Below are 65,587 nucleotides of genomic sequence, written 5' to 3'. Positions count from 1 at the left end.
CCGGGCCTTTGGGTAAGCCGGCCTGTGCTCTAATCTCGAGGCCTCTCTGGTGGCCTTAGGGCTCTGGGTCCCCCCAAAAAGCCGTAGCTTGGCACCATATCCTACTACCTACCCTCCCGCCCTGGCACCACGTAGTGAATGCCATCCTGTGCAAAAGGGTGGGAGCCAGACTCGTACACTTCCCGGTTTACGTCCCTTACGCGTACCTAAGTGGTCGGCTCAGACCCCTAATGACCCGGTTAGCCTCAATCACACTCCGTTCCATCCCGCTTGCCTGGCCCTGGACCTTTTTAATCTTCTCTTGTGTTCTAATCTTTTCTGCCCTTACCCCATCCCCCTGTGCCGAGTAGCCAACCGGACACTTCTCCTGGTTAACCTCTCTGCCTTTCGCCTCTTATTTCCTTCCTCCTTCTGGAATGTGTATATGGTCACATGGTACACTCGCAGAGGCTGCTCTGAGTTTACGCAACCCAACTCGGTCCTTAGGTTCTGGCTCCTTCCTTCAGCACATCGTTGAGAACAGCATGGATAACGACCAGATTTTCGCGCCATGTTGTCCATACACCTTCTGAGCTTTTGCCATTGCATCAACCATGCATCCCTGACTGGGCCTCCACCTAAACCGCCAGTCTGGCTTCACTTTTGTAGGACGCCCTCCTCAACCCTCGCTACGTGGAGTCCCCCACCACTATGACTCTTCGCTCTACACGTTTGCCCGCGCCTGCGATTGGCGTCCTCCAGTTCGCGCTAGCTGGTTCTCCACCCGCCGTCGCCACTCAAACGCGACGACGGGCTCCCTGCCGTAGTCCCTTCCCACCGAAGCCTGCCGCGCTACCTCGCTGTAGAGTTGTGGAACCGTCGTGTTGCCGCCGGCTCTCGCCTGCTGTCTACTGCCCCTAGGCGTCCTCCCTGTTCTCATAGCATTCCTCTGCCGAGTCTCCGCGCTGTCCCGCCGCCCGCCTGACGCAGCTCTGACCCGGGATTACGCGCCGCCTGTGCCATTAGCGCCTCCACCCACTCTTCCAGAACGGCCCGCTGTTCCGTTCTTCTTGTAACTCGCCAGCTATTCGCTTTTACCAGGATGGCCTCGGCCCCCTGCCTGTCAAGCAACTCGCCGATCCGAGTTTCGAGCTCAATTCGCCGCTCTCGCTCCACCGTCAGCTCCCCTTTCAGCTCTTCCACCCTAGCTGCCCATTCCCTTTCCATCCGCCGCACAGCCCCCTTAAATTCTTCGCACGCCCTACACGCGAAGCTAGCCTCCTCAGCGTCGGCTAAACTGGTGAAGTGCGTCTTGTCCAAATAACACCAATGTTTGTACTCCTCGCACTGCACCATCTCGCCATCACCCCTGTCCTTCCTAGCCTGCCGCACCATCGTCCGCCTGACCACCTAACGAGACAGCCCACCAAAATACCTGAACAAAGCCCCACGGTAAGCCGTACGGTAATCTTGCTATCCGGCTACCTTCGCTAGCTTCCCTAACACGGTTCAAAACTGCCGCTTTACACTGCTTTCACCATGCAACACGTGCGCCACAACCCGCTTCCAAAAAAATAGAACTATTCGTTACCTACTAACGTCCTACCAAACTAACCAAGAAACTAAAAAAACATGAAAACATATATATAGATAGCTCGGTTAACCTAACACTTATATGAACAAATAAAATAAACAAAAATTGAACTTATTCTTTGGTATGCTGCTCCTGCTGCACTCAGCTCCACTCGGCCACGACCGTCGTGTTCGACTTCACTCTCTCGAGTGAAGCCGAACAAGACAGCCGAAGAGAGACTGAGGAAAAACAACAGTGCCACCTGCATACGTGTGAGATTGTTGTGGCCTCCGTGATGTCAGCAATATTAACCAGTAAACTCATGTTTTGTGCCATGTTACGCCCAGCTATGTATATATGTTGCGAGGCAAAACAAACCACCGAACAGTCCACATTTTACGCTATAGTTTATCGTATAAATAAATTGTATGACGTATTTTCAATTTTGGATTGCTTCCGCCGTCTGAAGACAGCAAAAGCATGGCCTTAGAGATCTGGTTATGTTATCCTTTGAAAGCTTTCACTGAGGCGTGAGTTGCATGATTTTGACTGCCTGCGCCGTCACTTCGTTTTAGATAACTTCCTGCGGTCGTTAACATCAGCTGTAGGCTCAGAAATTGGCGAAACGATCTCTGCAGTGTGCCTCGATCGTGGTTTTCGCATGAACCCCAGTATTGGTTCTAATCAACATTTTTGGCAAGCTATGCAACACTGCGATTTGCCTGTAAATTGTCCTCGATATGATAGACCAATAATCTGTATTATTAGCCCCACCGCCCCCTAAAAAAAATCAGAGCCCTTCCACTATGTGAAGATCGAAGACCAGCGAGGGTGTTGGTTTTGCTTGATTATTTTTAAAATTGTTTTAATTTGGTGGTTATGTTAAATGGTTGGAGAGACACAATGCATAACTTCGTTGCATCGCCGCGCGCCGTATTCTGTATGTGCGAGTCCCTAGATTTACTGCCCTTTTTTAAGTAGCGACATTTACGCCGTCGGCCGCGATTATCTTCCTAGATGGCATGCGACCGTCAGCGAGCGCTGCTATCTACGCTGCTCGCAGCAGCGTGCAAATGAATGCGGGTGAACAGCGTTAGGAAGAACATGGCTGCTGGAATGAGCGCCGCCCAATGAGATTTGCCGGCGCTACTTCAAAGCTTGTCGCTACTTAAAGAAAGCAAAAAATATCTAGGGACCTTAGTGCGAATGAAAGCGAGTTTAGCCGACTATATTCGCTCCACCTTGCACCATTGGCCTCAGCACGTTGGGCCGCTGCGCGTAGCGGCTTCTCGTCGCTTTCCCATCCATTCGCGCAGTTGAGTGCGGCGGCGCTCCTCGACGGATTGAGCGACACGGGTCTTACCCATACCGAGTCCAAGGGGCAACTGATGACGTCGCTAGCGAAATGGCTATGTCACGAGAGAATGAGACACAGCTACTGGCTGGTAGACTATTGCGTTTTATCACTCACGTTTCGACACGTATCGTCATAGACTAGCGTTTGGGCAACAGCGTTAATCGCTCCGGCGCATTGTTTTTGTCTCTCTGGGGCCCACGTGTGACAAGGGCAATTCAAGGGCGCGTTGCAGGTCCCCGAGCCCACAGAGATATGCGCCATTGCGCTGGACCCTTTTTGCACGAAATTCAGGATCGGCCCACTTGCCTTTTTGTCAACATTTCGAACATTATATTTTTTTTGTTTCCTAACCAAGGACAGCTTCGCTGTATAAAATAAAAAAATAAAAAATAAAAGTTGGTGTCATCCACATTTTTATGTCATGTGCTTTGACATTATCAATGACAAAAAAAATCTGTGTACTCCTCTCATCAGAACTCCTAATATGCATTGCCATTTGAGTCTCTCAGGTACTTGTGATGCTAAACAACATTAGACGATGCATTTCTGATGCCTGTCTGATGGCACATTAGAAATGCATAACGTCCTAATCAGAAACTCATCGTTCATTTTCATAAGGGTTAACAGCTCAGGGTGCTTGGTCGCGTCACTTCGCCCTCCTCGTCTTCGCTCGCTTGTCCAAATGCTGATATATAATACTGGAGTAGAACGTTGTTAGAGTAAAGTAACAACTTTAGTGAGAGTGGGGCAAGGTAGAGCTTTCTTTTCAAGTGGCCTAACGTTTGGTTCGCTTTAACTATTAAGGGATCATTACGCATATTACAAGAACTTGAAAAAAAAAGCTGGAGCCCAACGCAGATCCAACAACTTTCTCCCACCGACCTGTCGTGAAGCACAGGAAGCCCCCTCGACAGCGGCATGAGCCTCGAACTGACAGTAGTAAGTGATTGCTGCTGCTTGCTCCTTGTCCCGCCACTAATAATTACAGCAATAATGATCTCGGTCGCTTAACGACGCAGCCAACGACACTATGATCCTTATGCAGAGGCTGTCGCCACCGCATGCTTGCCCGCAATCTACAATGTTTCGGCAATAGGGCCCCCCGCTAATCAAAACCACAATTTTAACTATCCTAATACATCATTTGGATAGTTAGGAATACATATTTAGCCCCGCTTTTAGAGCAAGCACCATATACGATGTTCGCGCCATTTGGACGTAGCTTAATGAGCTTTCAAAGCGCTTTTGCATGTTCCCTGAAGCTGTGGCCAAGCTTCGTATCTTCCACCCAGTCACCGTCTACAATATCTCCCGAAATAGAGGTTTGCTAAGCCACACTGACGTCATACGCATCCATTGTAAACACGGAGGCAACGGAGGCAGTTGAGGCTAGCAATGTACGCGTCACCACGTGATCAACCGTGGTAGCGCCCACGGGATCACCGCGAAAAGGATCGTTATGCTCCCTAACATAGTCCCGCAGATAGGGACTATGCGCCAAGCGGCAACGCTTAGCGCGAAAAGCGCTGGGCGCCGCAGCGAGTGCGCACGCACTAGGGAGACTGCTAATTTATATAGGCTCCCTAGCGCGCACCCCTTGTCAGCGAACTCTTAAGTGGAGCTGCTTATCGATATGCTTCGAGTAACCGGGTTTGGAATGTGCGCGTTTGGGTCGGGACGGGGGAGGGGTAGGCCGGAAGGTGAAATCCTGGCCGCGGCGGCCGCATTTCGATCGAGGCGAAATGCGAAAAAACGTCCGTGTGCTTGCGTTGTAGTGCACGTTAAAGAACCCCAGGCGGTCAAACTTAGTACGTAGCCCTCCACTACGGCGTGCCTCATAATTCAGAATTGCTTTTCGCACGTAAAAGCCCGGAAATACGACGCGTTGCTGTGATTGAGTACCGTAGCACTGCCTATCAGCGCTCGTGAATATCACGTTGCAGTAGTTCGCTTCACCTCTCTTATATGGCGGCACCATCCCTGTCAACAAAACATATTCTACTCGTTGGCGCATTTCAGGCATGGAGTGGCGCCTGCCGGCGGCAAAAAAAATATCGCCGACAAAGTCACTCTCTCACCAGAACAGGAATTGGCCTCCCTGGTTCAGTATTCGGCCACTACGTCCCCGTGATTCCAAAAATTAATCCATGGCCCTCAGTCCCCAGCAGCCGTGAAGTAATTGACCAAGGCTGCAGTCAGACATGCGACGCGGCAGAGGGTGCTAATAATCTCTGGGTCCGGACAGGCCACCACTGGAAACTGACCCTGGCAACGTTTAACCTGCGCACTCTCTCCAGTGGGGCTAGTTTTGCAGGGCTGTTTGAAGAATTATCAGGTATTGCCTGGGATATTATTGGCCTTAGTGAGGTTAGAACTGGTGAGGCTTATACAGTGCTGACTAACGGCCACGTCCTCTGCTACAGAGCTCTTCCAGATAAGAGAGAATTTGGAGTAGGATTCCTAATGCATAAGGACATAGCAGGTAACATATATGAATTCTACAGCATTAATGAGAGGGTAGCAGTCGTCGTAATAAAGTTGAATATGGGATGTATAGAATGAAGGTAGTACAAGCCTACACCCCAACCTCTAGTCAGGACGATGAAAAAATAGAACAGTTTTATGAAGATGTTTAATTAGCAATGGGAAAGGTGAAAACACTGTATACTGTAGTCATGGGAGACTTCAATGCAAAAGTAGGGAAAAAGCAGGCTGGTGAGCAAGCAATTGGCAACTACAGCATCGGTTCTAAGAACACTAGAGGAGAGATGTTGGTAGAATTCGCGGAAAGGAATAGGCTCCGAATAATGAATACCTTCTTCAGGAAGCGCAACAACAGGAAGTGGACCTGGAAAAGTCGTAATAGAGAAACAAAGAATGAAATAGATTTCATACTCTCTGCCGATCGCAGCCTAGTTCAGGATGTAGAAGTGTTAGGGAGGGTAAAGTGCAGTGACCATAGGTTAGTAAGGTCTAGGATTTCCCTCAATTTGAAGAAAGGAAGTATAAATCTAGTCAGGAAGAAACAGGCCAACCTAGACGCAGTAATGGTAAAAGCAGACCAATTCAGGCTGGTTCCCGCAAACAAATATGCAGCTTTAGAACAGGACAATGAAGACAACATAGAGGTAATGAATGAAACCGCAACTAGGCTGATGTCAGAAGGAGCAATTGAAGTGGGAGGTAAAACACCAAGGCAACCAGTAGGTAAGCTCTCCCAAGTAACAAAGGACCTAATAAAGAAACGGCAAAATATGAAAGTGTCAAACTCGAGAGGTCAGATAGAATTCGCTGAACTGTCGAAACTGATCAATAAAAAGAAAATAAGGGATATCCGAAATTATAACCTGGAAAAGATTGTGGAAGCAGTAAAATATGGACGTAGCATGAAATCAGTTAAAAGAAAACTTGGCATAGGACAAGGCAAAATGTATGCTCTGAAAGATAAGCAGGGTAATATCATCAGCAATTTCGATGACATAGTAAAAACAGCGGAAGAATTCTAAACTGACCTATACAGTACCCACAACAGCCAAGCTACTTTCATTCGAAGTAGTGGTGAACAAGCTCCTTCTATAACAAGCAATAAAGTTAGAAGGGCCTTCCAAGACATCACCAGGAGAAAAGCTGCTGGCGAAGATGGAATAACAGTCAATTTTTTTCAAGGATGGAGGAGATATCATGCTTGAAAAGCTTGCTGCCCTTTATACGCAATGCCTCACGACTTCAAATGTACCAAAAAGCTGGATGAACGCCAATATTATACTCATTCATAAGAAGGGAGGCGTTGAAGAATTGAAGAATAGGCCCGTTAGCTTGCTTTCGGTATTGTATAAAATATTCAAGATAATTTGCAATGTAATCAGGGCAACACTTGACTACAGCGAACCAAGAGAACAGGCTGGCTTCAGGAAGGGATATTTTACGATGTATCATATCCAGGTCATAAATCAGGTAATAGAGAAATCTGCGGAGTTCACTCAACCTCTCTATATGGCTTTCATAGGTTATGAAAAAAAAACATTTGATTCAGTAGAGATGCCAGCAGTCCTCGAGGTATTGCGTAATCAAGGAGTACAGGAGGCATACGTGAATATCTTGGCAAATATCTACAAGGATTGCACAGCAACTTCGATTCTCCACAAGAAAAGTAGAAAGATACCTATCACCCGCCGCGGTGGCTTATTCAGCTAAGGCTTTGCGCTGCTGAGCACGAGGTAGCGGGATCGAATCCCGGCTGCGGCGGCCGCATTTCGATGGTGGGGAAATGCAAAGACGCCCAAGTGCTTGCGTTGTAGTGCACGTTAAAGATCCCCAGGTGGTCAAAATTAACCCGGAGCCCTCCACTACGGCGTGCCACATATTTAGAATTTGTGTTGGCACGTATAATCTCGGAAAGAAGAAAGATATGTATCAAGAAAGGGGTCAGGCAAGGAGACACAATCTCTCCACTGCATGCTTAGAAGCATCGAAGCTCATAGACTGAGAAGGCTTAGGAGTGAGGATCAATGGTGAACACCTCAGCAACCTTCGATTTGCAGATGACATTGTCCTATTCAGCAATAACGGGGACGAATTACAGCAAATGATTGAGGATCTTAACCGAGAAAGTGTAAGAGTGGGGTTGAAGATTAATAGGCAGAACACAAAAATAATGTTCAATAGCTTCGCAAGGGAACAAGAATTCCGGATCGCCAGTCAGGCTCTAGAGCCTGTAAAGGAGTACGTTTATCTAGGTCAATTACTCACAGGGGAAACTGATCATGAGAAAGAAATTTACAGGAGAATGAAACTGGTTTCGAGTGCACACGGCAGGCATGGCCAAATCAGGAATGGGAGCTTACCACTGTCATAGAAAAGCAAACTGTACAATCATTGCATTCTACGAGTGCTAACATATGCGGAAATCCAAAGTCAAAAAAGATGGCTGACTAACGGAGTAGCACACGAGGAATAAGGATTATAAACAGGGATAAGGTGCCTCAGAAAAGCTGGCCAACGTTTCGATAGGAGGACCTATCTTCGTCAAAGGCGGCCTCGTCATCCTCGGCGGGTTAGTTTTAAAGGGTTAGTGGAGTGACGTCACGTCGATGTCCGCTGTGGCTGTCTGTAAAGGGAGAGACTGAAAAGAAAATGAGCGCCGGCGCTTGACTGGCTAGGCGCGGTTTCTAAGACGAGGGGACAAGAGCGGGAGAGCGAGAAAGTGACAAAAAAATTATTAAAAAAAACACCGTCAGAGGGGGTTGGGGGAGCGAGAGGCGAGTGAGCGTTCGGAGGAGTCGTGGTCGGCGTGCGTTTGGGGTCCCTGAAGAGCCGGTCAGTGTGCAGGTCACAATACGAGTTGAAAGCATGACTTGAGTAGCGTAGCATCAAGGCATCGGGTAATTTTGTGGTTGACAGGGAGCAGCTTGGTCCGTCAAGGGACGTTAGCCTCACTAGTTCGCCCTAGGCGTCGTCGCGGCGGTATACAGAATTGGCGAGACCTTGTGTGGTCAAGGCGCCGAAAAAGGTATCCTGGCGTCTGGGATTTTGGACTGTCTCGGTGTGGATCTCGTGTGGAGAAAAAAAAAAAGAAAACGCGCGTTGGAGGAGAAAAAAAAAGAAGAAAAAAACCGGCGCAGGAGGGTGACCGTGTAGAAAAAATATAATTAGAAATTTAAACCTGGGGGGGGGGGGGAGCCAGGCGTACCTGGAAAAGCGCTCGTATGGTTGATCAATGCGTAAAAGCATGGAGGACGATAATCAATTGAGTGGTAGGGGAGATGCAGGGAAGAACTGGAAATGGAAGAATAGGTGAGGTTGAGGAAAAAAAAAGAGAAAAAAAAAAACGGCACAGGTGAGTGACAGCGGAAGAAATATAATTTGAAACATGAACACTGAGGGGACAGGTGTACCTGGAAAAGCGTTCGTATGGTTTATCAATGAGTAAAAGCATGGAGGAGGATAATAAATTGAGTGGTAGGGGAGATGCAGTGAAGAACTGGAAATGGAAGAATAGGTGAGGTTGAGCATCGAGATTAGCTGGAGGTTTAACTTGTTTTGCGCCTTTGTTAATGGTATAACAATTTAAGGTTTATGTTACTGCTTTTAGCGATTCTAAGTTGCCACGCGATAAATTCATCCCCGTGGGGTGCAGGCATTTAAACTTGTGTATGAGGTATGATTCTGTATATTTTCTCTCGCGAGGTGAACGAAAATTTGTAGTATATAGAGTCTTGCTTCATCAAATATATGGCCGTGCTCATTGAAGTGGCTGGCTACTGCTTTAGGTAAATTGTGTTTTGTATCTGCGCGATGGCCGTTGAGTCTCGTGTGCATTTCTTGTCCAGTCTCACCTATGTATTGCTTGTTACAAGTGGCACATTCTAGACAGTAGACTACGTTGCTTGACGTGCAGGTGAAATTCGCAGTTACCTTGTGAATGTAATCTGACGCTGTACTTTTTACTGTAGTAGTAGATTGAATATGTTTGCATGTGGAACACCTGGAGCGGCCACAGGGACCGGATGTTGGCTTCGTCTTTGTCCTTAGTTTGGCGTGTACAAGAATGTCTTTGAAATTACTGTTCCGTCTGTAGGCTACTCTGGGCGGGTCGGGAAAGATCTTATTAAGTGTCTGGTTGCTGGTGAGGATTGGGTGGTATTTCCTGAGGATATTGTTCACGTTGGGGAGTGCGTTTGAGAATTTAGTAGTAAGAAGAGGCGTTGTTGTCCTTGTGATCTTAGGGCGGGGTTTGAGGACCTTGGCTCGATCAAGCTTGGTTGCAGCGGTGTAGGCTTTCTGAAGGGCAGTGTTCGGATAGTTCCTGCTTGATAGGGCTTCCTTAAGGTGATCGAGTCTGTCTATGTAGTCATGGTTTTCAACGCAAATGCGACGAAGTCGTGTGGCTTGGCCTTTAAATATACCTTGTTTGCAATGTCTGGGATGGTGGCTTGTATAGTCGAGGTACTGTTGTTTATTAAAAGGTTTTCTATACAGCGTTGTCTTTAGTGTCCCATTATCAATATATATTGTTGTGTCCAGAAAGTTTATGCGCTCATTTGAAGATTCCGATGTGAATTTTATTGTTGTGTGAAAAGAATTTAGGAAAGTTACAAATTTATCTAAACTTTCCTGACATATGCGGAAGACACTTGGAGGTTAATAAAGAAGCTCGAGAACAAGTTAAGGACCGCACAAAAAGCGATATAACGGAAATTGTTAGACCTAACATTACGAGACAGAAAGAGAGTGGTGTGGGTCAGATAACAAACGGGGATAGCTGATATTCAAGTTGACATTAAGCGGAAGAAATGGAACTGGGCAGGCCATGTAATGCTTAGGATGGATAACCGGTGGACCATTAGAGTCACAGAATGGATACCTAGAGAAAAGGAGCGCAGTCGAGGATGGCAGAAAACTAGGTGGGGTGATGAAGTTAGGAAATTTGCAGGCGCTAGTTGGAATCAGCTAGCGCAAGACCGGGGTAAGTGGAGATCACAGGGAGAGGCCTTCGTCCTGCAATGGCCATAAATAGGCTGATGATGATGGTCATCATCATCATCAAGATGCTTCCAGGACAAGTCGCCACATATATAAGCACCAAGGTAGCAATAGGATGATGTAATTCTCAGGGAGGTATTTTTAAGGAAAATGGACGGAGAGAGAACATCACGCCTAGTGACGCGCATGCTTTTGTAATTATCAGTATTTAGTTCCATGCGCCACGTGTGGCACCACTGAGTTAGGTTACCTAGATCATTCTAATGTATTGTCACGTCTGAATCGTTAATTTCCGGTAAATAACAGAATCGTCATCGCACAAACTCTGGAATAAATGTTATTAAGCAAGTCGTTAATATAAATGAGAAATAATAGGGCCAAGGACTGATCCTTGGGTTACGCCAGAACCGACAGGAGCTGGAGGAGAGCGTTAGCTGTAACATACTGGACACGGCAGGATAGATATTCACGGATCCAGTTAAGTACTTCCAGGTCAGCATTTAACGCACTTACATTATGTAACAGCAAAGTGATTAATATTATCAAAAGGTTCGGAAAAATCTAAATACAATCCACAATAAAGCCAGATTCGCAAATGACCTATATGTGTATATAGAAAGTTATCGGTTGAGTTTGCACGAGAAAACTTGGGGAAGGCACGCTGTGAGGTGGAGAAAAAAACTATGTTCTATATAAAATTGACAAGGTGTGTAAAAATATGCAAAAATTTTAGATGGCACTGTCTGACGTAAGTGAAATAGGTGGAACGTTTACCGAGTTAGATTGTCCTTATTGGGAAAATTGGCACGATTCGACTTATTTTTCAGTCTCCGGGTTAAAAACCTGAGTCGTATGATTGCGAAATAATACTCTAGAATAATTGAGCGGCACTCTGATAAATGTTTTTTAAGAACTTCATATTAATCTGATTTACCTCACAAGAGGAATTTGGCTTTAGTTTGTCGATCAGCGTTGAGATTCCAACCGAATAAAGAAACTACCGGATCCTTGGGAAACTCTGGATATTGGGCATATGTGATAAGGTGTTCCGGAAGAAAATGACTGAACGAAAGCATCATTCAAAACAGAGGCGCAGAACTTTGGGTTATTATTGGGTTAATATTATTGGGTTATTGAGGCACTACTTTGGTGTATTATTGGTTTACCGTAGTTTACCGTACTCCAAAAGCCTGTCGGGTTAGTTGGCATGTGTGGGAGTGTAGTGTTTAAAAATGAAAATTTGCTACATTTCAAGTGGAAACAAGCACACTCTGAAACGTCTGTTTTGTAAGATAATCAATGAGAAACGTTCCTAGATTTTCACTCTTGGCAAAAAAGGCTTCTTTTCGTTAGCAAGTTGGCTGATGTACTTGTTGTACCAAGATGTATATTTATTTGAGAATATTCATCTAATAGGTACATATTTCTGCTATAGGTTAAAAAATGTCGTCTTAAATATATTCCAGTTGCCCTCTACATCCATCACCATATTTCTTAACCACATATATACCATAATATAATTAAAGCAACGCAAGTGTTTCAGCGGAAACTCGCCCAACAGGCTTTTCTAGGGTATGAAAGTTTATGGAGGTCCAACATCCATTTTGGAATCTATGAGGGTTAAACGAATTTTTCGTGACGCGGTTAATAAAGGGCTATAAAACTTTTCATAATCGACTACGCGTATTGCAGCATAGCTAATACGTACCCGCCCGGCAAGACGCGCAGACTCCCACCACGCGAACGCGATTTATACCGTGTCCGGGATCAGTTCCCACTCTTCATTACGCAGTCTTCTGTATGAGCCCATTTTACTATCGCACTGTGTATAGGATCGGTCCGCTTGGCATGAAGCCGACCGAGCGCATGCGCCAATTAAACCCGGGAAAAAAGGCATAGCTATATCCGCTCTAATTAAGTAATTATGTGCTTGATGGCGTATAATTGTTGGACTGAGCATATTGCCGTGTGTGTAGTTCGGCAAAGACGACAACGTAACAAGACATATCGGCACTTGGGAAAAACGTAGAGAGCAAGAAGCAGTGACTATTAAAAGCCGTCCGGTCTTGTTACTGTTCCTGCTAACACGTTCGTTTGTACCTCGAGTTTCGTGACGCCGCGACATTTAGGCGCCGTTTGTTGATTGACTGCGCAATTTCCTGGGTAACGGAGCTCTGTATAGGACTGATGTGTAGGATTGTAGCACACACGGGGCTACATATATGTTGATTCGTTACGGGTGTCTCATGCAGTGGTGCCAGCAGCATGCAGCCTCGGTCAGCCCCTCGAAATGCCTCGCGTTGTTGTTTGCAGGGTACCAGCCGCCCCGCGCACTACTACATCGTCTGGGACGACTCCAACTTCACGGCGGACGAGCTGCAGAAGCTGAGCTACTACCTCTGCCACAAGTACGCCCGATGCGCTCGCAGCGTCAGCATCCCTGCGCCCGTCTACTACGCGCACCTGGCCGCGTCACGGGCCAAGAACCACATCGTGAGCAAGGTGGACGTGTCCAGCTCCAGCAGTGACTGCTCTGGGGGCAGTGGGGACAAGATTGCTACGAGCCAGTACGTTGAGGCCGTCCGGGTCCTAGACGCACTCCAGACCTCGATGTATTTCGTCTGAGGTGCTGCTGCTCCCGCCGCCCTGAGGTCTGTGAGTTGGTGTGTTTGACGCAAACAATGCTTTCTCGCATCATGCGTAGTACGACTGCTGCTTTCAACGTATTCGTTCGAGTTCTCTGAGCTGTGGTAATTCTAGACTGACAACAACGCATACAATTTTATGTCACGTGATCATGCTCTTCGAAAGGGCAGATACCGCACGAGCCACGTGTTCTGCGGCCAGAGTCTGCCTACTTTAGCTGACATATCTTAAAAACAACGAAGGGATTTACGAGAATGGTTCCCACTTTATCCTGATTAGCGTCCATGCTAGTGATAGGCATTTACTTTTTTTCATTGTGCACGAACGTTGAAGTTTCATTAGTTACTTATCAGTTACTTAATCGAGATCGCACTCATTCGCTGTTCACCCGAACAAATTGAGAGGTAGACATATCGTGTATGGTTGCAATTAAGGTTACGTGCCCTTCAATACATGTGACATTCCTTTGTTGCAGGTTTTCCCAGCGGAAGTTCTCTCCTGGTTTTTTTTGTGCAAGGTGGAGGACGTAAAACGCCGTTGTTCTTTTTTTTTCTGTTGCACTCTGGTCAGTGGGACAATAAAGTTTTCCCAAAAGCCAACTGTCGTGGTGCAAACCAATTTTTCTCGCGTCTGACTAGGCTCGCTGACTGCGCAGGCGCAAGTGTGCCGACAGCCGAGCCCTGAATGTTTTATGCAGCAAAAACAAAAGAAGCAACTGCTAAATTTCATCGAATACGTGCACGCGCTACACGACTGAAACGTAATGTTAATAGGTGACCATATTCCATCTTACGTATACAGGATGTCCCTACTATCATGCACCAACTAAAAAAATGAAAAAGAGAGCAATTGCGTTACTCGAAGAAAACCTAGCGCATATTGGTTCCAATAGAATGGAGTAGCGGCTAGTTATATATTCGTTACCGAGATTTAATTGTAATTATATAACTCGAGAAGTACTGTTCTAATTTCCAAAGGGCCAAAGAGAAAATTGTAGAGTACCATGAAAAACTCCCTACACAGATTTCTGTTGTCCAATACGTGCAAGTTTTTTAGAGCGTGAAAGAAGCCCGCCAGTCGGGTGGCAATTTCTTCTTTCTTCATCGTCAGACAGAAGATGCGTGTGCTACCTTTGAAGAGTTCACATGGTTTTGGCGTATTTGGAATGTGGTTATCCTGCAACCACTTACACACGCACGCAGCGCGCACAAACACGCGGAAAAAGTGGTTGAGGTTTAACTCTTGGTAAAATGACGCACAGCGCGAAGGACAAAAACTGACACAGATGACAAACACTTCGCTAGCAGTGTTTGTCGTTTAACTCTTGTTTAGCTCTCGTTTAACTATTGTAAACCTAGTTATCACGAACGAAAGGTCTGATTGGCTTGGTTTTGCGAAGACTGTGCACATAGTGTTGCTTCCACGCTTGGTAAGCTTCTCTATAACCTGCTAATCTGGTCTCTCTTTGCTCCTGCGTTTCAGCAACCAACTTTCCCATTGCATGAGATTTCGCAGCCTGCTGTCCAGCTATATCTACTGGATGATTGGATTCAGCCTGTCGATTGCGCTGAAAGGCACACAGAGATGCCCCAGTCGGCGCGCAATCCATGGCGAGACTTAGCGACTAAGCGCCGGCGAAGCAGCCGTTACAGCTTCGCTTAGTCACATGGTACCGAAAGGGCGAGGTTCCGAGCGAGCGCAACGGCGAATGCCTCTCCTCAGCGGATGACGTGGCGTGATGTCACACCTGCCACAGTTGCGCTGCGGTGGCTCAAGGTCATTGCGACCTTGCGATAGATGGCGCAGTAGAGCTTTCGCTCTAATGAACACGCGCACGCACACGCATAAAACCGGCCCTGTCACGCCTCCAGAGCGTCGCAGCGAGTCGCAAGTGGTATCAAAACGTTCGTCTCAACAAAAGAAGCCATTATTATAGTCGAAGAGTAGGTAAAATTACCCGTACGGGCGTACTTAGCGCCATTGTAGCCATAAAATTAACCACATTGCTCTATAGCACTCTAAAGAGTGCACCGCCATAAATATAGGCAGGTTGGGATAAAGCCATCGTACGACACGCTTTTGGGTAATGGAGCGAGTTAGCTTGGACTAATCAGGTCACGCGCAAGGCAATGGTGTCTGGAAGGCGGCTTCGGCGGTGCCCCCAAAAAACGGGCATTGTCAACAGAGTAGCTAAATTAACGGTAAGGGCGTAATTAGCACCAGTATAGCCGAAAATTAGCCACATTAAACCATTGACTGCACCATCTCCAGGATAGGCCTTCCTGTTCTGCTGATGAAAAAGAGAAACAAAGGGTCAACCAAGTTCCGACACTAAAGAAGACAGGGTCGGCCTAATTTCGCGTGAAATGCGATGAAATGAGAAATGAGTGAATAATTAACAACAAAAAGGCAAATGAAGAAAATGTTGTGTTATCATCGCCGTTAGAGCGATAGCGGCGGCGCGACTATCGTGGTCGCTTGTTATATCAACCCAGTCATGTGGCCACCGGGCCGCATTCCGCGACGAGACGTCATGGAATAAACCACGTTTGGTTGTGCTTACGCCTTTTACTTCGTCTGCAGTTCCCCCCCCCCCCCCCCCGACGAAAACACGACAGAAAACATAGGGATATATTCAGCGTTAAATCATCGAATTACTGCAACCACCATGTAATATCGGCGTCGAATGAAACGCGAACAGTGGAGTGCGTGGCCGAAACATAACTGAAGGTATATTGAACGCCATCAGCCAGTCATCACCATTGTCGGGCGCACACATCCGGTTTCACCACACTGCGAGACGATCCTCCCCGTATTCTGCGATATTTTTGTTTCTGTTCTGATTCTGTTTTATTTGAAAGTGAGAAAATAAATATCAAAGAGAACAAGATCAAACCGTGTCTCACAGCTAACGTTAGCCAAGCGGTTATAAGAAAAAGAATTACGGCAGAGACCATCTTCAATGATCATATACGTCAATGTGAAGCATTACTCCCCTGCACGTGGCGCAAAGACCGAACGAGGTCACGTCCTCCCGGAGAAACACTCGCTCGTGGACCGCCACATGCGCGGTCCGCGACACCCTGATGTCGTGCGATGGAAACCAGAAGCCGTCAAAGACTCTTGACGACGAATAAAATTCCTACACGACAAAGTGCTTTAGAAAGTTCGCGTCTGCGTCCCGCAAGTGGCGGATCTCTAATCGGCGCCGCTTGGTCCCAGCGGCCTGTTCAGCGACCTCTCTCTTGGCGTGCCGCTGTTCTTCGACCGCGCGTCATTTCTCTTGTTGCTCGCGCTCCACGGCCGCGCGTATCTCGTCGGCCCGTCTCTTCGCCTCCTGCCGCGCCACTTCGGTACGTATTGCATACCTATGTAGTCTCTAGTACTTGCACTGTGACGCTCCTCATCCGCTTGATACCTTCGAGGGCCCATTGCTGTATCTGCAAGTAGAGGCATATATGCGCCACATAAGTGCAGCTAGCGCAACCGAACCACGTCTATCTGTGGCGCGCTCACCCGTACCGGCGAGAGCAAGCGAGCGCGCGGGAGAGAGAGGTGTGCGTGAGCGTGGAGCAAGGTAGAGCCGAGTGAACAGCGGCCAGCGAGCGGGCGCATGCAGGGTGCGCTCGCTTCAGCGACTAACTCTGTGACCTTGGTCATCCTTGCGTTTGACCTTGGCTCCGACAAGGCGAGGGAGTGCTTCGCATTTATGAAGCTTTGCCCGAAGATCGAAGCACTGACTGTGATAGGAACGTTTTAGCGTTGCTCTTGAAATTTTCGGACGGTGTACTAACTATACATTGGTCCGACTAATGCGGACGCGACATATGCGGGTGCGCCACAATTTATTGCACCTTTAAAAACTTTATTACGCCGTGCATGGACTGTAATTACATCGAAAAGGCGCCACTACGCTGCCCGTAAAGGAGCGCGCCAGTAAAATTACATCGCTTTCATGTTTGAGCACTGATATTGTTTTGCACTTTTATTATGTAATAGTCTGAGAAGATATGAGACAGAAGGCATGCGCTGTGAATTTTATATCTCATGACATTTCTTTTTGAGCTGCCATTCTCAGACTTCTGAGGAACAATTTAGTCAAGAATATCAAAACTAGTATGAGCAACCTTAGTGATCGAATAGTGCAGTAAAATAACCACTTATACAGCGTGGATAAGCATATATCACACAGATACCTAAATGTATGCGAAGCTCCACGGCGACCGTGAAAATTTGCTTGGAGTGTCCATATAATTGGTATCGCAATAAAGTGAAGAAAAAACACTGGGCAAGATACAATTACAAAAATACGGTGTTCGTTCGTCAATAATCTGAAGACCGAGTACCGTAGGTATGTCCATGTTGTTGTTCCCTAGTGAAATGGCGCAACCCATTGTGGGGGATCGGTTGTGAATCGCGCGGTGACAAAGCTGTTATCATTTAAAGTGCCTACTTACTGATGCAGATACGAATGATGAAATATCCAAGTATTAGAGAAAATTTTGCGAGCACAAAAATATTTCGAAGAATTTTAGCATACAATTCTTCTTGTCTCGCGCAGTAAGATACAGAGGGCTTCACAAGCGTTCCTGGGGCTTTAACCCAGTACGGCAGCACCAAAGGAAAGAATTACTCTAACCGTATCTTGCACCACGTTTTTTTTTTCTTATAACAGCTTGGCTAACGTTAGCTGGAACACCCTATATGTCATGGTCATCATCATCAGCCGCTTTCTATGTCCACTGCAGGACAATTGCATCTCCGAGCGATCTCCCGTCTTGCGCTCCCGCTCCCGATCTCTCGAACCCACGTCTTGCGCTAGCTTATTCCAGCTATTACCGCACCTAATTTTCTGCCGTCCCCGTCTGCGCTTCGTTTCCCCTGGCACCCATTCTGTAACTCTAATGGCCCGCCGGTTACCTGCCCTACGCATTACATGGCCTGCCCAGCTCCATTTTTAAAACATTCGTTGCCTCTTACTTCGACTTTTCCACTGCTGCTGCTGCGGCTGTCCGATACACCGCGTCGGGAGGTAGTTGAAAGAGTGTATCTATATGAAATAGTGCGCGAATGCTGCTAACCACGCCGCCGAGCAAACTCGAGACATAGAACGCAAGCGACAACAGCGGATTTCGGGCATACCGTCAGTGACGTCGTTCTCTCCGCTGCAGCCGAACGTGTGTGTCATATCATAATTGAGAAATGCTTTAAGGAACCCTCGGGATTAACCCAGTGATAAACACTGGGCCAACGAATTAAAAAAAATGTCGCAGTTTCATCCGAAAGGCGAAGCATCAATTGCGGTAGCAAATTAGTAGAGAGCTATACGGACTACGGATAGTAGTTTTATCAGCTGTATAAACTTGGACATGCAGCAGCACCAGCAACGCGAAGAACTGTTGTTGACGTCGTCGGCGTTTTGCCCGCGTTATATTGTGACTCGGGGTCGAAGACGAGAGACGGAGTCTTGGAGCAGACGAAGAGGAGAAGAAAGCTTTATACAATATGTAGAAATATGTACAGATATAGCAGGTAATAATAGCTGGTAATAGCTGCCATTAGCTGGTGATAGCTGGTAAATGCAGTAAGAGCGCACCAGACCGACGGGGCGGCCGGTAGCGACTCTCTCCCTTAACAAAGGGCCGGTTCTTCCTTAAATCCCCTTGGCGGCGGCTCCTCGTCGACAGGACCCAGACGGGGCGCTTGCTGACGTCACCCGCGTCGTATTATGTCGTCGCGTCCCCTTGGCGACTAGTCGACAGGACCCAGAGGGACGGGTGGCGATGATGGCCGGTGCTGCTTGCAATTACCCGCGACGAATCCATTCGATACGGATACATCGGAGTTCCTGTCGCCTCGATGATAGGGTTGGCACGTACTATGGCACAACAGTTCGCACCGTTCACGCGCAGCGTTGGCGACTGTTGTCGGTGCCTCTGGGGGCGGCTCGGAGGTTTTAGACGAAGTCAGAACGGGACACTTGTCGAGCTGCATCGGAAATCTTACCCACCTTCTTGCCTCACAACGTTTTTATATAAATACGTATTTGGTGCCGCAGCTTAACGTCGCCTCGGCTCCCTCCCTCCGGTCCCCCCACGGCCTTTCGCGCGACGGAAAAAGTCGCGTTTGCTTTCTATATATGGTGGTTGTAAAGGAGGAAAGAGACGCTTAGTTCTGCAGCCCTTCAGTGAGCACGGCGCAGAACGCGCGTTTGCTCTCCGACGTGCGTTCGCTCCCCGTGAAAGCGCGCGTCTCTCCCGCCCTTTCAGTCGCACATACAGTGTCCGGAGCGCGGCCACGATTTCATCGCCGTTGACATCATACGGAACCTCACGACGACGGCGACGACAGAAATCCGTTTTACAGTGTCCATATAATTGCAACAAAAAAATTTACCAGCAGAGCCCCAGCCGTGCCGAACGTAGCGCAAAACTTGGCGCAGATGTTCAGATAGTGGTTAGGGTGAGAGAGGAGGAAGGCGCTAGCTGGGGGAGGAGCGCAAGTCGGGTCGCAGTTGTTCGGAGAGGGGCCAGGGTGAGAGAGGAGGAAGGCGCGCGCTGAGCAGCAGGTGGTTGGAGCTAAAAAGAGGGTAGCGATGACGTAGCGGTAGAGAGATCGAGGGAGAGTTCGCGCCAAGCATTAGTTAAGGCGGAGGTTAATAGACAATTAAAGGATGACGTAACCATGACCTGCAGGGTTCTCCTAAGCTGAAGAGAGCGTGCGCTAACGGCGGCGTCATTCTGCCATGAGCATTATAGGACGAAGAAGAAGAGGTGGGGCGGCTACGGCGTTACAGTGTACTAGAATGGGAAAGTGGGTCCAGCGGACGCCTTAGCAAGAGCCGAGGGTGAAGCAAAAAACGCGGAAAATGTGGCGGCGCTGCCGTCGCCTTATTCTGAATCTCCGGCCAATAAACGTTGGCTCCGGCTGTTTCAGCAGTGCTCATTGGCTGAGGCGAGCTCGCGAGCTGTGTAGCTGTCATCTGCTCGACGCACCGTCGTTATTGCGTCGTTTGCGTTTTTTCCGCCGCTCTTTTTTCATTTTATTTACAATAGATCGGTGGGGAATAATCTCAGTGTTACCGCCACGAGTATCCGCCTGTCAAAGCTCCATGCAGTTGCGGTAGGGTCTCTGACGCTACAAGCGTCCGGCAGGATAGCGGGGCCGCTCACTCGGGAGAAAGCGATGGTGGCGCCACCTGGATTTTCAATAAAAAATGCCTCAGCGCAGAGCCCTCGTTGGACCCACTCCCCCAATCTTCAACGATGCGCGCGGATCCGGAATTCCGAGCAAGGGTTGCTGAAGCAAAGCGACAGAGAGGGGTTGGAGATCCAGAGTTTACGGAGCGAGAAGCGGCTTCTCGGCAACGCTATGAAGAAGCTCACCGTGAAGATAGACAAATCGATGTTAAAGCAAAGTTAAAGCTAAGAAAAGCAAGAATTGAAGCTAAGTAAAAGCAAAAGTTGAAGCTAAGTAAAAATTCAAGTTCACGCTAAGTAAGAGCTAGTATAAACTACCAGCTCCGCTCTTTCATCAGTCTTCGCGACGTCAAGTCTGTGAAGCTTGCTAAATATTTTTTCGATCAAGCACTTTTGGAAGTGCGCGTCTGAGTCCAGCGAGTGGCGGTACACCAATCGGGGCCGCTTGGTCTCGGTGTCCTGTTCAAGAGCCCATTCGCTCGGCGTGCCACTATTCTTTGGCCGCGCGTCGCTTTTCTTGCGCGCGTTCCACTGCCGCGCGTATCTCGTCGTCTCGTCTTTTCGGTACGCATTGCAAACATCTGTCGTCTCTGCAGATCCTTTGCACTGTTACGCTTTCCTTATGCTTGATACTTTCGAGGGCCCATTGTTTCATGTGGAAGTAGAGGCCTAAGCACCACATGGCATACCTGCCGCAACCGAGCCACGTATACTTGTGGCGCGAACACCCGTTCCCACGAGTAGCGCGCCGAGCCAATAGCGGCGAGTTAGCGGACGCATGGTTGTGCGCGCGCATAGGTGACAAACTCTGCAACCTTGTGCGGGCTCGCGTTTCACCTTGGATCTGGCTACGTAACGAAACGTTTCGCATTTGAAAATACTTCCGACTGGCATAACCGCAACAAACCCCCTTTTACCGCTAAAGTTTGCTTAGTCCAGCCAAGCCCAGACGCGTTCTCTGAGAACAAATCAGTCACGGAATTTTTTGTCTGCCTGTATTATTTCACGTGAAGGCTTGTCCCTTATGAAAAAATTTAATGTCTTTCTATAGAGAGGCTGATGTCTTTATGCAACAGAATCATTTGAGTGGCTAATGACTGTCTAATGCGCTTTCTGATGTATTCCTAATGTGAGTCTATTACAAATTGGCCACCGTATTTCTATAGAGTACCTGATGCATGAGTTTCTGATGCGCACCTGACGCACGAGTTTCTGATGTGCACCTGACGCATGAGTTTCTGATGTGCATCTGACGTACGAGTTTCTGATGTGCACCTGACGCATGAGCTTCTGATGCGTTTCCTAATGACATGCAATTGAACGTTAACATTAGGTTGACATTAAAGGCCGCAATGCAGATATCTCTATTGCTGGTCATGCAAGCGAATGTTTGCAGTACACAGGTCAATAGATATTTTTTTGGTTCATTGCTATTCTAACACAGTGCATTAGTAACCCTTCTGAATGCCTGCACACTTGGCTTTCTATGCACTACATTAACATTCCTCAATTTGCATGGCACAAATTATCAACATGAAAGTATGGTCACTACAAAGAGTTGTAATGTAAACTCCAGCAGACCATTTCTGGCAATTAGTGGCTATCCAATCGTTCTATATATGCGAGTCTACCCATGCCCATCAATCTTGGATGCCTAGCGATGCAGGCATTTGGATACAAATGCTGCATTGTTGAGCCAGCTATAAATTAAACAGGGTAATAAATGAGCAGATGTGTATATAGTTGAGTTGGTTCATATTTATTTAAGAATGTGCTGACATAGAAATCGCGAACATGACTAGATAGCACATACGGGGTGTTCTTTTTAGTTGCACCAAATTTTTGAAATTAGAAAGATGTGAATCTTGGTCACGTTATCTTTACCAGTTAAGTGTACGGATTGGCAGCCTCTAGATACATAGCAATTTCAGCACTTACATGCATAATTACCGAAGTTATACTAATTAATTTTCTAATTATCAACAAAAGGTAGCTACAGCAAATGAGTACTGAGTACAAATGAGTACTACCTATCTCAACAGTCAAATTTTGAATAGCGAAGTTCATGTGGAAGCTACGCGAACAATTAGTTCCCCTTGGCAGGCTCCTTGAAACCGAAACTGGCCGCAAAACCAACGAGCAGCTTGCATTATTTCCTGGCTGTCTGCAGCGGTGGCCTAGTGCTTCAATGACGGTGGGCCGCCAAATTTACTTCGTCATTCTGTTGGGCATCATGTTGCGCTGTAGCGCCAACCCTGCTCCTTAAATTGGGCTTTTAGATAGTGCAGGCACGGCATCATATCAGTCTGTAGCGTCGACGGCGAACGCCGCAGATAGCAAGGAAATAATGCAAGCTGCTCGCGGGGCCGGACTGGCGCTTACCTCGGAGATGTTACGAAAGGCAGGGGGGCGGTGACATCGACGACACAGACGCTCTTTTTGCGGCCTAATTCGGTTTCAAGAAGTTTTCCAAAGGGAACTAATTGCTCGTGTAGCTCCACATGAACTCCGCTATTCAAAATTTCATCGTTGGGATAGGTAGTGTCGACGACGGGCCCCAAAGTACTCATTTGCTGTAGCCACCTATAGTTGATAATTAGAAAGTTAATTAGCTTAACTTCACTAATTACACACTTAAGTGACTAAATTGCTCTGTATCTAGAGGCCGCCAATCTGTACACTCGAATGGTAAAGCTAACGTGACCAAGGTATATATTTTTCTAATTTTAAAAATTTGGTGCAGCTAAAAAAAACACCCTGTATTTACAGGACCACCTTCTTTCCAGGCTACTTAATCTCCCTGCTTAGCATGGAGGACAGGCTGCTTTTGAGCTGCACATTTGTCGTCCTGAACTTGCTGGAGGATGTAACCTGCAAGAAACAAGATGAAAATTTAGCATAGCATTGTAGCACACTAGCAGAACAATACTAACTTTCTATATCATTCGGTGGAACGTGAACGAACAGATGCTGAACTTCAACCAATGTTAGATGCATGGTGCCGCCATTATTTATGGCTGTGCACACGAAGGCAGCGAGAGTCTGTCCCCTGGTGGTCAGACGTGCGGAGTGCCTTAACGGGAAGAGGAATGGTGCATGGCAAAATTCTCGAACGACCTGCTAGTGTGTGCATATGTTTGTGAATGACCAGGTGCGTGTATAGCCACTGTGTGTGTGGGTCCACTTGCGCAGCCCTGAAAAAGCAAGGGGTGTGCGATAATGGACCAAGAGGCACAGCAATGGCTAGTAGCGTGCAATACGAGCTAATTGAGTGGATGTGCACACATGAAGTGTGTTGTAAATTACACCTTTTTTAAAAAATGTATTGTAATGCTGTTCTAATATCATTTACACTTTTCTACTTACTGTGCACTTATTTTGGTCATTGCTAACATTTACTAGCAAATAATTATAAAATTACAGCACCTTTCTAGACACTATTTACAGAAAAATGTAGAGCTAAAATTTCATTTCTTTACGAACAATATTTTGCATAGGCCCCAGTAAACAATGCGCTATACAGTTTGTTTTAGTTTAGCTGCACCAAAATTTTCAAAATTGCCTGTGGCAGATAGCACAGTTCCAATATTTGACCTAAACTACTCAATTAGACAGCCATTACTTCCATGAGAAATCAAAATGCCTAATTGAAAAATTAAAATAATTATGCTAATTAACATTTAATTAATTCCAATACAGCCCATATTTATATATACGAATTATAGGCCGCAGGTTTGCAAGTCGATCCACTTGGAACGAATTTTCGGGACTGAACCAGTTTCAAGATAATTTTCAAAGTGTCCGACGAAATGAATGGGCGTTCCAGTTAACTTTTTAAAGAAAACCCTGTTTTCTGCATTGAAGCACAAAAGTAACTGGAACACTAATGCATTTCGTCAGACACTTTGAAAGTTAATATCTTGAAACTAGCGCAGCCCAGAAAATTTGTTCGAAGTAGATACACCTTGGAAACTCATTAGCTACAGTTTGGAGATTAAGATATGGCCGTAAATAATTAATTAAAGTTATTTATTGTAATTTGGTTAAATATTCAATTAAGCATTTTGATTTCTTACGTAAGTAATGGCCACCTCATCGAGTAGTTTAGATCAAGGATTAGAACTATGTTATCTGCCACAGGCATTGTTTTTAATTTGATGCAGCTAAAATAAAACACCCTGTATATAAATATAGTAGTATTCTTACCAAAGTTTAGGTGCTAATAGAGCACTGTAGCAGCTACTTGGTTCATGACTTCAGGACAAAAAGTACTGTGCTAAGCAGACGAGGACGAAGTTAGACAAGGAATGACATTACAGGCGCCAACTTCCAACTGTTTATTCGGCAGAAAACACGCCGTTTTATACATGACACCGTCCAAAGTAATCATAGTAAAAGTAAACGAACAGGAGTGAAGGGATCCAACAAGTGCTCATGAGGCAGTGATCATCACAGTAGAGAGGAATGCAAAGGTTACAGCAGGGACCTAAACTGAACCGTCAGGCAAGCACATAGGAACACGCGTCCATTACAGGCTCAAATCAAGTGGCATACAAACACGACAGCTGCATGTTCTAATCTTGGCGGTGATTACAGGCTATCATTAAGAACGACAATTCTTTGTCACTTAATATTATTGACTGCGTGCTAACACACTGACTGCCTGCTCTATTTATTAAGAACGCCTCGATTATTTCCATTTCAGTGCGGTTTCTTGCTTTCCTTAGAAAGGGCATTTGCTCCAGTTGTGGCACACAACCACAGCACCTGCAGTGCCCGCCCGTGTTGCTGTTGACCACCAGCATGTGTATTGGACAAATAGGACGATGCTTCAACGATCGTGCAAGAGCACTGGTTGGTGGTCAACAGCAACACGGGCGGGCACTGCAGGTGCTCTGGTTGTGTGATTTGAGCCTGTAATGGACTCGTGTTCCTATGCGCTTGCCTGATAGTTCAGTTTAGGTTCCTGCTGTTACCTTTGCATTCCTCTCTACTGTGATGATCACTGCCTCACGAGCCCTTGTTGGATCCCTTCACTCCTGTTCGTTTATCTTTACTATGACTACTTTGCACAGTGTGATGTATAAAACAGCGTGTTTTCTGCCGAATAAACAGCTGGATGTTGGCGCCCCTATATGTCATTCTTTGTCTAACCTCGTCCTCGTCTGCTTCGCGCCGTAATTTTTGTCCTCGAGCTTATGGCAATCATCACAGAGAATGACAAGACTATTTGAATAAGAAATTTAAGAAAGGTACTTTTTGTTTTAAGCAAAAGAAATCTTTAAGTTAAGAAACTGGATTGATGTGCACTGCGCTAAAATGCAGGAGAGTTCACTCCACCAAAATTGAGGGCACAACTATGCAGTTATAGAATGCAATATTGCGGTTTGGCTACACTTGGTCTTGCCAGCACGCTTTTTGTATGAACACTCAAAGAGATGTATACAACAAACATCAACACACATTTTCCCACAAAACTGTTTAAGTCATTGCATCCAACTATTCCAGATTTCTGCAAGAAACACCGGGGCTGTTTATTTCGAATAATTAAAATTACTGCTGAGGGTAGAGAGGCATATCATTCCAAATAGAGGTGGGATGGTTCATAAGGAATACATTAAAATCCTCATTCCAGCACATTGTGTGCACTGAGGCAGCTCAGGTAAAATTGTGCGTATACATCACGAATATTAAAGCTAGTTACAGCCGCACCACACTACAACAAATGCTGCGATGACAAAATTTCCACCATAAACATTTTCTATTCACCATCAGCTGCCCACACATGATAGAAAGAAAAATGTATCATTACAAATAGCTATCAGTGAGCCATGTCTGCTTCGACAGTTCTCACAAACACAACCAGTTAGGGAAGGGGTGCTCGTTCAGGACTTCGCCAAGGATCGATGGACCATGGCAACTCGACAATTTAGCAAGGGCTGATGATTTTGGGACAGTTGGCGTGGAATGACCCACACAAATGGTGGCTTTCCTTCATGAGGGTGCAAAGGTGGTTTCCGCTTGTGAGCCTCATCTACAGAAATTATGAAAGTACGCTATACTGCCCGAAAGTGCAACTTTCCCATGCAATATTATTCAGTCTTCACAATGAAAATAATACATACCAATTACAGCATTCAGATGAACTGGATCCAATCCCTCCTTCACTGGGTCCTTCTTGTGCCTGTTACTGCCCTTTCCATAAAGGCTCTTGCCCTGAACCTCAGCCTCCCCAATGCGGTCGTGCATTGCCGCCATAGGACTTCAGGCCAGATAAGATCGTTCACCTATTGTCACCCACAGTGGAAAATTGACACGAGAAAGCAGTGAGGCATACCGCATAAATAACGCATGTGTGAGCCAGACCCATTATTAATGCGTGAAAAAGGCCATCCTTCGTAGATAAAAAGGGATAGAAATTAGTCTATGTCTGCTTACTTTTTTCTATGCAAATACTGTTTTAATGCAAGCACACATCCAGTCTTACTTTATTTAATCCTTCCATCAAAATGCCAGTTGTTAGCCGAGGTCAAGTTGTATATTTCCCTTCCCCTTCCTGTGTATACATATATAGAAACTTCATTTGACTGGAAAATGTGTTAAGGTGCGGTGTTCAAAGCCCTCAGTCCAGGGCCCCACTGGCCTCTGCAGCCTGCCTGTGTAAATTTTGTCCTGAAAAGTTAAATGAACTGACCGGCATGCTCAAAAGGACACTACAAATTTGACCTAGTGGACACGGGTGGTTCTCAGAAAATGCACAAATACAGTGACGGGTATCCGTCGGCATACTGTAGTAATAGTGGGTGCAAGCTAGCTTTGACATTGCTGGAGTACTTCAGCTGTCACACCGGCTGCACCTCATATTTCAGTTTCAGAGAAATTCAAGCTCATCAAATGTGTATTTGCCAGTGGCAATTATTCTGAGAACAAGACAGAAATAATTGTAAATAGCAATGTTAAACAAAGGTATGCACGCTGTATGCTTAGACCTGTGGCATATTTGACACACTACACTTCGAATACTAACATGCACAAAAACTGCACATGCAGTGTAGCATAAAAAGAGAAAAAAATACGGAAATAAAAGCTACAGCATCGGAAACAGTTTCAAAACAATAAAACCAAAATAAGAAGTAAAATATACTGTACGCAAAGCAAAAATAAAACTTAATTTGCAGCCAAGTGATCAAAGAGAGAAAAAAAATACTCAACATCAGGACATGTTACGTTTAGTTTTATATAGAACACGATAATTTGTGCATAATGTTACGAACACAAACAAGCAGCAAGCTTAATATACTTGCATAAATATTTAGCCTATGTAGTGCTCCGTTATGTAATATGTCTGTTAGCTTACACACAAATCATACCGAGATCATACTTTCAGGTACACATACACTTCATACATACCTGACGTGACATCCAGATTACACGCTGTGCTGCTGTAGCCAGGGCCACAGGTTCCCTGCCATCATGTGGACACTGCTGTGGGTCACGGCCTCACCACTACAAAATGAATTCTGTGTCAACATATATAGCACTGGCACAATAAAACTGTCATATTGTGAACACATGCAAGGTGGCAACAGAGCACAAGGTCGAGTCATTGATGAATGTATGATAATAGGGACCCCTTCATCAAAGTAAAATTTTGAAGACGCACGCAGCAGCACATTAAAGAAATGTTTGTTTACATAACAATTCTAGGGTTTGCTTTCATGACTTGGTTTAAGCAACTTTCCCCTATCATGTTTAGATACGTCAAAGTTATGGAAACATCCCTTGTCTTGAAAAGACAGCTCTACTAATATGGCAAGCTGTGACTGCTTACTTTCCCCTAAAACTGCTCGTAAACCGAAAACCTGGTAAGCACATATTATTTACTACGTTGAAGAGTTTATAAGCGAAGAAACGTAATTGCAGTAAGTATTGGTGAAGAGACTGATGGGTCGTTAAATGCAACTTCAGCAGAAAAGCGGGAGCGCACGTACAGGTGCACATGATGACCACGATTGTTTCAGAACGTAATGTCTTCTCCCCCCCCCCCCTCATCGTAAGAAAACGCTCATCAGGATATTCAATTGCACATCGAGGCCGAGATCATACCGAGATCATACTTTCAGGTACACATACACTTCATACATACATTTGCAAAACTAAATTCTGACAACCAGCACGCAACATGCATAAGCACAGGCGTCACTGTTGTTCCTACGTTCGCAAGGCACCCTATGCACACACGATGAGTACGCACAACACGTGTAGTTAGCAAGCACGATTGCTTACCTTTTCAATGGCACGACGCTCTCCAAGTTGCCGGTGCTGCGTCGACGATGTTACTCCCAGCATACATGCCGCTGCGTAGTGGACGATCTGAGGCACGCTACCAATAGGAATGATTTCTTTGTGATGTCCACCCAACTTTGCACGACAACCTGACACAAAGGCCACGGCACAAAAATCGTTGGTCCATGTTTGCCTCGCGCGCCACGCATACGGCGAGTTTGCAACGAAACACAAGGTATCTTCTGGCACTTTTGTGCACGCTAACTACGTCCCATTTCATTAAAGCAAACACAAAACCACACGATCAAGCAGCTCACACAAACGAACGGCATGCGACCGGCACGTTGAACGCAGGAAAAACAACAGCGCCACCTGCGTACTTGTGAGGTTGTTGTGGCCTCCGTGATGCCAAATATATTAACCAGTAAACTCGTATTTTGTGTCGTGTTGCGCCCAGCTACGTATATATGTTGCGAGATAAAACAAACCACCGAACACTCCATATTTTACGCTATAGTTTATCGTAGAAAGAAATTTTATGATGTATTTTAAATTTTGAATTGCTTCTGCCGTCTGCAGCCAGCAAAAGCATGGCCTTAGAGATTGGGGTTATGTTGTCCTTTGAAAGCCATCGCTGGGGCGTGATTTGAATGATTTGTGTACCATCTTCCTTCTAGATAACTTCCTGATGTCGTTAACGTCAACTTTAGCCCCAGAAATTGTTGGAACGATCTCTGAGGTACACATGTGCAGTGTGCGATGTTTCAGTGCGCGTTGTAACTGTCGGAAAGCATCAAAGCTACGATATTCCCTCGCTCGTGTGGCGCAGGTTACACCCGGGTCGTCCGAATCTTGCTTACGTGTTTGTGTGCTTAATGAGCATGGGAAGCGCGCCTGTCGTCCGTGCCTTCTATGTTTATGTATCGTGCGACGCACGCAGATTCCTCGAAAAAGCAATGTCTCTGCAGCTTCCATGTGTCCTATGTCAACAAGAATAGCTCTTGTACTCTTGTAAAAAAAAGAAAAAAAAGAAAAAAGAAAAAACTTGATATGAAATGTGGAATACTCATTTCTTATCTATTGGTTGTTCAATGAACTATCAAAAATAATTATCGTACAATGTTCGTGCCATGGAGCTTGGACCCTTTCTGCACTATCACCAGGGTCGGCCCACTTGTTTTTTGTCAACATCTCGGATATATTTTTTTCTACATCGTAACCATAGACAGTTTTGCTGTAAAAGAAAAAAAATGCGCGAGTTGGCGTCATACACATTTTTATGTAATGTGCTTTGACATTAGAAATAACAAAAAAAGCTGTCTACTTTTTTCATTAGAAACCTTAAGGTGCATTGTCATTCGAGTTTCTGATGTACTTGTAATGCTAAACAACATTAGACGATGCATTTCTAATGCCTGTCTGATGACACATTAGAAATGCATCAGGTCCTAATCAGAAACTCATTGTTCATTTTCATAAGGGATATACCGTTGCTTTCCTCGTCTCTGTGCCTCCAAGATATATTTTATTGTGATCGGAGATTCTATGAGAGTGCGTTCTGTCGCTCGGATGCTATATTCTCGAGCGAGGCGGTCCGCCCTTTCGTTACCCGTCACTCCGGCGTGCGCCGGACACCACGTAATAGCGTGGTGTTCCGTGAGATTTCTTCCTAGGATTTTCATTGCGAGGTTGGGCAGGGTGCCTGTCATGAAAAGGCGACATGCCGACTGCGAGTCGATTAATATTAAAGCAGAACGTGCTCTATTTTCAGCGTCATGTATAGTATAGCCAGAGCCACCACGGACTCTGCTGTGGCCATTAATTCTGCCCTAACTGTTGCGGAAATAGTAGTTTCAGCGTTTGTGGCTACCACAGTAAAAGTTTTGCGATCTTGTGTACACGCGTCCGTGTAATAAACCTCCGCATTTCTACCGAACCTGCGTTCGAGTGTCCTGGCCCGTGCAAAGTGCCGTTGTCTGTGGTATTTCTCGCTCATGTTTTTAGGGACTGGGGACACAGAAATCTTAGCTCGTATGTCCGGTGGGAGGAGTTCTGTTTGGTCGTTACAATGTGCGTGTCTGAGTTAGAGCACTGCACGGGCTCGGGCTTACCCGAAAGCCCGGGCCCGGCCCGGCCCATGGGCCGGGCCGGGCCGGGTAGAGCAGTTTTTTCAGGGGCTCGGGCCGGGCTCGGGCATGGCGTGTGCTTTTCGAATTCTCTGGTCCCCGCCCGGTTTCTTGACGGTATACTTCCGGAAAATTTTCCTGGTCGAAGGGAATGAATCCTTCCGTGGTATACCCTTGCTCTTCTTCCTCCGACTCGAACCACCTGTGTTTATTCTTGGGTGTATGTTCCTTTGATGGCATCCGTGCTTGGCGTCCTGACGACGGTTCTGGTCGGTGAACCTGGATCAACACTTTCTGCAGCTTCGGTCCCCCGTTAGGTGGGCTTCACCACATGAGCAACACTTCGGGTTACATTCGTGTCCTTTTGCAGGTTCTTCCCTTCCACAAATTCTACACACACACCGTTCCGGTTTTGGGCACACATCAGTCCTATGACCCACCCTTTGACATGTTTTGCAGACTTGCACTGCATTTCGATATGGGTAGCAGGCTATTTCGCCTCCCTCGTTGTACACATATCTTGGTACTAGGTTTCCGAAAAATACAATGACGGCACTCTTAGTGTCCCCCAGCACACGTGCGTGAGCGACTTCCACATTTAGCGCGCGCACTCTGATTTTCGATTTAAGGACGTCTGATGGCGTATATGGGGTGAGTCCATGGATTAACCCCGAACTGCTCCGTCCCCCAGAGCTACACACGCTTTCACCGCATAGAGTTTTCCATTTATCGTAAGTGATGTAACCTGGCGCAATGTGTTTGCGACTTCCTTTTCTGGGGTTGAGATAATTACAATGTTCGATCCAGGCTTAATACGTAGCATAAACTGCTCACCTTGGATCTTTTCATCGCAAGCCTCAATAATCGCACGGGCCATCACGGGAGTTGTAATTGCTCGAAGCGGAAGTCCTTGATGCAGTCTCACAATGACCTTGAAATCGTCCTTTGGTAAGGGTGGTAGTATCTTCCCGTTGCGTCTCGGGCGAAATTTTGGCTTGTCTGCGTTCTTCGGAGAGTCGCTCTTCTGGTGCTCCTTCGCACGTTCTCTCCGTTGCATTTTTCTTTCCCTGATAGACACAACCGTGGTCCAGCCCTCTTGGGCGTCTTGAATGCGTTTCTCGGTCGTATTCTCACCGTTGTTGATGGCGGACGGTGCGGGGCTTATTCCTGTTTTGGTGGTCATCGTCTGGTGCGGTCCGATGTCCACAAAATCCATGCGGTCTTCGGTGTTCGAATCATGGGTGGTCGGGGCTCTCCCCACTGAGCCGCTTTTCGCACAACGCGCAGGAGTTTGAGACGCCATCTGCGACGGCGTCGCGGCGAAGGTGGAGTCGCAGCCGGCGTCGTGGCTGCCGCCGCTCGCTACTCGTCGGTAGGCTCACACAGGCTCACTTCTGGAGGTAGCAATCCCTTGGTCGTATTTCCGTGAAGAATGGTCCAAGGGCCAAAATACAGGCCTCCCTGGCTGCCGCTTGACTTCCTGGAACGGATGAGGTGCACTTTTCGTAGGTTCGAAGAACTGGACCACACGAAAAACATAGAAATTGTGGAGCATGATGCGAGTGCGTCCACACTCCTCAACGCCACGCCGCGTCTTGAGCGTTCGGTAATGAAGAACACTGAGGGGCGACTTTCCGTCGATATTGCAGCATTGGTCGCCCTCAATGCTGGCCTCTGGTGTTTCCCGGATAGCCACAGGGCGCAACACATTTGCGCGCAGCATCGCCATGTTTCCTGTTGTACCAGCACCAGCGGAGTGGCGGCTGCTGTGGTTGTGCACTGCACTGCTCCAAAGGGTGCGAAGTGCGTGCCTGCAACGCTGCCACTGTTTCGGTGGGGCGCGCGATCTCTTCGCGAGACTCGAGTAATTCGTTGGGAGAGGGGGCAGAATAACTCTCCACTTGCACGTTAGCGACGGAGGCGGAGTGGTTTGCCGCTGCCATGATGGTGTCAGCGATGGCGGCCATCTTGCCGCGATCCTTTTCAGCCACCGTAGCAAGCATCACGTGTACGTTGCTGGGGAGACGCTGAAGAAATATCTGGAGCAGCAGCGTGCCGTCGAGACCTGTAATGCTTCCCACAAGACGCTGCATGTGGCGCAGTAGTTGAGATGGCGTGCGGTCGCCAAGGTCCGTGTCGTTCAGGAGCTGCCGTAACCTTTCGGGTTCGGGTGGTGTGAGGCGTCGAATGAGCGTCTCCTTCAAAGTGTGGTAGGTGTTTTCCGCAGGTGGGGCGAGACGCAAATCGCGGACCTCGCTGGCTGTAGCTGGCGGCAAGCTACTCACGATGTGATGGTAGCGCGTGAGGTCAGCTGTGATTCGCCGGGCGGCGAATTGTGCCTCCATTTGAATGAACCAGAGCTCGGGGTCGGCGGACCAAAAGGGGGGCAGCTTCAATTCGACTGCAGACACGGTAGGCGCGTCGATGTTGCTGTGCGTGTTCATGTGGGGTCACCACTGTTGGTTGCTAGCGCGGTCGAAGAGCAATGAGACCATGAGCGATGAGTTCCAAACAAAGACCGAACTTTTTTCTTTTCGCTTACGAGACACGGGCAGGCGCATGCGCCAACAGGCTTGCCTTTCAGGTGCTTGACGTTGTGTTCAAGAGTGGCGCTATAAACTCGCCATTTAAACGCGGGATATTTATAGCGGCGCGCGGATGGCGTTCACTACATAACCTTTATACCGGGTTACAGCGTACTAGCCAATTTTAGTACACTGTAACCGGGTAACCCGAGTGATCCATGGCTTCTAACAAGCGCAAGAAAGTATCTTTGCAGCGCACGTGGCCGTAGAGTGCCACCCCATCCATCCCAGGTGGGACTCCAGCATCGGTGCAGTTACCCTGTACCCATGGCTGACGAGGTGGCGCTTCACTTTTTCACAATACCTTTCCATTTTTTGCGTTTGAACGCCCGTGATGGGGACCACTAAGTTCACGCCGTGGTTGACAATCTCCCAATGCAGATTGAGGCATTGCCCCGTTAGCATCCGCTAAATTTGGGATATATTTGTATGCGGCCAATTCCTGACTATGAATAATGGTCCCCGGTTGAACATTGGCTGCAATAATGGCACCTAGCATCTCCGCATGTCGTCGGTCGACCTTGAAAGTCACAGCACCCCTCTGGTCGCACAGAACATGCCGAAGACCCATAGACCACCATCTTTAACACCACCGTAATTTTGGCGGCTCGGCAGAAAGTTGTCGCCGGACATTAGGCGGCCTCGAGTGTACTTTTGCTCGCCGCGAAGAAGGCACTCGTCAATTTGCGCGATCTATTCCTGGGGCCACGGAGTGGAGGTCGCGCCAGGAGCTCGTTCCTCGCGACCTCATGGGGTATTTCCTCCAGTCGGCGATGGCGTGCTCCGATAAAGGAAAGAAGTCGCCGGTCATCTCCTTCAACAGCCATATGTCTACGCGTTTGCTTACGCAGTACGTGAGCCAAATCATTTGCCGCCAGGAGAGGTGGTCGTTTGGACGGCAGAGGCGGTCCATGTTGGCGAAGTCACTTCCTTCGCCTCCCTGCCGTGCAGTGCAGCGGTGTCGTGCAACTGCAAAAACTGATTTCAGGAGCTGTTGCAACGGAAGGCACCCCGGCGTGCATTCTGAGCCTTCCAATATATTGTGACCACTTCGTCTGCGCAGGTTGGTTGGTCCGGTTTGAACCCCAGGTGCTCGCAGGTGCCCAGCACACCGATGATGACGCCGAACCTTGCCTGGGGCTGGGGCGCGGTAGACGAGCAGCGCTTGAAACAGGAGAGAGCCGAAGCGATCACACGAACTTTTCGTCCGCAGGTTAGTCACACCACTCTGTGCTCGGAAAGCATAATTTGCCCGCCATGCTGTCTCCGCAGGTGAGGGCCATCGCATACCTCGTCACAGAACCAGCGCACTGACGTTTTGGAAAGGCAAAAATGACGCTGAAACTCTACGTCGGTCATGTTGGTGAACAGGTCCAGACGGTCATATTGACAATTAATGTCGCTGGATGCGATGACACAGGCTGCCGCTGCAGCCACCATGTTCACGTGTTCAACTCGAGGGGGGTTTCGCGATGTACGAGTTTGACCCGAGTTCGCCTGTCAATCAAAACCATAGGTCACGCCCCGTGCGAGGAATGTAACTCGTGTGCACGCCCACCATGGTTGGGCCACGCCCAACTTATTTTTCAGCAACAGCGACGTGGTGCAGAAGTGAGAGGCATTAACAATCTTGACCGGCGAAATAAAACGTACAATCCACTGTCATCGGTGATGTATTGAGCACCAATACCCAAAAAAAATAAAAAAAGGCGTCGACTTTCGCTGGCCTATGGATATGTCTTCTTGAGCTGTGATAGCCCCACTACACGGCTCATTGCCTGCATTGTGGCGACGTAGCGATGGCATTTCTTCATCACAAGCACGGCACACTAAACAATTGCAACACCTTCCTGCGTTCCAAGTCTAATTTCCTAACGGCACACAAGAGCCCTCACCCGCCAAAACGCGATTGCTGCGCTGTCGTTGCGATATCCATCTGCGATCGCTGTTAGCTCAGCAGCAGAGGAAATCGGCAAGCACATTGGAGTGAAAAACACTCAAATTCTGCGTACATGCGCACGGAGGCACCTTCACTGGGCAAGCGGTGACAAGCTATGAATTTGTGTCGTCACTGGGCAGCACCCTCTGCTTCGCAATGGATCGCGGAGACTTCGAGCACGCAGATAAACTGGTGCATTTCACTGTGTTGCGTCACTAAGGATCACACAATACGGCACAGCAATTTTGCAGGGACAGCCGTTGCTCCCGTCTCTATGGCTAGAGTGTCGTTTCAGTTGGTAAAACCAAGGCTAGGTCAGCTGCTATACCCCCCAGGTAAAAGGGAATTGCATCACGAGCGCCAATTTCTCCCCTGGTGCTTGGTAGGTCATGTTTCTAAAAAAATATGAAAAAAAAAATACTGAAGCCTGCTGTTATGGCAACGGTTTTGCTGATGCGCGAGGGGGAGGCGGCCATCCCGCTCATCTGCAATGCGCTCGACGAGTGTGCGATTTTCTCAGCGGGCGAAAAAGGAAACTAGCACGACTTTAGTTTGCTGCTAGAGTCTGCGTTATTAGAACGGCTGTCATTTTGAGCCTGTTCTTTCAGTAATGACAATTTCCTTTTGCGTGTGTGGCTCGTGTACTGAATAAATTCCAGCAGTACCATCTATGTTTACTAGAATTTTACCCTACTCCGTCATGATACGTGAGCCAGCATGCCATAGCGTGTGGCTATTGCGTTTCGGCAGGAGAATAACAGGCAGGGAAATGTACTTTATTTTGCAATTTTATTAGCAACATTTGTACAGCAAGAGATACAATACACAAAAGATTATTGTAGACTTGAGTATCTCGAATCTTCAGTACAAACTGCAAATACTACAGGTGCATATACATAAAGCTTTTCACCATTTCTGAATAGCAAAAAGTCATGTTTCTTTACTTCGCATGAGCCAATATGACCAACGCAAATCGTTTGTCGCAGCAGTTATCTGTAATTACTCATTAAAAATATCATTAGGCGAGAACGGTGGAAAGACTAACGGCAGCACATTTCCCATACCCTAACACAGACGAGGTGGAGTTATCCGAGCTGGAGCTGTGGTCTGGAAAAAATGAAAGTAATATAAGTTTTATGCTTACATACAACGCAATTGTAGGAACCAATTTCAGCACTCTTTCCACAATTCATGTACGTCAACTCTTATTATATTTCATTACAGAATTTATGCTAAAAATATGGCACAAATATTTTAGAATCCTAATTCAGATTTTATCTGCTACTATATTGCAATAACAGGATCGGTAATGCTGCTTTCTCAACAGCTGTCTGAAAACACTGATCAGTTTCTTACAGCTAAATTATATTCATCACTAAATTTCCTATTCACTTGTCAATAAGGCACTGACGGATTAGTTTGTTCAACCTATTCGTATACTCGTTGTCTTCCTAGTTCTGCAGAACGCCTATTACTGGAAGACGATCTTCCAAAAGTTTTAAGCCACTGGTAAACGGTATATGATCATTGCCTATTATAGACCAATTTGTTTTGCGTGCGGAGACTTGCGGAAACACTGGAGCGCGTGGCTTGCTCAGCGCCGACGTAAGCACCTTCGTACGCATTTCGCGCCAGCGCGACTTGACCAGAAGGTAAATTCGTTCGTTCTGTAAAAAACTGCTCGCATGCTTAGTTCTCAGTTAACAATCCCGAACATCGCACATCCCAGATGAATATTCGATAAAGAACAGACAAGCAGGCGTTTTCTTTTTTTTTTTCGCGACACATTTCGCGGGGCAACGTAAAATGCATCCGGCGCCGTAGCGGGAACGCGAAGGAAACGGCGATTGCACTGCTTTCTGCACTAGCGCAGTGCACCTTCAATTGGTCTCCGCACCTTGTGAATCTCTAGGTGACTTGTAATGTCTAACCAAGAACAGGCAAGTCTCTAACTTAACCCCTTCGTCCGCGCAGCAAGCATTCAAGGATCTTCGGGAAAGTTATCTGTTTATTCCATAAAGCGAACAGCAGTCGCCAAGATATAACTAAACTCAATTTCCGCCAGCGGTTCAGCTAGCACTCGTCTCAGAAGCTGCTGTCAATAGGTGACTTCAATGTATTCACACACCACAGGGAAATATACCGCGTACGGAATACCCTTAGTTTCGTCTTACAGGCGTTTCGATAAGGTTAGCGGGTATTCGCTATAGCAACTGCATAAAAACGTGCTTACCTTTTCTTCACTTGGCAGCGGAAATAAGTGGCCCTGCTGTCCCTTCCCGTGCTCGTCAACCACAGAGACGTGCGGAAACGTCTTGTGGCCTTTCTTCTGTTTTTCATACGTCGCTGGAGCCACCGGCCGATGCAGAAACAAAATGTTGCAGCGCACAATAGAAGGCAAAGGCGTGCACGTCTGCAGAGGTACGGAAGCGGCAGGAGCAGATGAACGGAATGGCACCCGAAGCGAAAAGAGCGAAAGCGCCACCCGTAGGCACAACGTGTGAAGTGACTAAATAAGGATACTGCATGCTAAAAAAGGAAATAGCCAACAACACATTTTATTTCTACATATAATTGCATGACTTTACGTTATTGCTATGTAGGATGAAAAGATAGAGCCACGTACAGATAGAATCACACTTGTCTAGAGCAGTCGAGCGGCCGGCTGCGGACTGCAGAAGCGCCGATTACCGGCTGTCGCTGGGTTCGAGATATGTTGGATGCAAGCGCCAAAAGCCTGCATGCGGCATGGCTTCTCGCGGCCATTTATGTTATCGGCCTGTAGATTTTTTCACGAACGTGGGTGGGCGGGATCTGCGCTTATTCGCTGCCTGCTTCGTCGGGTGCAGCCGGCGCCTCAGCTGATAACATAGCAAAAAATGCGTTTTACTTCGCGTCAGTCGTCGTTTGCGTCTATCACTTCATGTGCCAATTGCCGTTGACGTCACCATTCACCGAGGCGCCAATGAATCATTGCCATTTTTTATCTTGAATCATGTGTAGTTCTCAGAGCCAGTGCGTGCATTCTGTTGCACATACACGCTTAACATGGACAGCGGTCTTTCCACAAGCGACAGCAAGCAAAAAACAAAAAAAAATGAGAAGAAAAAGACAGTAAGATAACTGACTATCTCTTATGATCAAATTTACAGGCTGACATCGCAGATAGGCCGCAAGTGCACATGCCGCGTGCAGGCTTTTGGCGCTTGCATCCAACATATTTCGAACCCAGTGACTGTCGGTACGCGGCGCTGTTGCAGCGCGCAGCCGGCCGCTCGACTGCTCTAGACAAGTGTGATTCTATCTGTACATATGCAAATGTTACTGAATTTTCCTTTGGCTACCAGTCTCATGGCGACGCGTTATTGCCGACACCGAAACTAGCCCGAATGTCCACCGCCTGGTCAAACCGCGGCCTTAATAGCCGCCTCAGTGAAAGTGCCTGCGGTGAACAGCTATGCCGCAGCGCTGCGTTGCCATTCTTCTAATAAACAGGGAATGGACAGATCATTGTCATGAGTGACTTTATCCATCATTATCGCATCGATTTTATCGCGAAGAGCACTGCAGCGCCCCTGGCGACTGCTCACCGTATGAACTCCCTCGTGCGAGCGACCCTCTAGAATCTATCCGCTTGTAGGCTTTCGCCTCACTGTCGTCATTCGCGGCAAAAAAGTGCAAAATATAATAATTCACTCGATGTCCGTTAGCCATCACAAATATAGAGCATCCAAAACGAAAAACCGATACTTTAAGAAATAAAATGTTTGTTATTTTATTTGTTGTATTTCAATGTATTCGATTGAGGGAAAGTGTAGGTGCAAGAACGCACCGCATGTGCTCTGTTCGCATTCGACGGAGGAAAGAAAGATAATGCCCGAGAGAGGAGGCACGCCTTTATGCGCCCGAGAAAGGCGTGGCAAGCGGCTCACGGCAAGTGTGCATATAGACAGCGGGACATTGACAGTATTGCTAGCGATAATGCGTTGATAACAATACGCGGTGATGGCGCGTTTTGTGGCGCAGTCCTCTGTGCTTGAAGCGCGGAAGCACTATGCTGCGCATGGTGCGCTCATCTTGTCATACGCGGCTTTATCTGGACATTTCTTTTTGCCTGCTGTTATTGCACGTGCCTTGCTATCTCCGTTCACTGATTGCGATCGAGCAAACTCGTGTAAAAATCGTACGAACGAGAAACTCGGCGCATCCTGCATGGCACCCCAACTCGGTATTTTTTTTTTTGCGCATGCGCACTGGTTCCTGCGGTGGCCTTCCTGTACACGCACTGACGTTTTTCCTAGGCATATACAGCTTCAATGTAAAACATGTAGATCATACCTGATTAAATTAAGAAAGCTAGGTGACTATTTATCACCGCCCCGTTTCAGTGGGGACGGCATTAAATCACTATCACCATTATCACCTGAAGTATCTCCGGCGTGAGCGACTGCAGACGGTTACGTTCTTCCTCGGACTCATGGTCTAGCAACGGACAAGTTCTTATCTTTTGCACGGTCCCGTTTTCGCTGTCTGTGTTCACGTTGCCGGTATTCACAATGCTACTGTCGACGCCTCTCCGCTTTGTTAGCTTTCTTTCTACGGCGTGAACGCGCTACGCTGCACCTCTGTCTTTTCCAGGTGACGATAAGAGGCAACCGATGACACCGCCAGGGGGATCTAATTCAATCAGGGGCGTAGGCGCTGGCGCGGACGTTATCGTGCTTATACATAGGGACGCCCCCTCGGTCGCTGGCCGCCGCCGACGGGACGATTAATGAAGGGCCGGCGCCAGGAGGTCCAAGGTGTTCATTAGCAAAAATAACTACGGCAACATTGCGACACCACATCCCTATGGAAAACAGCGAAGCTTGTGAGCGAGCCAACTTTACTTCTACATTGCTGCTACCATTGGTATTGAGAAAAGTACTTTTGAAAATGCTGGTAGCCACACATTTTGCTACAGCGCCATCACCCTGTCACCGAAGGGCGACGCGGAAATATGTGGAGGGGGGGGGGTCAGGAATTCCGGACTTCCCCCCTGGATCCGCGCCTGCTAGAACCTCGAAGCCTACGTTCTGAAATCTACGCATCGTTCCACTCTGATCCACGGTGTGCACAGTCGGGACTTTTCCAAACCTACCAGCGCCTCCAACAACGCTACTAATGGCGAGGAATGTTCAACTACGTTCAAAAGTTTGTTCGCCCATGCCCCGATTGCCAGCGCCGGAAATCTTCACCCCAGCTTTCGCCAGCTGGTCTGCAGCCTCTACCCGGCCATACCCGGCCGTTCGGGCGCGTTGGAATCGAGTTGTTATGGGCCACTTCCCTTGCAGTCGGCTGGTAACCGCTGGGCCATTTGGTAGTAGATCACCTTACACGATACGCCGAAACCGCCGCCCTCCCAGCAGCTACAGCGCGCGATGTTGCCTCATTCCTGCTTCGCCGATTCATACTGCGGCAGGGTCCGCCTCAAGAACTACTCAGCGATCGTGGATGCATTTTCGTGTCCGAAGTAGTTGAAGCGATTCTGAAAGAATGCTACATTGTTCATCGTGCGACTACGGCGTACCATCATCAAACGAATGGCCTCACAGAATGCTTCAGCACTACGCTCGGCGACATGCTTTCAATGTACGTCGCCTCCGACCACACGAACTGGGACGTCATTCTGCCCTTCATAACCTACGCGTACAATACCACTACGCATAGCTCCACTGGATTTTCACCCTATTTCTTACTGTATGGTCGGCACCCTTCGCACACCACGACACAATTCTACCGTACCGGCCGGATGCATCCGAGTACGTACCCATTTCTGCCACGGTCAGACATGCATAAGAGTGCCGTGACCTCGCAGGGGCCTTTATTTCCGATTATCAAGAGCGCCAGAGGAGCTCTCGCGGTGACGCCACTTCCACGGTCACCTTCAATCCGAGAGAGGGGCTGTCAGTCCCTTTCACTGCCCCTGGTCTCTCATAAAAACTGGTTCCGAAGTATGAAGGCCCTTACCGCGTTCTCGAACGCGCGTCTCCTGTGAACTATGCATTAGAACCAGTTGAGCCATCTTCAGACATGCGCTGTCGTGGACGAGACATTGTCCATGTCGACCGTCTGAAGCCATACTACGGCCCGCTCATCGCGACGAGCTGTTAGATCGCTGGACGGCTCCCTTATCGCTCACGGGGTGATTGTAGCGAAGAGAGACGCTAGCGTGTTCAGCGCTACTGGCTCTAAACGCTACTGGGTAGAGGGCTCTCACTCGGCAACGGCTCTCGTGCTTGGAAGTGGCTGCCCTACCCGTCGACGTTGCGCAGCTCCGAGCTGTGCCAAGTAAATACCTTCAGATTACAAACAATTCAGGCCAGTATATCGCTACGTTAAGGTTCATTATAAAATCACTAGCCAAGTAGCCCGAGTGTCAATGATATTATGCTTTTATAAAATTACAGAACAATTACAGAATCGTGAAACTATGCGATTGATATTTTTAAATATTGTTGAAACGTCAAGCATAATCTGGGTGACGAACACGTACAGTATGAACACTGACAGCAACTATATATAGATCGATAAACCTCATAATCGCCATGACATGTTAAATAAGTAAACCAAGCACAAGTAAATGGAGCGTCCACCGTAGGCCGGAGTCCTTCTATCCTATCTAGCCCTTCCAAACACAATAACATAACCATGAATTTTGAACGAGCACTGCTATGTTCTACAACGAAAACACATGTAAGCTTATTATACATACAAAAAAAACAGTTATACGCAACAAAAATATTTACGTAATAGTATATAGCATGTACAGTGGAAGCAGGAAAGTAACAAATAAAAAAAACATCTTTATGCTGATGTCCAATGTGGTAGCAGCATATCTTTAATACTGCCATATGAACGTGTCTGGACGACATCTTGCGTGGAGTGAATAATACGATGTGGAATGCGGCCGCTTTTTGATGGGGACGAAATGCAGAAAACACCCGTGTACTTATATTTAGGTGCTCGCTAAAGAACCCCAGGTTGTCCAAATTAATCCGGAGGCTTCCACTGCGGCATGCCTCATAAGAAGGTGGTGGTTTTGGCACGTACAACTCCATAATATCTTTAACATATGCATATCATCTCACGGCGATATAAAACGGTTCCATAAGCCCTCTGGCAGTGCAATTCTTGATTCTGGCCAGAATCGTCATCCTCCAAAGGCGCGCAGCACAAATGCCAAATGTAAGTGTACAATGCGCCGGCAAATGCGCAATGCCGTTGTTTCTTATCGAAAGCTCATGTTCCATTACGAGATCCGTAAAGCAGCGGTTGTTTGCCCGATATACGATTTTTTCTGCTTGCTACGTTGTGCGTTGGCTTTTCTTTTACGGAGACGCAATTCGGTGAGAGCCGAGTGCAAAAACGCCCGTGTACCATACATGGGGTGCATGGGAAAAAACCACCGGTGGTAAGGATAAATCCCAAGTCCCCCACTACGACGTGCCTTATAATCATATTGTGGTTTAGGCACCTACAATCCCAGATATTAAGTTTGTATTACTTTTTTAAATGTCAGTTAAGCTTAGCCTGTCGTACAAAAATACATCTAAAATTGGGACAAAAAATTTGCTTACTACAAGACCTATGTTGTTCCAAGAAAGCCAACTTAGTACCCCATGTCGGCAAATCCACAAGAATGTCAGTCCAATAATTCCGGCCTTGATGAACGGCAGTGCCTATATTGTTTACTGCATGTGTAAAGAGGGTCAGCGTTGCACCTTTATCAGAATGGTCAACCCGTTATTCGATCCACGCTGATAATCTTTGGCCATGATTGGGCCAGCAATCAGATCGGCACAGCCCACTTTGGAACCACGCTGTTAACCGTAGGCCATCATTCGGCCAGGAAGTGCCAATACGTATCGAAAGTGGGTCCGAGCTGACGTGACGCCTGGGAAACTTCATTCTGATGCCGCTACTTTGGTGGTTTCAACTTGAAGGCGCAGTGGTGGAATATATTTTTCATGCATCGTGAGCGAGAATAATTATCTGCTAGGATAAATCGGCGGTTTGGAAGAGAACTCTGGTCAGCCACCTAGTTTGACATTGCGTGGCTTAAAAATCTGAAGATGCAACTGCCGGGAGCTTGACCATCAAAACGAGCTAATGGCCGGCAGTAACGTCAGGACGCACACACTCAGCTGCTACGAATACTGGCGTGCTCCTGAGGTGCCCAGTGCGTGCCACTTATTACACGATGACAATGTTGCGCGCACTTAACCCTGCATAACAAATTCTTTGTTCATGATCGGTGATGTGCCGTGGGATGTAATAAGTGACTAGCAGCCGTCCCCAAACACTTGTGGCACAGCTCTTGTGACGATGAAATAAGCTTATTGACTAAATAAATTTCTGGTCTGTAGTTGACTGCAGTGAATGCTTGCTTGTTTGTTTTTCAGTTTTATACACCTCAGAGGAGACGACTTATATTCCGGTTTTTATCGTGTAATAGGTTGTGATTTCAAAATATGCGGCTTAGTTGCAGGACGAAAGTTATTATTGCAGCTGCTCTAAAGGAACAAATTCATTCAAAAGAAGGTTGTGCTTCTGCTAAGCGGAGAACGTCTGCTATATTTTCTTTTCCTTTCTTTAATTTCTGCAAATCTCTGGTGTTTCTGACTCTTACTTTTTATTCTTGAGCGAACACGTTGCCAACGACCACGAATATGTCGACTTTGCAAACCCTAGTTAACGAGCTCTAGTCGCTATACTCCAGAAAGTGAAAGTTCTTTCGGTCGCTGACTCTGTTGTTAAGTGTCTCATTAAAATTTAAACACCTAAAATTGAAAAATGCAGAAACTGCGAGAGCGTCTGGAATTCTTGTGGAGGTTCAAACTGAAAGTGAACGTTTATACAGACAAAAAAAGTGGCGTTTCTTGAACCTACTCACACAAGCTTGTGAATTCCGCCGTTAATACATCATGGTTCTGTGTGCGTCAAAACTGACGAAGAGCAGAAAAGCTGAACAGTTCCGGAACGTAAGATTTTTAGAAGGCACTTCATTTTTAGTTGACACAACAATATAGAAGAGCGCTTTGACGTGCTTGTTCCATAGCGTTACTACGAGGCACGCGGTTGTAGGAGAGATGGATTGTTTGATCCTGCAGGGAAGCACCGACGTCAACAAATACCTAAGTGCACGACCGTTTGTGGTGTTTTTCTTTAGCAAAATGAGTCAGCGAGATACTGCGGCTGCGTACTTAGACCTTCTAGTATCTCAGATTTCTACGTGTCTAAATTACTTAGCTAATCACATTTTTTTTCGGTACACACGTCCCGTATTCTTTTGACATTATCTATACCATGTGTACTGCGTAGATCGTTCCAAAATTTGAAAATATGTACTGCAACATAGCTCAACAGGACCAAGGTAATATTGTTTGCCGTCATTCGGAGAGTGTCACACAATCTTTTGCATTACACCTAATAAATAATTAGTTTTGATAAATAGTAACTGTTAAAATAATAATATCAGAGCACAATTGCCAATGCTAATATTGCAGCCTATCTGAAACATTTTGAGACTTTGAGGGTTGGAAAGAAAGTTTCATGTAGCACCTACGGAGCAGCAGAAAGGTAGGTCAGATAGTTTTCAGGGTGGTCTACATTTTTCTCATTGACACTCTTGCTCTGAATATAACATTCGAAGAAGTTTCTTTATGTTCATTATGTATTTAGGAGAAACATAAAAAAATGTCTGACTTGCTCTGAAGAGAACAGGAATGTCAAGGTTCTTTTTCGAAGGCAAACAACATTAAATTGTTCTGTCCAGCTACAGGACACTTGCATATTATAACATTTTCACACCAGTCACGTCCGACAGCCTGTATATCTCATATATAGCATTATTACGACAACTTCCACCCTCTCATTAATCTCGCAACATTCATCAATGTTCCCCGCTGTGTCCTTAGGGATTAGTAGGCCTAAGCCGTATTCTCTCTTTTATCTAGAAGATCTCTGTAGCAGAGAACGTCACTGTTACTCAACCGTGTATAAACCTCACCAGTTCTAACCACACATAGGGCAATATTATTCTGTCATATAGTATTATTGCCATTCGCGATGTTAAAATATTGGGCCCGTAGTGTTAATTGAAGAAACATCACCGCCCAAGCCCTCCGTACAGACAGTTAACAAGCGAAGCTGAAACGGGTGGCCCCTATGTTTATAACTAGGTGAATCACTACGGTTCATTAAGGTATTTCTTAATTCTTTCGCAAATATTGGTTATGTCTTTCTGTTTGTTAATGAAGTTACACACACGTTCGGCTGTGATGGAGAGAACGACGTTACAGACGGAATTCCTGCAGTCCGCCGTTGTCGCTTGCGTTCGATGTCTCGAGTTTGCTCGGCGGGTTAGCAGCATTCGCCCGCCATTGCCGCTTGCCATTCTTCGAAATTAAATTGCTTCGAAGTTGAATATGTCCGCCACGTAAGACAATGAATGGCTAACACCATCTTAAGCAATGGCGCGTACCCCCGTAAACGTGGCATCCCCATTACAACGAGATTGGAGAAGTGAAATTCTACGCTGGAATGATGAGTGGCAATGTAGCCAGCTGTGTGAAGAAGACGACGACGACGAACGCGGGAGCAGTGGCAGGAGCGCGTGCCGAGTACGAGCACGAGCGCAACCTGAGGGACGTCAAAGAGTCAGCAGCGGAAGAAGGCAACGACGCTCGAGCCAATGCTGATGATGATAGTTTTCTTGTCACAGGCGAGGTACAGACACTTTTTCATTTCGCCTAGCCATATAAAACGAGCTTTATATAAAGCGTCGCTTAAAAGACAAGTCAAAGAAAAAATCACCAGCCCTTCCCCTGTCGAATCTTGTCGTGTGTGTATCTGACTTTCGTCAGGGTAACGCAAAGTTCACTACACGTCACTATCTTTCTTTCTTTCTTTCTTTCTTTCTTTCTTTCTTTCTTCCTTTCTTTCTTTCTTTCTTTCTCTCTTTTCTCTCTCTCTCTCTCTCTTTATTTCTCTCTTTCTTTCTCTCCTTCTTTCTCTCTTTCTTTTTGCCCTGGTATGTGCCATTGAGCTAGGGCCCTTTCTGCACAATCACCAGGATCGGCCCACTCTTCAGCGTGACACCACCACCGCTGAAACTTGTGAGCCTATAGTTTCGCTCAAAAAGGTGACGGTTGTCATTTGGGGAGGCAAGATAAGCCACCCTGGGCGAAAACAAACATTTTTTACAGTGTAATATATGGTTCTTTTTCGACGATCACATTTAGACGAGACAGGGCTAATTGGAGAAGACAGGGGTAATGGAGATCGCAGGGAAAGGCCTTCGTCCTGCAGTGGACATAAATATAGGCTGATGATGATGATGATGATGATATGGTTCTTTTTCGACGAGCACTTTTAATATATGCAACACTAACGTGTCTTCAACGAGTGACTAGAATTTGTCAATTGATGGTGATTTAAATTGGAATCGTACTCGTTGCCTGCAGACAGGGGCCGTATTCTCAAACGTTCGCCTAGGCGAAATTTCTTTTTTTCGCCTTCAGGCGTGCGCTGATTGGCTGTTTTAGCAAAATTGGATGAGCTGATTGGGTGGTTGAGCCCGACGTCATTCAATTTTGTTCAACCAGCCAATCAGCGCGCACGCTGATTTCGCTTACGCGAAATTTCGCCTAGGCGAACGTTTCAGAATACGGCCCCAGGTGGTGTTTCGTACGCAAACGTAGTTTGGCAGGCATGTGGAAGGCGGAGCTGCTAAAATTCAAATAAGGTGACTAACCTATCTTATCCGTCACATCGGCGAGAACAATAATTCGTGATCGCGGTATTTAAGGCAACTGCGACTGCTCTCCTTGCCTGTTTCACGTCTACTGAGGGGTGCTGTACTATAACGCCTACGCCATTCTTAGCTGTTGTTGTCAGCGATGTTGTGAGGTACGTATTTGCCACGAGGATATTTCTACATTTTTTTATTAGAAACTGTCATTACGTTTTCGATGTGCTTAAGTTGCTTCTGAGGTAGAAGTGGACGAGGTAAATTCTTCTAAACGGAATGAGCATGAGCAGGGGCGGAATGAGAGGGGCCGTTTTGTCTGAGGTTTAATTGGTTTGCAGAATGCCGTAGACGTTTGTATAATTGTTGCTGTGTAAAACTGGCGGATATTGTTATGTGGAGCCTCAGTAGGGAAACTATTTACAAGGTGTCTTTACAAGGGGTACCAAGCACTGGCCAACATGGAAGACAGCCGACATCAAAGGCACGTCGTCATCCTCCCATCAGACAGAGGCCACCCTCACGACCTCTCACTTCGACTTGATTTCCTTTCTGCCAATTCCGCTTTGATTGAATGCTCCGCCGGTGTCCTTCAACTGCCTCACCTCTGTCAACCCACTGACCCACCTTCTCCGTCCCGCTCACATTGCAGCGACTTTGTTTGCCAACCACCTAAAACCGTGACGTCGAATGTTCGCCAGCTGTTCCATATGGCGCCTAATAGGCGGCGCCTCTACTGACGTCCTGCTCACGTACGGTGTCGCTGCACTCTGCACGATCCTCAACATTAGCGCAAAGAGAATCTGCCTCCGATAGTGACTTTTGGCTTCGTTAAGCAAGTACTTCTACAGGCGCTTTCCGTCGCCCACCTTTGTCCCCTGCAAGACTTTCAGCTTTAAGTTTTTCCAATGGGTGCTACATGTATCGTCGTCTGCAAAAGATGGTGTTCTCCAAAGTGAGTGGGATCAAACACTTAACCTCGAAAGCTATTAAAAGCCAACTCCAAGTGTGTAGCAGCCCTAGGCTCTCTTTTAACTGAAGTATATAGACAAAATTCTTCAGAATGACATAGTAAAACTTTTTTCCGGGTATTTCTTTCATACAGATGCACTGGACGTCACCGACTTCCTTTTTTGTTGCTGTGGTCATCGGACTACAAAGTGTCGTGGTTACACGCGGCTCCTACAGCGACATTTATGTCCACATAGTCAATGGTGAGGCACACTTCAGTCTTTCAGTAGTAAAAGTACATTAGTGTTTTCATAGGATGTTCAATATTATAAACAAAGTCAGTGTTATATTACTATGTATTGCGTATGTTATTTTTTCAGCATCTTAATTTTATACAGGCTAAGGCTTTACCAAGAGATTTGGTTGCTTCTTAAAGCGCCTTGGTTCTCATTACTACACGCAACGCATACGAAAAGTAATACATCTTTGTAGGCTTCTAGGAAGAGGCAGAATTTACATGAAATATTTAGATATTTACCGGTGCGTAACTTTCTCTATTATTTTCTCGTAGTATTTAGTGTTGTTTTTTTTTCACTTTAAACACATCTAAAAAGGAAAACCTTCCAAGTTTACTCAAATTAGGTGATCAAAAACGTCATCTACCAAGGTCGGCATTATTTGCACGTTAAAGCAACAATCCTCAGCAACCTAATTACAACATTGACTTTTATTGACAGCCTTTACGGTGAGTGTATTATTTTAAAGTTGAAGGAAATCATTATAAAAGTCTACTTCCTTCTTTCTGCATTTAAAAATGTGCATGCACCCCGAAATAACTGGTGCAGACATTTCTGTTAAATTCACCTTGTAGGAACAGCATTCGAGGACCAGATAGATGTCCAACTCCGAAACCTACCTGCGAGACGTGTTGGGCTCAGTGCGCGTGCAATCAATGGCGCATCCTAATTCTCCTCCCCTTATGGCTGCTGATTCTGCAAGCCATCTTAGGCTCTCGGAAAGGGGCGCCTAAGGGCCCCCTCCTGGGAAGGTCTAACAGGTAATGAAGTGGTGGAAATTCACCAAGGACTGAAGCAAGGATGTCCTTGGTGGGAATTCACCAAAGTCTGAAGCAAGGATCTCCTCTGTCTCGATTGATGTTCACGCTTTATGTTATGGGCATAAAATGACGACGGGAAAACTGCGAACTGTGATTTTATTTATCTCACATGCGTAATTGTCAAATTTGTCAGCAGAAGGCCCTAACGGATATATGCGGAGGACATAGTGCTACTAGTGGACAATAGAAGATATTTACCGACACTTGCGAATATCTGTGGCAACGCAGCGACAATCTAGGCCTTAAGGTTAGAACACGGAATTAAGAAATTATGATCGTTATTGAAGAGACGAGTAATTACGTGGTGTCAATTCAACAGCATGTCATACCCATAGTCAAGCAATATAAGTACCTCGGCGTATACATAAACGAAGGAAAGACTTACTCAAGCACCCACCAAGGTAATCTGAAAATAAAGGGGAAGCGGAATGCAGCAATAATGAAACAAAGAGCAATGTGGGGCAACAATTAGTATGACGTGGTGCGTGGAATCGGGAAAGGGTAATTCTGCCAAAGCTAACGTTCGCAAATGTCATTCTATGCTTAAAATTGGATATCTTGTCGGGGTTGGAAGTTAATCAGAGATCAGGAGGCCGCTTGGGTTTGGGAGCCCACGCTTAGAATATAAGTGGGGCAGTGCAGGGTGATATGGGTCAGAGAAGCACAGAGCGAAATTGTTTAAAAAAAAAGGCTCAGGAACATGGATGCAAATAAATGGGAGGCTACAATCCACAAATATCTGCACCTGACATGCGCGGACACAGAATAGAGGGAGAGGTCAAGAAAGTTGGCAATCAAGTACAGGGTAATTGAAACTGCAAATAGACAACCAGGAGCCATAAGAAAAAAGTGAGAGAAACAGACACAGTGAATTGGATGCAAAGAATGGTAACAAAAAAGACCATGGAGATTTACAGGAATGAGAAGAAAGAAATTAGGAGGCAAAATGTGTACGACAACACAAAGGGCATTGCATTGCTATTTGAGGTTCGAGCCGGTGGACCAAGGTCCAAGACAAACAAATATTCGGAACTATGGGAGGCATGTGTATGTTGCAACTATGATCTGGAGACCACTCAGCATATCCTAATGGAATGCGAAGGGATTCACCCTCAGAGAATCGTACGTAACGTACACCTTCCAGAAGTGCTTGTCTTGGGTTTAAAGTGGAAGGAAGCACCGACCGGTCAGCAGTCGAGATAAGCAAGATACTTGTAGAGTATTGGTGGAAAAATAGCGGGGAAGAGATTGATAAGACCTGATCTTTTACAGTCTCAGGTAGCGGTACAAGGAATATTTTAGGGGGGAAAATAATGGAATGCATACAAAAATGCTGCATAAAAAACATGTAAAGCATACATGAATAAGTCAAGCAGGCTAGGTGACTATCTGTCACCGTCCAGTTTCAAAGGAGATGTGAATAAATCATTAGGGTCATCATCACCCAGAGGGGACGTTGAAACGGATACGGCAATGAGGCAAAGAAAATTGTAGTGCACATTGGGAAGCTCTTGGTCCTCAGATCAAAGTCCACAGGTAAGGTTTGATGAGGCGTCTACAGGTAGGGCGGTTTTACGCGATACTGACTGGTGGCTTCTTCACTACTATTATGAGATATCGTTGCCGCCTTGGCTGTTCGTCGAAGGCCGTAAAACGACCCGTCCTAGGCATTCGTCAAAGTCGTATTCAGGGCTTCCCGCTGGGGAAAGAATTGAGTGGCGTTTTGATGGTAGTCTAGGGTTTGCCTGCGGGCTATACGAGTATTTGATGGTATGCTTTAACAAGGTCTGCTCTATTAAAGCCAGCCATGTTAGACATGGCAAATCAAGGATGTGTTGTAGCGGGTAGCGGTCGCGGATGATCTGAGCGTTGACGGCGCGGCAGTCCCCACATAGACTCTAATCTCTCGGGTCATTCTTAGGTAGGAAATGCCGTAGTGCGGTCCAAAAGCTGAAATATGGGCGTATTATTCGCAGCTGCAAGCAGACCGTATTCCTGAAGTAAAGTTATGAAACGTGTGGGTCTGCGAAGCCCTGTGTTGTCAACTTTTAAAGTATTCCGAGGTTTGCTTGCGCCATAGAAGCCCTCAGAAGTCGGCTACGATCTGATCATTAGGCTGCTCTGCGAACACGATGGTACAAGACAATCAGAACGTCTCAGCCGCTTTAGGTTTCGCCAGCGGAGCCAGGCGTCGAACATATCATACTTAGAGTACGTTGCAGTGCGTCACGGAATGGCATTGTACTGCGATTTTCATGCAACAAAGACCATCTCAACCATCCAACCCCTATCACAGTCATGTAGTGCAGATAATTCTGGCTCTGGGAATGAATATAGCATCAGACGACGAAATGGGCTAAGTGGACTTTATTTGCATTTATATACCGACCACCTTGCCCTAAACATCACGTTTATAGACAGATTTATTTTGTGGCATCAGAGAGAAGAATGTGCAAAAGCGTTTGCTCATAAAAAGCGACATCACGTCCGAACGCACTTAAAGCTTAGGGCCAGCAACGGAGCACGCCATGACCCAAGAGCAGCAGATGAAGCCGTCCATGGCCGATTGTACTTTGCGGAAGAGAGCATCTGTCAAGAAAAAGTCTCCGGAAAACTAGTGTGCAGCCTAAGCATTGCTGCTGCAGTACAGGGATGCACGCGCCAGATAAATGTGAGTACGCTGAGTAAACATTCACCCACTTGGATAATAATAAGGCACACTGCAGACCCTTGCTTCACGCATAGGAAACAGTTGCAACATAAAGCAAGGAACGAGGACGCGCAGTTCAGCTAACAAGGGAAGCGCCCAACAACCTGTACACACTTAAGAACTGCAATACAAAGTATTGCAGCGCTATTCACTGCCACCTTCGCGTGAGTGGAACGCTTATTCACGTAAAACCTGACTCGGGTGCATTACACACAATTTAGTGGTACGACTTATCAGAAAACCACTTGCACGGACGATCTGAAATGCTTGACAAATCGAACCAGAAATCTGCTATGGTGCCCTGACACCATGCATCCGCTGGGAACATTTTCAATGGAGATCTAGTCGTAAATGCGAGAGAGATGCAGTGGCAATACGTCGCATCTCATTAAGGTCCCAAATCCATAAGTTAAAGCACTTTCTCCGCACTGCAAGGTGTTGCTCAGGAGCTCACTCGACACACACCCTGCCCACTTCGAGTCGGCTTAGTACGTCTGCTGCTGTTGTTCTTTTGTCTTGGCACGTTCTTGTAGAATTACTTTGCCTACGTTTAGCAGTAGATGATCTGCAAGCCTTATAGGAGCGGTTGTAATGCTAACCAGCAGCTCTCAGAGGGCATTTTCAACCGCCAGGAAAATCTGGATATAACGTTATGTATCTCTACAAATAGCAGAATTAATCGCTCGGCCAGAGCATTACCCTCAGTGTGGTAAGTTGTAGTGAAACGCAGGGTAATCTCCTTTTCCTCTGTCTAAGCGCTTAACTTTTCGCTTCTGAATGTTGGACCGTTGTGGTTGACAATGCCTTTAGTACTCCTGACCATTTACCGTTGCATAAGCGAGATGAATGCGTTGGACTCATCATTTCCTGCATTCGCGGCTGCCATGCGTATACATTAGTCAATAGCAACCAGAAAAGCTAACGTCTTACGCACATCTTGCCCTTTCTTTTTAAGCTCGGGAAATCACAGGTATACAACTTCAAATGGCACATCGGAGTGCACATGTATGGTAATTTCTTTTCCCTTAGACGTATATTTTGCTTTTCTAAATAGACAATGATTGCAAGTGTTTACATAATCGTGTACATCAATTTCAATTTTTTCCCACGTGAAACGCTACTGCATCTCCATATTTGTCCTCGAAAAGCCGTCGTTCCCTCCTTAGTCGGGGATGTGGTGATGAAGCATCAAAATGTTCTCCTGACTTGTTTCTCGTACCTCGAACTTCCCATCCGTCAACACAATCTCTTCTGTGTTTTCGCAACTACTGGCGACATGCTGATATTTAGTTCTTTCAGTCTCCGCAATGTGTAACCTTGATAAAGCCCACGGTACCAGCGTGCGTGACGGTGCTCACTGTTCCTGCAAAGGTTGATGGTGAGCGACTGCGAGTAAAGCTCGATGTGACGTTCCCTTGGGTGTTGGCGCCGTTGACACTTGTTGCACGATTTCCCCGCGGGGAAGGGCCGCTCTCGTCGTTGGTGGAAGGAAAGCTTGCGATCTTCTTCTTCTTCTTTCTGGGGTTTTACGTGCCAAAACCAGTTCTGATTAGGAGGCACGCCGTAGTGGGGGGCTCCGGATTAATTTTGACCACCCGGGGTTCTTTAACCTGCACTACAACGCAAGCACACGGGCGTTTTTGCATTTCGCCTCCATCGAAATGCGGCCGCCGCGGCCGGGATTCGATCCCGCGATCTCTTGCTCAGCAGCGCAGCGCCTTAGCTGACTGAGCCACCCCGGCGGGTTTTTTGGTAGCAGAGGAAAGCTTGCGATGAAAAGCGTGTGTGTAAGAAGGACTGTGCGGCGACGATGGCTACGATGTGGCGCATGTCGTGTGAATACAAACAGAGCCCTGCATGAGCTGCATGGCGGCTACTATGGGTCGCGCCCAGGCGACAACCAGGCGCTGCCTCTCCGGATTAGCTAGGTGGTCGCGCCGCACTTCGCCCCGTTTGCAATGTGCCGCACGAGACAGGCTGTCCTGATAGAACGCTAGTCACAGCGTTCTCTGCGTAATAAAAACCGTAATACAATCTTAATACAAAATATTTACACACGAAATGAAAACACTTATAGATGTGCGCTCAAATTTTGCATTAGCCAGTATCGTAATCGTCGGTGATTTTCTTCCATAGTGCTTGTATTCGTTGAAGTATATATGTATTATTTATACATACATATATATATATATATATATATATATATATATATATATATATATATATATATATTGCAGTGAAGAAGAGGGTCGATGCAGTGGGGCATCCTTACCAGCGCTGTCTAGTCGGGCAGTCTCTCCAGCGCATCGCTCGGACTACGCCGCTCGCGCTCGCGGTTACCTGAAATGATCGGATGGTCAGCCTTACGCTTGTGTGCAATAAACGCATTTACAAGTGGTGGAGAGTGCTACGCTCGAACGCATCCTGGAGCTTCGATCCCGTACCCTCTCTTCAATCATGTCTCAGGACGCTTCTCAGCCGACGACCCAGCAAACGCCTCCTGCACCCTCCGTCGTGTGCTCTGGTCTACCTCGCCACAAGGATCTTCCTGTTTTCAGCAGCACAGACGACAGCGACGTGGAGGACTGGCTGTCCACGTACGAGCGAGTAAGTGTCATCAATAAATAGGACGATGCCGCGAAACTAAGCAACGTGCTTTTTTACCTCGCCGGCGTGGCAAGCCTCTGGTACAACAACGAGACGGAAATTCCGACATGGTCCGCGTTCAGAACCTCACTAGTAGCTATGTTTGGTCGTCCTGCTGCGCGCAAGGTGCGAGCGGAATGCGGTTTGCGAGAACGAGACCAACAGCCGGGAGAGTCCTCACTAGCTAAATCGAAGATATCTTGGACTTGTGTAAGCGCCTGGATCCGACGATGTCGGAATCAGACAGAATCCGAAAGGTTATGAAAGGAGTCGAGGAGGCCGCTTTCAACATGCTGCTCGCTAAGAATCCACAATCCGTCACAGAGATCGTTACGTTATGCCAAAATTACGAGGAGCTACGCAGGCCTCGCTCATTGACTCGTCGGTTTTCATCACGCGACGAACACATCGCTGGTCTGGCTACCACCTTCGACCAGACCACACTGCTTGCGGAAATGAAGGCCTTCATTCGGGAGGAAGTAGCCCGCCAACTCTCCTTGGTACCCTTCGCTCAGCCGCCGAATGTGCCACAGCCCGCTTTGACTATCGTGCCTTCGCTCCGCCGCGCCATCGAGCAAGAAATCGCCGAGATATTGCCCGACCACCGTCACCATGTTCCTGCGCCTATGCCACTGAGCTACACCGAGGTCGTGGCTCCACCCCAACAGGCCCCGGCACCCGCACCGCTCAGCTACGCTGAAGTCGTCGCGAGGCCCCACCCACTCACTACGCATGTGCCCCTCACTTGTGCCGACGTCGTGGCTAGGCCACCAGTGCAGCCCGCTATACAGTCCTATCACCCGCCGCTCCCTCCCGGGCGTGCTTCGACATGGGCGGGACCAGCCACAGCGAACCGGCGGCGTACATCTGACAACCGGCCTATACGCTTTGCCTGCGGCTACGCCGGTCACGTGGCCCGTTTCTCTAATCGTGTGCAGCCACCCAGCGTCGTATCATCCATGCCAAACCGTTCGCCCCGTTCATCTTACGACCCACCTTTCGGTGTGTCACCAACGTACCGCCCGCCGCCGAACACCTGTCGTTCCCCATCTCGACGTCGGCGCTCGTTATCGCCGATGCGGCCTCGTGCCGCCCCTCGGGATGAGGAAAACTAACAGTCGCAGTTCAAGAGGCAAGGGCTGCGACAACGTCGAAGTGCACAAGTCCTCGTAGCAGCTCTTCAAATCTGATAGACGTGTTTGTCCACGGTGCCCGCGCGTCAGCACTCGTGGATACAGGCGCAGCCGTATGTGTTATGGTCGCTACACTTTGCCGCTTACTTCGGAAAGTCTCGACGCCCCTGTCCGGACTATCCCTTCACACAGCCAGTGCTCAGAATATTCAACCCTTGGCGTCTTGAACTGCTCGTGTAGAAATTTAGAACGTTGTCTACGCCATAAAATTCTTCGTCCTTTCCTCCTGCTCTCAAGATGTCATCCTCGGCTGGAATTTTCTGTCGTGCCACAATGCCGTTATCGATTGCGCACGGGCTGAAATAAAGCTATTGCAGCTGCTAGATTTGACGCCCACTGACGCTCCGTTGCTTTCCAGGACACTGATCGTTGAAGCCGACACTCAGGTTGCTCCGAACGCCTCAATGATCGTGTCCATGCACTGCAATGGCCTCTCGGACGTCATTGCATTACTTTCCCCGTCTGGCCGTTCCCTAGCAAGGAAGGGCCTGTTGCTACCTTTTGCGACCGTGGGCATCGTCAAAGGCACTAGCTCAATTTTTGTTTGCAAACCATGCGCATACCCTGTCATGCTGCTCTGAGGATAATGTGTTGGTACCGTGGAAGCCATAGACGACATGCAAGTTATCGACGTGCCCGAATAACCGAATTGGACCACTTACCGTATGCTCAGGGCTGTATCTACATCTGGCGCATTACACAGAGATGTATTTGCTTCCTCCATCGCTGGAACCCTAACAGCGGCCCAGCGTTCCCAGCTGGTGTCCCTCTTGGAAGAATTTCGTTCGTCTTTCGACGTGGGGCAAGCTTCCCTGGGTCAGACTTCCACTGTAAGGCACCACATCGACACTGGCTCTCACCCACCACTGCGACAACGCCCCTATCACGTTTCTGCCAGCGAACCTCGTGTGATTAACGAGCAAGTCGACGACATGCTTCAGCGCGAAGTAATTCGACCCTGGAAAAGTCGATGGGCTTCTCCTGTCGTCCTTGTTGCAAAGAAGGACGGTTCCGTCAGGTTTTGCGTCGATTATTGCCGGCATAACAAGATCACTCGCAAGGACGTCTATCCCCTGCCGCGCAAAGACGACGCAATTGACTGCCTGCAAGGAGCCGAGTTCTTTTCATCTCTGGATTTGCGCTGCGGTTATTGGCAAGTATTCATGGAAGAAGTCGATCGGCTGAAAACAGCCTTTATCACGCCCGACGGCTGGTGTGAGTTTAACCTCAAGCCTTTTGGACACTGTAATGCGCCCGCGACATTCGAGCACATGATGGACACAGTTCTGCGAGCCTTAAAGTGGCACACATGTTTGTGCTATCGTGACGACATCGTAGTTTTCTCGCCCGACTTCCCCACGCACCTCGAACACCTCCGGCGTGTTATGAAGTTTTTATTGAACGCCAGCCTACAATTAAATATAAAGAAGTGCCGATTTGCTGCACGGCAACTCACGATTCTTGGCTATGTCGTTTCCAAGGACGGAATTTTCCCCGACCCCGACAAACTTCGCGCCATTGCCGAATTCCCCAAGCCAACGTCCATCAAAGAATTGCGCAGTTTTATCGGTCTATGCACGTACTTCAGACGCTTCATTCGAATTTCGCCGCCAACGTATCGCCCCTGACGAAGCTCCTAGGGGGTAACGGGCTCCTCTTATCGTGGTCATCAGAGTGTGACAAGTCATTCACGAGTCTTCGTCGTTTGCTGACTTCCCCCCCAATTTTGCGCCACTACGATCCGATGGCCCCTACAGAAGTACGTACACACAGATGCCAGCGGTGTTGGCCTTGACGCTGTCCTCGCTCAACGCAAGCAAGGGTTCCCTGAGTATGTCGTCGCTTATGCCAGCCGAAGGCTTACGAAAGCCGAGAATAATTACACCGTGACAGAAAAAGAATGTCACGCGATCATCTGGGCTCTTACTAAGTTCCGGCCATATTTGTATGGCCGCCCATTTGATGTCATCACTGATCACCACGCACTATGTTGGCTGGCTTCATTGAAAGATCCGTCCGGCCGTCTTGCACGTTGGGCACTTCGCCTGCAAGAATACGACATCCGCGTACTCTACCGCAGCGGACGACACCACTCGGACGCCGATGCCCTCTCGCGCTCTCCCTTGGCTGACAACAATATATCTCGGTTGACTGTGTCTTCCATCGACTTTAACACCATCGCTTCTGAGCAGCGCACGGACCCTTGGATTTCGTCGCTTATAGGCTGGCTCTCTGATCCATCGACGTGGTCAACAAACTGCCCGTTGCGCCGTCAAAGCTCGCAATTTCGCTATTCGCGACGACCTGCTTTACCGGCGCAATTACAGCTTCGACGGCCGCCGGTGGTTGTTAGTAGTGCCTCGCAGCCTGCGTTCCGATATTTGCGCAGCTTTCCACGTCGATCCCCAGTGTTCCCACTCTCGCGTTTTGGAGACTTACCAGCGCCTTCAACCGCGGTACTACTGGCGAGGGATGTACAGCTACGCTCAAACGTTCGTACGCTCTTGTCCCGATTGCCAGCGCCGGAAATCTTCACCCAGCCTCTCGCTAGCTGAACTGCAACCTTTACCTTGCCCCACCCGGCCGTTTGGGCGCGTCGGTATAGATTTGTACGGGCCCCTTCCCATGACATCGGCTGGAAACCGCTGGGCTATTGTGGCAGTTGACCACCTTACGCGATACGCTAAAACTGCGGCGCTTCCGGCAGCTACTGCGCGCGACGTTGCCTCCTCCCTGCTTCGTCGGTTCATTCAACGTCATGGGCCGCGGACGTGTCTTCCTCTCGGAAGTAGTTGAAGCTGTTCTCAAAGAGTGGCACGTTGTTCATCGCACAACAACGGCGTACCATCCTCAAACCAATGGACTCACGGAACGATTCAACCGTACGCTCGGCGACATGCTTTCAATGTACGTCTCCTCCGACCACACGAACTGGGATGCCATTCTGCCCTTCGTCACCAACGCGTACAATACCACTACGCAGACCACTACTGGTTTTTCGCCATATTTCTTATTGTACGGCCGGCACCCATCGCACACCATCGACACAATGCTACCATACCAGCCCGACGCATCTGAATGTGCGCCCGTTTCTGATACGGTGAGACATGCCGAAGAGTGCCGCGACCTCGCCCGGGCCTTTACCTCCAATGACCAAGAGCGCCAGAAGAGCATTCGCGGTGACGCCACCTCTGCGCCCACCTTTCTTCCTGGAGCGCTTGTGTGGCTCGGAGTTCCTTCCGCTGCACCTGGTCTGTCTTCCAAGTTAGTGCCCAAGTATGAAGGTCCCTACTGCATCGTCGAGCGTGCATCACCCGTCAACTATGTGATTGAGCCCGTTGGACCATCTTCGGACATGCGTCGTCGCGGACGCGACATTGTCAACGTCGAATGCCTCAAGCCGTATTATGATCCCCTAATAGTGACGAACTGTTAGGTCGCCAGACGGCTCCCGTTTTCGTCCCCGGGGTATTCGTAGTGAAGAAGATAGACGATGCAGTGGGGAATCCTTACCAGCGCTGTCTAGTGGGGCAGTGAAGATCTCTAGCGCATCTTGCGGACTACGCCGCTCGCGCTCGCGGTTCCCTGAACTGATCGGACGGTCAGCCTTACGCTTGCGTGCAATAAATGCCTTTACAATATATATATATATATATATATATATATATCAATTCATACGCACAGCAAAAGTTGCGGGTTCGGCTCCCACCGGAGGCCTTTTGGTCCACCTTAATGCCCATTGTCATTATTATTTCCTACATTTAAATTGCATCCCCAGCTTATTCCCCACACGCTTTCCTTGGCTTTAGCGTCTGTTGGCTTTATATGGTCACAACTAAGAAAAATAGAGGCACTTGATTTCCCTTGTTTCGTCCGCAAATAGCGAAGGTCTCGAATCTGCCAGCCTTGTTATTATAATGTAGCATATAAGGGTTCTTTAGCAACGTGCCTGGGCTCTTAGGTTCCCGTGCTTCGTGACAACATCGGCAAAAAAGGACGACCCACCATTTCTCGGAATCGCGCTGGCTACGACTCCCAAGGCTAGATCTAGTAAAGATAAATACAGAAATTAGTCGGCGGATTGATAGCAGTCGTCTTTGCACAATTGGCCGTGCAACGCACGCGTAATGCGGAGGTTGTGGGTTTGGTCCGCACTGGCGGCAAGTTACCTTTCGTCCACTTGCATTTACCTTTCATCAGTATTTTCCATATTTCAATTTCAACCGCAGCTAATTTACCATATACTTTCCATGGCTTCATTCTCTGCTGGCTTTATATGGGCATGACTAACAAAAAACGAGCCCCTGATCTCATTAGTTATCTTGTTCTCTCATAGCAAGGATCTCGAATCTGGCATGTTTGATATTGTTACGTGCTATGCGGAGCATGGAAGAATGCGCCTGAAAGACGGTGAAGACGACGATCTGAGTATCGCTCGTGGTCTTGTTCTGCCATCTCTCCTGCAGCCGTCTCTCTCTGTATATATCTTGTAAATTTAATTTTCCTATCCCTTTTTGCTACTTTCATCCCCGTGGCAATATCAAGTAAGGCGAAGCGGACCAATCGGAGAAGCCGGCACCACCCTCTTCATGCGGTTATCTATCACCCCATCGACACCCTCTCCACTAGAGCGTGCTCCCCGCGACTTGTCAGCTAATTAGATAAGAAAAACCGCTGAGTGTAGACAATGTTATATGGACAACGAGGAGAGTGTTTGATTGGGTTGTTGAGACAACGCTGTGGGTCACCGCCCGATGCTTGCGCCGGTGGTTACGTAAATTTGACATGAGGAGTTTGGAATCAAAACAGTTTGGAATCACTTTATGTTATAGCACCCCTGGCATCGCAAAATATGTTTTAACGCGATAGCGTTTAGGGCCCCATGTCACAAAAAATTAGGCGTCGGCAACCGGCGTGTCATCAAAGTGGCGGAGAAAATCGTCCAACCACATCGACCGCGCAGGCCCTCCACGTGGTCCAAGGTTTTGGTGAACGAAAATTGCATTTCTCACAGTGAAATCCGTCAGAAAAATAGTAAAGTATGACTTTACCATCCGACGTCGGATTCGCCGTCGGATTGTTTACCAATCGGCGTTGGATTGGAATTTGAATGTACGAGAAAACCTAATTCTCCAGACCTGCGCGCATCGGGGCAATCGCAAACAATTATTAAAATAATACAAAAAGTAGAAGGAAAGTACAAGTAATACGAAAGGGAAACTAGTAGGAAAGGGAAGAAAAACACCGCATATCCACGGGGTGAATGATGATGAGTGGGCGAAGCTCCGGAGGGAATCATCGGTAAACCGTGAATCTTCCGTGTAATTCGCCCAGTCTCGCCGCACTAAATCGAACGATTGACTTCCACCAATGACACGCGCCATATGTGACGTCATTCCTATTTTATAACAGCGCCCTTCATTATAATTGCACCATCTCCCGCTTAAGGGGACGCTAGCACAAACGCGTTAGAAACGTGCAGTACTCTAAGGGGAAGAGGCCACAGCGTCTTACGCAGCCGTTTACACATGCCGGAACGTGCACCGCGTTTGCCGACGCCATCAGCGTTTATGAATACAGGGGTAAGGCGGAGGCCCACAGCGTCTTACACCAGCTTCTTGCACGGGCCGTAACGCGCTAGCACAAACGCGTTAGAAACGCGCAGTCTTTCGTTAATGTTGGGTATTTATTGCCATCGGGGTGCGTCTATCCATGTGCGCTTCGTGGCGTAGTGGTTAGCGCCACGCGTTCAGAAGCGAGGGGTCCCTGGTTCGATTCCGCTACGGCCACAACTCTCGGAATTTTTTTTCTCATAAAAGTAGACGTGGCTACCTACTACGACGACTACGACGACTAGTACTGCAGAGGAGGGACAGACCCACACCCTAAGGAGCTTCGCCCCTAAAAATTCCTAGGGCCTTCACATTTTAATATAAGACCACTTATATTGGCCCTGGAAAAACGTCTTTCAAGCAATGCATTTCATTTTAAAAGTGAAAGCGACTTCAAGGGGATCGGTGTTATCTTGGTCTTTGTAAGCTGGCTTTCCCACGTTCAGTGTTGCAGTGAATGAAGCCTACTTGCCGTATGCGAACGATGCGATGCGAACGGGTCCCGATAACGCTATCGCGTTCTACTCTCAAAGGCGAATCTTAAGCGTCCTCCAAACTTTAACCACCACCACCAGGCATCGCACCGTCGAGATCAATGTAGCTGTGTTTGCAAGGTGACATCGGCGGCTTCACGCTCCCGGCGCCGTTGAGCCCACCACTCCTATATTCTAGTAAACTGTAGCCGAGGAAAGTACGGAGGAGTGCACTAAGCACGCAGCAAATCAACGCCACCTAGAGGAAAGCCTAGGTGGCGCTGAGCGAAGCAAGGAAGGAGAACGGAGTTGAATCGTCACCGAGCACAAGGGTAGGCAAAGGCGCCCTGGGTTGACCTGCTCTGGCAGTTGCTACGGGTTCTGTGTGTGCTATGAAGGTATCGGGTTTGTCTCCTGATCAAGATACCGAGCGAGAAGGATCTAGTAGTGACGTAAGCGATGGCAGGCCGAGTGAGAGTCGACCGACCCCTAAGTTGTCGCCAAGCGTCGGGCACGAGCTGAACACGTCCGGCAAAAGGGGCGGTCATGGCACGCCCAGAAGATTCCTGAGGAACGAGCTAGGCGGTTTTCCACAATGCAACCATTCTACGCGCAATGCACAAAAAGAGAGTAACACGCATACACGTGCGCTTAACCACGTTCACAAAGTGAAAAGTCGTTGTAACTTTTCCTCTTTCAGAAATGGGTGAAACGTGTGACGGTCTTTTGTGTGCGAAAACGCGAATGGGCAAAATAGAAAAGAGAGATATATCAGTAGCTGACTGCCTAATATTATGTAATGTTAAAATTATATGGTTATTGTTGTTGTTATTATGTGCTTATTTTAATTTCGACGTAAGAAAACGAAAATAAAAGTACGCAATTCCTTTCAGCAAAGGTGCCACATGCCCGCATTGGTTCCGTATAGCTATCCCTTCCTCAGCCACAAACGTTGAGCGCGAGTATAGAAAAACTGTGCGTACCTGGAATATCTGTGTGTAATATGGAATATTTGGCGCTAACTACGATGCCAAGCTCTTTTTTAGCCGGCACTGTAAATGACTATCTAAAGACTTGGCTAGACTGGTGAAATTATCCTTAGTGCATCTAATTCCTAATTAAACTTTATCGTTTCTGCTGTTGCACCGCCTTCCATAAATTGAAAATGAAAATGATAATTAGTGAATATCAATATTCTTTGACAGACTTCCGGTTGAATTTCAGGTGATTCCCGGATACTCCCGACATAGTATATGAAAAGAGGAAAGCAGTATCTCTACCAAGTGGTCGTCAAACCGTCAGGTCAGGAAAAAAGAAAATGTGATAAGGTACACCTTACGGAGTACAGCTTCCTGCGACAGAAAGGAATTCCTGCGCTTTCATTCTATACAATTAGTATTTTCGCCTACTTAATGCATTTACCGGATCTCCAAGACGCATAAATAACATTTATATATGTGGTAAAGATGGGTAAAATTGTTTTTATTAGTTATCTACTGCGGTAAAATTGTTCACACCAATCATGCGGTGTACCCCTAAGCATGACTTTCGAGGATCACCTGCCGCACATGCAGAATATCATTTCATCACCCTGCAACCTATATAAAATACGGCACGCGTAGTGGCATCGTGTAAAGTTGAATGAAATAAATGTTAAAGTTTCCTATAGTTCAGTCAATTGTATGCGTGACAAAGCAAGTAAAAACAGCTCTCTTGTTCGAATGAAATGTTACTCTGATGATCAATATACGCATGCTGCGTTTCCATTCTCTCAATTTCAGGTTCTTGTAGTTACCATACCTTGACCATACCAGATAAAAGAGATGTCACATTAGAATGGCCTTGCGCAAGAGTTGCTTGTGATACGGGACGTGCCATGGTTACCGTAACTGGGTACGGTGCATTCATTTTGCCTATGTACTATATTGTGCAGAAACCATCTTTGAATATTTTCACTGCAAGCTAATAGCCGAATAATAGTCGCATCATAGTCGAATAATAGTCGGTATTTCTTGGACTGTAGATATTTAGGTGACATTGGTTGTTCCATTGCGTAATCCCATCGGGAGCCGAGCCATTAACCAACTCATCTACAGTTGTATAGGTGAAGAGCTAGCGAGTGATAAAAAGCTATGATCGTTGCATCTGGCGACGAACGAGCCAAGCAACTCTAGTCAGTGAAAACACCCGCCGTTTTCATCAGGGCATTTGCATGAGTGGTGAAAGTCCAAGCAACACCAACCGCCGACCTCCACCAAGACGCATGACGAGACGGTATGTCTCGTCGGCCCGTTCCTACTCCTCCTGTATGGTTGCTTCGGCACGCATCGCACACCTCTGTAGTCCCGCAGAGCCTTTCCACTATTCCTGCTTGATACTTTCGAGAGCTTATTGCGTCAGAAAGTAGAGGTCTGCGCGCAACATAGCGCAGGTAGGGAAACCGAGTCAGGTCAGTACGTGACGTGCACATCCCTACCGGTGAGTAGAGCAAGGAGAGGGCGTGCTAAACGAGTAATGGCGTGCGAGCAGGTGCGTGGGACAGCGCGCGCATGTGCGTGAAACAAGGAGATGCCGAGCCAATAGCGGCCAGCGAGCGAGCGCATAGGCGATAAACTAACCTTGGACGGCGTAGCATTTGACCTTGGTTCCGACAAGGCAAAGAAACGTCTCGCATTTCAAAAAAGAACACAAAAAAAAAGAGGCGGTACTCATCACGTGCCTGCCACGTGGTGCCTCGGCTAATGTACGGCAGAAAGCAGGGAAATAACGACGTTTGTAGTCGTTTGTCGAAGAAAAGGGTAAGGGCCCTTTCACATTTGCGACAAGGCGAGGTCGCACGACCAAGTTAGTCGCAAAGGAATCAGTCGCAAGTAGTCGCAAACGGTCGTTCTCCCGAAAGGTGACCGTTTCTGGCCAATCGCTCGCGGCTCGATTTTTTAGTCGCACGACCGCAGTCGCAGTCGCAGAACAGCTGAACCAATCACGTGCTAAGGAACAGGACGTCCGTATACGCCGACACTTATTTTACGCGGTGACGCATTGCAAGAAGACGTGAACGGCATATCGCGAGTCATTTCGGTTTAGACTCGTGGGTCGCATTTGTCAGTGTGAACATCGTCTGTCTTCAGTAGCTTTCTGGTCGCCACTATATAGCAATCGGCTGCGGCGCTACAGTGCCTAGAATATACTGTGGCGGGACGTCGTCTAGTCGCAAGTGTGAATGCGCCCTTGTTGTGTACACAGTCATGGTGGCCTCCTGGCGGTATGGTAAGTAGTAAATGATTGCTTTTTGTATCATCTAATGTTGAACCAAATAAAAAAAAAAAACTCACATCCTTAAAACAATCCGTAGGCGCAGTTGTACAACGACCAGTGTAGAAATTTAAATTGTTATGGGACCTCATAAATCGCCCTGCAATATGAATATTATTTGGCCTGATATGACCATACTCTGGGACATCATATTAATCTATGCGCACATTGAATTCGTTAGGTATGAGGAACGCATGCTTCTCTCTATTGCGTTAGATAAAGAAAAGAATTGTCCTTAGTATGTAAGTGCTATTTTAAACTATTCAAAGCCATACTACCATCTACCCACGGTAGCTGTCTTACTTATAAAGCAGTTTTGTATGGGAATATCATATATAAGCACGTTTGAAAGACATTACCGTCACCGGTGCCACCACAACCGTCCTACAGTCCCGCTATCGATAGCGCTACTGATGCTTAGACGTGGAGGGTTAGAGGATCTCCGGACACGCGGAGTGCGTTTGGCGGGAAAAACTATGACGCAAAGTGGACACACACTGTGAAATTTCCTGTTAATCGGATCGGTAGCGGAGCAAGGACAGCGTACAGCCTTGCGCTGCTCACATGAGCTCTGTGGGCACGCATATAATGGGCACACCAACCATACCTG

At 47.4% G+C, this 65,587-nt stretch overlaps 1 protein-coding gene and 1 long non-coding RNA gene across 3 annotated transcripts; both read right to left on the bottom strand.

The window, feature by feature from the left end:
* Nucleotides 1-23,003: 23,003 nt before the first annotated feature.
* On the bottom strand, nt 23,004-28,643 carry LOC119452409 (uncharacterized). 2 transcript variants are annotated; one of them, XR_005191910.2, is made up of 4 exons: nt 28,523-28,643; nt 27,647-27,742; nt 26,362-26,523; nt 23,004-23,107 (listed from the first exon to the last, which is right to left on the bottom strand). It is a non-coding gene; the product is annotated as an uncharacterized LOC119452409 (long non-coding RNA). The 2 variants fall into 2 exon arrangements; XR_005191909.2 differs by lacking the exon at nt 23,004-23,107 and adding an exon at nt 23,194-23,430.
* A 3,666-nt stretch (nt 28,644-32,309) lies between these two features.
* Nucleotides 32,310-33,092, bottom strand: LOC119454126 (uncharacterized). Its single transcript, XM_037716129.1, has one exon. It carries the CDS (start codon nt 33,090-33,092, stop codon nt 32,310-32,312), a length of 783 nt encoding a protein of 260 aa, XP_037572057.1.
* Between the last annotated feature and the right edge of the window lie 32,495 nt (nt 33,093-65,587).

The sequence above is a fragment of the Dermacentor silvarum genome, chromosome 5, assembly GCF_013339745.2.
Source record: "Dermacentor silvarum isolate Dsil-2018 chromosome 5, BIME_Dsil_1.4, whole genome shotgun sequence".
Lineage (NCBI taxonomy): Eukaryota > Metazoa > Arthropoda > Arachnida > Ixodida > Ixodidae > Dermacentor > Dermacentor silvarum.
The sequence above is the reverse complement of the archived record's forward strand: the minus strand, read 5'-3'. Positions and strand labels throughout refer to the sequence as shown.

Bases quoted from the DNA above. Each gene is read 5' to 3' on its own strand.
- LOC119454126 (XM_037716129.1), bottom strand. From the start codon at position 33,092: ATGAACACGCACAGCAACATCGACGCGCCTACCGTGTCTGCAGTCGAA.